Source organism: Eschscholzia californica, unplaced genomic scaffold (assembly GCF_041429995.1).
Source record: "Eschscholzia californica isolate CP2 unplaced genomic scaffold, dmEscCali1.0.p SCAF_2, whole genome shotgun sequence".
NCBI classification, from domain to species: Eukaryota; Viridiplantae; Streptophyta; class Magnoliopsida; order Ranunculales; family Papaveraceae; genus Eschscholzia; species Eschscholzia californica.
Genome location: NW_028238309.1, coordinates 16,034,048 through 16,106,136, shown reverse-complemented (window position 1 = coordinate 16,106,136; position 72,089 = coordinate 16,034,048). Strand labels below are relative to the sequence as shown.

The following is a 72,089-nucleotide window of genomic DNA, read 5'->3' as shown; positions in this document are numbered from 1 at the left end:
AACCTCTAAAATTGATTTATTTATTTTTTGTGGAAAGCTAATTTTTGTAAAGAAATATTTAATAATTTTGAAAATTTATTAAGGATGTATTAGATCAAATTTTAAACATGATGAGTTGGCCAATTGGACATATCTCACGAAGACACTCTCAAAATAGAGTGTATTTTTGAGATATATTTATTTAGCTATTGCCACTTTATTTTAGAGATCCATATTGAGGTTGCACGGGTGAAAGTTTTGAAGAAAACTCTTAAGTCTTATGTCGTATTAGAATTTCTGCCATTGACTGTTGCAATTAGAGCATCTCTATGCAAAACCCAAAAAAGAACTCTATTAGTTCTACGAATCAAGTTTCAGTTGAGGTTATCTCTCTTAGGTAACACAAGAGTCCCCAAATTATTGTGATTCTCCAATGCAAATATTTAAAGTTGTATTGTCTACTTATATTGCGTGATTATTTTTGTAAAAATCTAATTAGTTACTCTAGAGATGTAAAAAAACTTAACTTTTATCGGCCTAAATATAAAAAGAATGATGAGTTGGACAATTAGTAAGATGATACTTTAAAAATAGAGTGTCTTTTTGAGATTATCTTTATTTAATTACTGCCACATCATTTTAGAGACCCACCTCTAAGTCTTGTATAAGTGAAAGTTCTTAAAAAAAAAATACTCCAAGAATCTAATGTGGCACTAATAGTTTTTAAGATTGAGAGTTGCATCGGAGATGCTCTTAGTCTGCATATAATGTTAAAAGACCAACACGTATAATTTTCGATCTTAGGGCATTTCAGTAACCCGTGTGTCACTTAAATTATGATAGTTGTTCAGATAGCTGAAAGTCCATATCAAATTTAAAAATGGGTTAGAGATCCTCTCTCAGCAAAAATAGGCGAAGGTCCACGAACTTTTTGCCCGTATGTCTTTTCTACATTATGCACTGAGAAATAACGTATAATGAACAAATATTTAAATAGTATGATCATTCGTAATCTATTATGAAAAATACGAGATCTCTATAGAAAGAAAAACCCCGAAAACGAATTTGATTGCTTCTGTTCATAATGTATTACGAACTAGTTTTGTTGGGTTTCTTCGTAACGTATTATTTCTAGTCATAATATACTACACGAGAAAGAAAAAATGGTTTAAAAAGAAAAAAAAATTATTTGAGTTGAGGAGTAGAATAAGATGTTTATCACAATGCATTATGAACGTTCCTAATACATTACCATTAAAAGAAAGTTTGAAGCAAAACAATTCACAATACATTACGAACAATCATATTATGGGAAAAGTTCACAGGATTTCACAAATTCGAATGATTTGATTGAAAAAAATTGGTTTTGAACTTCTAGTCATTCAAAGCAGATTTTAACAGGAAAGTATTACAATAAACCAAGAATTAAACAAGCAAGTGCCAACAACCCTTGGTTAGAGTGGTAAGAAGTTTAGTCTTCCACCCTTGAGGCTAAAGGTCAACGGTACGAGGCACGCTGACAATTTCAAAAAAAAATTTAACAACTAAAAATACGTAAAAATAAGCACACATAAAGCAAGCACAAGGAGGAGGAAGAGAGAAAATAATACCCGCAGATGCTGCATCGACAATATCACCTTTGCAAGACCTAGTATGAAAAGCCAACCTTCTCTTGTAGGAAGTAGCAACAGAAGAAGAATAGAAGTCAGAGAGAGCCATTTTCATGGAAGTCATCCCCATTTTTGCTATTAATTCATCCATATTCAGAACTACCCCTACTTTGAACTCCTCAACTAATTTACTACTACCACTACTACTACTTGTGTTTCTCTGCTGAGCCATAACCATTTCATGTGATTCGAATGGATTGAAGAAAAACAAGAGAGAGAAATAGATGTACAGAGAGAAAACTAGTTGCTTCGTCTTCATCGCCATCTCCTTCTCCCTCACCATTAAATTTTACATTGAACAATCAATGCTTACATATAGGAAGCTAGGAGGACAGTTGTGAACTTTGAATTTCTGGGTCAAGTTAAACTATAGTTGACTAGTTCTAGTTTTTTTTTGTTGAAATAGTTGACTACTTCTAGGTTGATATTTTCTTAGACAAGTGGACAATCTCAATGTGAGTTAAAAATTGTCTTACTTATACTTCACTCTGACTAACTTGAAATATTTGACCAAGAAAATAATACTAATCATTGACAGCTACCCTCTCAAAATGAAAACAAAAAAAATCATCTTCAAGAATATATTGTCTGGGTATTCTTCTCTTGTCATCAATTAGTTTTGAGTTGAATGAGCTAAGTCTGTTATATTTAACAATCATAGATTTTAATAATGATTGGGTAAATGCTTGCTTAGTGGGAACTTTTTTTTGGGGGAAATTGTGTTCCCAAACAACTTGTAGAATTTACAAATAAAGATAAAATACTTTTGAAAGGTTTTAACAAGTCTGCCGTTTTTGGGAAATAAAAGAAATTTTTCATAGTACAAATTTTAAAAGGAAATTGTGGATTTTGTCAAATTTTCATGGCCAACACAACTTCTTTCCTCTTCTTCATCTTCGGCCATAACATCCTGCACTGACACCTCCGACATTTCTCTCGTTTCTTTTTCTCTCACTATGTGCTTCTCTCTTCCACCCTCTCTTTCTTGTTGCTTTCCCTCTCCCACTCTCACTTTCTCCCTCTCACTATCTTTGATCACTCTCTCGCTGGCTATCTCTCTCTCTCGCACTCTCGACGTTTAGGGTTTAGGGAATGAGAGAAGCAACGATAGAGAGAGAGAGAGAGAGAGAGAGAGACAATGAGAGTGAGAGAGAGAGAAACAACAGAGAGAGCGACAAAGATAAAAAAGACAATTAGAGATGGAGACAGGGAGAAATAGTGTGGCAAATGATGGTAATAATGGTCGGAGGTGGTGGCCGAAGTTGGAGACCGAAAGAGGATGATGAGAGAGAAAGATTTGAAAAAAATAAAGGTCGTCAACAACTCCGGTGGTAGAATTGGGGGAAGCAAAAAAAGTAACAAATTAAAATAAAAGTCGAAAGAATTCTACTCAAAATTTTGTAGCCCAAGAAAATATTCTTGTTTCACGAAAGTGGTGGTCTTCAACAAATAAGGTAAAAAACTTTTTGGATATCTATTTTTGACTTGTAGTTCATTTGAGTTGTTTCACATTGCTAGAAGATAAACTTGTTCTTATGTTTATAAGGTTGTAGTAACAGAGTGCCTTTTGGGGGTATAAGAGTTATCTCAAAGGAGACTTGTACCATTTTTAAGGACACACGAGGAGATACTCCCGCGGGTCGGGCCACTAACCCGACTTAGTCTAGTCTTGAACCAGGGTTATGGAAACGCCTCATCTATCATGGGATTTCGATCATGGGATCCAATTTTTCATCTGAAGACTAAAAAATCAGAGAAAAATTGCATATCTTCTTCTAAAATAATTAAAACCATTTTCGATCATCTTTATATGTTTTAAGAAATAGATTTCAAAATGAAAAAAGGAAAACTTTGAATTTGATGGTCAAATTTCATAGTATAATAACAAAAGATGTTGGTTTTCTTGATTACTTTGAAAATTTAGTTTGTTTAAACTAAACCGACGGCCACAGTTGTGAGGGAAAATGAACCAGAAAGGTCTGGGGGTAGTAAAGCCATGGACTAAGGCTGATTATCTATTCCAAAATTACATTTTGAACTACACAGGTAACACTTTTATATGATATTTACTGTTTAACTAAGAATGTTAAAGAATTGTGAAATTCATTGCAACAAAATTATATTTCAGAAGATACTGGAACAAAAAAAATGTTGTTAAGAGGTTTCTAGATATTAAGATGGAAGATAAAAATCAGTGGTAAGTTAACTTCAGGAAGTCGACATTATTCTAAATGAAATTAAAACTGAAGTTATGGTAAAAGATGAGGTGTTTCAAGTAACTGCTATTACAGAAAAACTTCCAATTAGTTGGAATGAGTATAAAAATAAATTGCAACACAAGAAGAAAGATATGACATATCAGATGAGATGCGAAGTGACATGGGAATCGAGCATTGCACTTGTTCTAATTACAAGTGGGAGACTGAAGGATATAGCCCTCCGGTCTGAAGGAGATGTCCTTCCAAAGGAGTGTCCTTCGACTAAGATGGCAATGCGTACAATTTTTCAGTTAGGATAACGATGATTTTATCTGGAAGATCAACTAGTCCGGTCCAATTAGGGATCGTAATGCTTAGCTAGAAGCCGCTTATGATCGTCGGATCACTTCGGTAATCCGCGGCTAACATAGACCGGATCCTACTACGGGTTACACCAAAGAGTGGTAGCTTGATCGGACAGAGTTGACTTATGGGAGCTTGCCTATAGATGGATATAATCCAGTCTGATAGTGCCAAAAAGATAGAAAAAATCGGGCTCAAAAGAGAAGCCCGAAAAGTGGTAAAACCCACTTATAGGGTGTCCTGATCAAGCCCAAAGGGGCATTGTTCAAGACCAGCCATATAAGGTGGGTAGGCCGGTCAGGGTAAGCTCATAATGGGCTTAAGTGGCTGGCCACACCATGTAAGGGTGGAAACCCTAATTTGGGCTAGAAGGAGTTCTGACCCGTTTACCTTTTCTGAGACTCTTATTGAAACCTAATTTGAGTAAGACTCCGATCACTACAAAAATACGTCCTATTTGTAACGGGTTATTGTAACGGCTACCAGGTGAGCCGTTATAAATAAAATAAATGTAACGGCTTTATCTGCACCGTTATAAGCATTAACTCTTTTGCAACGGCTTTAGTATGGATAGCCGTTGCAAATGAACTATTTAAGTCAGCGCCACCTTCTCGATGGCGCTAATTTATTTTCCGCGTCTTCCCGCCTCTGGCGTGTTGTCTTTTTTATTATAACGGTTGTTTTTCCGTTATAACAGAGACTTTTTATAACGGCTTTATTTGGCCTAACCGTTATAAATGAGGTGGACTAGTTATAACGGCTTGGGGCCGTTACAAGTGGGTGTATATATAACGGCTTTGTTTATTACTGGCCGTTATAATTGTGAGCCCTAGAAACACACGACCACTTCTCTTCCTCTATTTCGGTTTTCTCTTTCTACTGCGTTTAGAAGGTTTTTTTGGTTCGGATTTCAGAGAGAGGGAATTGTATCTCCATTGGAACCGATTTCTGGTGATTTGCGTTTAGGTTTTTTTTTCTTTCCTTTTTTTTATCGATCTAGAACTAATTTAGGTTTTTTTCTTTCCTCTTTTTATCAATCTGGAATTGATTTAGGTTTTTTTTTTGTTTGATATTTGCAACTTTGGGGCTTGCCGTCGGAATCTGTGGTATGCAATTAGTTGGTAACATCCATCAACCCTGAAGTCAGGTAGCCCCCTCTCTCTCTCTCTATATATATATTCATTCATGGAAAGGGATTGGGTTTATTTGATTTCGATGGAAATTAGGGTTAATGTTTTAAATCTATCATATTGTACTGTTTAGGTTCTATTTGTTGTTTCTGATCAGGCTAGTAGGATTATTACTTGAAATTATTATGAACATCATGGAAAGGGATTAGGTTCTATTTGTTGTTTCTGATTATATGAGATTTTGACAACAAATAGAACCATGATCTTAGGTTTTTGTTTATATGAGATTTTGACAGAGAGGAAGAGGGGTTATTGTCAGGGAGATATAATGATCATGAATCAATGAGATAATGGGGGTGTTATTATTATGGGCAATGATTTTACTTCTCTAATTGTTTCTTTACATTTTATAAATTACAAATCTCTAGGTCAATAACAATTTAGAGTTTCAGTTCAACAAAAAAAAAATTAGGGTTTCAAAGTTCTAATGAGTGTTCAAATTCATCTTCAAAATGGTTCAATTGTTATTAGTTAGTTTGTTTAAGTTAATCTGAGGTGGGTTTTATCAAATGTTGGGTAATAATATACAATGAGATTTTAATTTTACTGATTTAGGATCATATCTAGGGTTTAGATTTGATACTTGCTAGTGTGTTACCCCTGAGATTGTCTGGTTTCTTCAAATTTTAGGTTGATTCTGCTTAATCCTAGTTTGATTTGATGTCTTTCTTTTCATATTTTTTTGTTGTTGTTGAAATGGAGGGAATTAGTTTGGTTACAAGAATATTGGTCATGTGTTTTATACTTTTATGTTACTTGAAATTTCTAATATAATTGCTTACAAAATGTTAATATGACCGAAAAAGCAGTCTGAAATCCAACCAAAGTATAAGAGCGGGCAATTGATAATGGCATGAGGCGAACCCGATGTCTATATCAGATTTCGGACTGTGTCGTATCCGTATGCATGCCTTACCTAACATCATCTACTCGCCATTATCTTGTGACAATAGAGATTTTGAGCATATTTTTACAAAATTTATTGCATCTTCCCTTTTCTTTTGGTGAGCTACAGAGATTCATATCATGGATGAGAATTTATTTAAATGAAGGTGATTCCTACTCACCATTTCTTTCTTACTTTTTTAGGCTTCAACTACTTACACAATCGTCTATTTAGAGCATTGTCTATCTATTAAAATAGTGCTCACCATTGTTTACTTTTTTAAATGAATTAAATTCTTATGAAGTTTTGAGCTTTGAGATCATATCAGTAGTTAGTGGAATCTTTTCCCTTTTCTGATTAATATATGTTCCCATACCTCCATTTCATATCGTTCCATGGAGAACTATGTTACTGTCCATTTGAGGCTGAAAAACCCATATATTCTCCATCGTTGAGTATCTGAAATTTAATTACGTAATGATTCACAAACAATAACATTATGCGTCAGTTTGAAGATTTAAAGCATATGATTGTCTTGGCGATGGATCATAGAGCCCCAAAATCCAACTAAACCTATACTCTAGCAACAACTAGTTGGAAACTCCTTTTCTGTAGTAGAATATAGTGTTTTTGAATAGAAGTGTCTCTATTTACGAGAACCTTATAATAAAGAGTTTGTTCTTTTTCTTTTATTACTTTGTTAGCTACACTGATCTTTTAGCTTTTATGAAAGTTTTAAAGGGGAAAGTTGAAAAAGCGTATGCTAAAAATTGCCTTAATTCGTACTAGGTTGAGGAGAAGGACTTGACTATTGAAACTGCTGATAGAATTGGAGTTATCTTTGAAGCTGTTTTCAAGGGCACAACACAGGTAAGTATTTCTCCTATTTCTCTTTCTTTTATACTATAAAATGAACCTCACCACTTCTTGTTGATGTTTTAGTAGAATGGGTTTTGCTTAATTTATGATAAGATTTAGATGAACTTTTGTTTTTGTTTTTTCTTTCACTCTGTAATAGAGAGTTCCTAGTGTTTCTCATTTTGGGAGATTCAGATTTAGATGGTCTTCCACCGTCCATTATCAAGGAAGACTTTTTTTAACCTTACTGAGTTAGCTAGCCTAACTAGCCTTATAGAATAACTCAACTCAAACTGTTGATATTGGGGTCTGTCTGGGTTTAACGAAGAATTTGCTGAAACAATTCATAACCTTACTAAACTCTTACTTGTTCTGTCACTGAGGCTAATACTTAAAACTCTGTCCATCTTCAAGAAAATTCACCCTTTCGAACAAAAAAAAATGTACAACATAACAGGTGATTTTTCTTCGTTTCGTCTTGATTTTAGCACTCTAGTGTGTTACCCGAACTTTCATTTTTGTTATACACCACCACCACCACTTTGAAATAGTGCTTTTTATCTAGTATTTAAGAAGATAGAACTACGCTAATATTAGTGTTGGTGTAAGGATTTGGTTTTTCCTTGAAGAAGAATATAATTGTTTTGCATTATATACATGTATATATATAATGTTCTTTTGCTGTTTGAATCTGACTTGTTTGAGTCTGAGTCAGACTTCTTCGTCAAGGGGACATTAGTAATTTAGGGAATATTTTTATCTAGTTGCAGCAGCGGTGTTTAAAAACGTAATTGTATGTTAGAATAGCATTAGAAAGTTGCATTTGAGAGCTAATTTGGTCAGGAAGTTCTAGAGTACAAAATGTGCCAAATTGTAGACTGCTACTGCCGATTCCTCTACTTGTGAGTCCATTAGAATGTAAATGTTTCTAACCATTTGATACATGCTTGAGCATATGTTGTATGAAATTCTGATTCTAAATGTGGTTAAATTGTGTTTAACTCTTATTTAACAGCTATAGGAGTTAAAGATGATGCAATGTGGAACTATACAAGGTCGAGTACGAAGAGGTCCAACTCCAGCTGATGATCTGAATGTACCATATATATGAAGGAAGCGTGTGAGATTTTGATTTTATATAATGTTATACGTTTTTGGGTTGGACCTCGATATGCATGAACTTGAAACTTATGTTACTATCAATCAAATACAATCGTTTCGTTTTATTTATCGTGTGGTTAGCTTCAGATGTTTCTTATGTTTTAGTTTTCTGAATTATAAACAAGGTCATCAGTAAAAGTTGCAATATATTGCAACTGGATTCCAGAGCTTTTGATTTTTTATTTTTTTTGCAAATCAGGCATTTATAACGGCTACCTTCAAAAGAACCGTTACAAGAGAACGCATATATAACGGTCATATTCAAAAGAACTGTTACAAGAGAACGCATATATAACGGCCTTTTTCAAAAAGGCCGTTACAAGAGGAGCATTTATAACGGCTATCTTTAGAAGGGCCGTTACAAATGTTCTTTCCGATTTGGCGCCATAATTTTTCCCGCCATTTTGGTGAGCTCTTTTATAACGGCTAACCCACACATAGCCGTTATAAAAAGACTTATTGTAACGGACAAGAGCCGTTACAATCGTATTTGCAACGAGACTTTTTATAACGGCTCAGTTTTTTTTTATAACGGTCCAAAGCCGTTGCAAGCGACCTTTTATAACGGCTTTTCGGCCTATTTGTAACGGCTAGGCCGTTATAACTATGACGTGTTTTTGTAGTGGATTAAGGTTTCTCTATATAAGGGTCATTAGAGTTTAGAAAAAGTTTTTGAATTTTTCTCAGGAGAAAACTTCGTCTCTCTTACAATATACAGCTAATTAGAGAGAGTGTTTTAGAGAAAAAGCTCCCAATCTATCTATGAAGTCAAAAGAAGAATGGTTCTTCTTCTGTTCTAGCAGACAACAAAGAAGGAAGATCAAGTTATTTACTCAGGTGTCTCAAGTAGAGGAGCGACAATTGGAGCTTCTTCGGGATAAAGTAATTGGAATCTAGTTTCTGGGAAAGTGAATCCAGGTATTCTACTTTCAGTTTCTAGTTCATAATTAGTTCATGTATATGATCCTGGTTAAACTAGTGTTAATCATATGATGATTGAGATTCCGCTTATAACATTAGTTAGATGATTATGTGTATTAAATACATACAAAGCCCTACACCCCTTAGTTGATCCTGGTCGACCTAAAGAGAGAGTCGATGAGGCGGTGGTGTTAGGGTTTTAATGGCTATATAAACTAAAACCCAGGAGATATCTGATGATACACATGGATACGCTAACACTAATAACCGACATAAGCTTTGCTCCGCATTCCAGCTCTGCCTCGGAGCCATGCTTTGCATACCAGCACTCTCTAAATTACCATTGCCTTGTAAGCGGGTTGGCGGGTCGTAAATCGGGTTAGATATCAACCCATATTCAAGAAACTTTCAACAAATCTCCACATTGACTTGAACATGCTCCTCTTGACTTAAATCTGCCGCCATCATAGCTCAACGCTCAGAGCCATCGTCGCTTCATCCCTGTCAGAGCTTTCCCTCCAAAGGGCGCAACATCTGGAAATACCAATCAAGTCTAAGCAATGCTTAAACTTGAAAGTTGTAACTGCCTTGGTCAACATATCCACTGAATTATCTTCCGTAGACACCTTTGTTCATCGTGATCTTCCCTTCTTCAATCACGTCCTTGATAAAGTGATACCTGACGTTAATGTGTTCAGTTTTCTCGTATCCATTTGATTTTGGGTCAAACGAATCGTACTCTGGTTGTCTCAGTAGACTTCTCTCACCTCCTGCTCCAAGCCTAAATCACTAACTAAACCACTCAACCATATTATCTTTATCATTGCCTCTATTGGTGCCATGTACTCAGCTTCCCGTTGTAGACAGGGCTACTACCAATTGGGCATGGGTTGGGCGGCCACATCTTAGGGAAATAGGAAAATAGAAACTGGTTTCTATTTTTGACTATTGTAGACGGTAAAATGTCTACGGGTCAGAAAGTCTGACAGTCAGCGGGTCAACGGTCAAAGTCTTGTCGGGTCGGGTCGGATGCTTCGGGGACCGGCTACGTGTCGAAAAGAACCTGCACACAAAAAGAGAGAAAAGATCGTGAAGCCTCTGGGACACCGGGATGGTGCCGGCCTAAGGGGGCTCCGACGGTCAAGTCAGATACTCGATCAAATATAATTAAAGTGAAAATGGGCGATAGAGAGGTAACCGTCGTTGGAGTGCTTAGGTGTCGCGGCTCGTGGAGTTGTCGGAACAGATCCCCACGGTAATGATATACTTACTGTAATTAAGAGGATGACGGTATCGTTAACTTGCTAGTCGTAAGTGAACTTGCGATAAGGTGCTGGTCGTAAAGGGATCAGCAATAAGGTGCTTATCGTAAGTGGATCAGATGGCGAGAATCGTTGGATGAATGAAGATGATACGTCAAGCGTCTTATCGCTAGATGAATGATGCGATAAGGAGGTGGCGGTATTAGGAAGGTGATACGGCCAGCTAGCTACTGTTGGATGGGTGTTACCGTCAGCTCGTTACCGTTGGTTGGGGAATATATCAGACCAGAGAGTTCTTTGAGAGGCTTATCGGAGTGAATGCTTGAGAAGATGGATAGGATTACTTGAGTATTGTTGTCGAATATTGGATGCCTTGGTCTGGTTATAGCCTCTTGTATTTATAGTGGTAGAGGAGGGTCGTCTTGATGACGGTCAGCTCGTAATCGACGTAATTATTCTGTGACATTACTCATGGAAGTACGTTAAGAGATAGGGGGATCTGACGTATCGACCGTCAGATGAGTATTCGAATCTCTTGGGGGACGGTCAGGATGTTACCGCGTGTGCGATAAGCTACTGGCCGGTAACGTCCGTCTTCAAGTGGAAGATACAGAATATTCACTATTAGTGCGGTTATGGATTGCGCGATAACCTTCTAGCCGTCAGATAGCTTAGTACTGGGAGGTAGTTATCGCGCGACACGTGTCAGATACGCTTAGTGTTAAGCGGGTATGGATCTGGTGATCATGCTAGCGTCTTGGGCCGTTACCGGGCCTCCTTATCATGCTTCGCGGATTTTATCCTTACGAAGCGGTTATTCATAAATTCTGCGGGCACCTCGTGGGGCGGATATTTGCCCATACAATTTACCCCCCACTCTCTAAGTCCGGATGCGGAGTTAGAGAGTAGTGAGGTACGACCGTGTCAGCGGAGGAGTGCGCGTCTCGATCATATTTTACTAGTGGGAGTGCCACCTTGCATCGTTGTGATGGCTGTTTTCGAGGTTAAGTGTCCTGCTCGTATTATTAAGGTGCCGATAGGTTTCAGATACTTGGTCTGACAAAATCGCGGGAGGATTCGTTTGACGAAAAAGTGGTCGCGAAGAGGGGCGCCATGTGAAAGAATCGGATATATCAAGTGCCGGTAGCGGGTTTGTTGGGAGCGCACAAGGCGCTCAGAGCGCGCAGGGCGCCGGGAGCGCGCAGGGCGCCGGGAGCGCGCAGGGCGCCGGGAGCGCGCAGGGCGCCGGGAGCGCGCAGGGCGCCGGGAGCGCGCAGGGCGCCGGGAGCGCGCAGGGCGCTCGGGGCGCGCAGGGCGCTCGGGGCGCACAGGGCGCTCGGAGCGCACAGGGGGGCGTCTGCGTACGCCCAGCGCGCTCCTGCGCCGGGCGCACAGGAGCGCGCCACGTGGCGCGCGCTGGGCGTACGCATGACGCCCAGCGCGCTCCTGCGCGGGGCGCACAGGAGCGCGCCACGTGGCGCGCGCTGGGCTTTGCGATACGCCCAGCGCGCTCCTGTGCGCTTGGCCAGGAGCGCGCCACGTGGGCGCGCGCTGGCCGTTCAACGGCCAGCGCTCTCCTGCATATGTACTGGCCGTCCGGACGGCCAGCCCCTTCTTGCGCGTTGGCCGTTTGGACGGCCAGTGACCTTTTGCACCTTGTTTGTACGATCGGATCTTATCGCTTCGTTTTCTCCGGGTGTCACCTGCTTGGTTCCGCGCATGACCTAGATATGTCGTGGGTCCTTGGGACGCCTATGGTCTTCGCGTATCAGTGTTTAAAATGTATTTGCGCGAAAGGCCACTTCGCGGGAAGGAGGTGGGGGGTACCCCTTGGGTTGGACCCTATAAGAAGAGGTGTAAGGCCATTGTTTCACTTGCCATTTGGAGCTAGGAGAGAGATTCTTGGGATTCTTCACCTTGATAAGGTATTTTTCTCTTTCCTACTTGATTTTGTTGAGTTCTTTGACTGAATTTTGGTGTTCTTCAATTGTTCTTGATTCGTTCTTGAATGTTTATAGCGTTTGATCTTCAAAGTTACTTTCCTTATTTGTTGGCATGTGTTTTTGAAATTCATACCTTGAGTTAGTTATTGCTAGATTAGATTCCTTGACCGAGTTGTTGCTATGTTCGATACTCTGACTGAGTTAGCGCTAGGCTTGATACCTTGAGTGAGTTACTGCTAGGTTTGATACCTTGAGTGTGTTACTGCTAGGTTTGATACCTTGAGTGGGTTATCACTTAGCTCGATTAACTGACTGCACACACCAAACTAAATATTGCACACCAGGCCAGCTATTGCTCACTTCCTTAGCCTCAGTTAGTCGTTGTAGGATCTGAAACCTTGTCCATTTTCCATACAGACTTTGCCTTCTGAGATGAGTCACCGTCAGCACGGTAGTTCCTCTGATCCGACTAACGCGCCAGAACCTTCCGAATTTAGACGGATGTTGGCGCGAAAAAGCGCATCCTTGAAGCGCTTATCTGAAAACCCGGCCTCCACTATTACGGAGGAGGGGCTTCAGAATGTGAGATTCATGTATAACATTCCCGGCTCTATAGAGCTCAGGCTTCCTCAACCCGATGAGCTGATTGACGAGGATCATGGCGGCTGGACCGCACTGTACACGACTCCTTTCTCCATGGGATTTAGATTCCCCATCCCCCGCTTGGTTCACGGGGTCTTAGATCATTACGAAATAGCTCCTTCGCAGCTCATGCCTGGCGCGTGGAGGCTTTTGTTGTGTCTGGAAGTGTTGGCCTATCTACAAAGCGTAGATCTCTCAGCGAACGATGTCCTCTGCTTCTACCACTTGGCGAGTCACTCTAGGGACAAGGGTCGGTATGGCATCAAGCCGCGCAAACCTGGTGTTCTTTTGATCACTGGTTTACCGGATACCGATCGAAAGTGGAAAACCAATTATTTTCTTGCACGTGGTGACCTGGTGTTCGGTGACCGGGGGATAGGTCAAATTCCTTCCCGTTGGCAAGACGCCCGTAAGTATGTTACCATTTATTTTGAGTATGCCATGTATGTTGTTGCCTAATGTTGTATCACCTTCTTGACAGATTGCACGTTCAATAATCAGAACGTTGCGAAGCTTCGTGGCTGGAAAGAGAGGATCTCCCAACTGCTCGAACGACGTGACCCCGAGAGAAGTAGCGCTTTCCTTCTGTCTCATTCTCTTATTTCAAGTACTCCTCTGTGGGATTTCGTCCCTGGTAGAACTTTGGTTGGTCAAGTTCCTCCTCCTGCTGCGGCTGTCGAGATACAGAGTGCGCTTCGTCATTCCCAAGAGGTGTTCAGTGCGCCGATCTTATTCTCTCCTCCCGCAGCGAGTATAGAGTCTTTCTCGTCGTCAGAAATGGTGTGTTCCGGCTACATCCCTGGTTCTTATGCGGACATCCGGAAGGGTGGCCAGAAGAAGAGGTCCAAGGCAGGTACCGGTTCGAGTTCTCTTCCGCACTCTTCTTCGTCTGCTCCTATTACCGAGGAGGTCCCAGCTACGGAGCCGGTTTACTCGGCGATACCCTTATCTGAGCCTTCTGGTGGGGCTTCTATGTGGAGGCATCATCCTTCCGCTTCTCCCTTTGATGGTTCCACTTTTTTATCTACTGGAGGGGACCAGTTGCTCTCTTCTGATGATCATCAGAAGTTCCTTGCTTATGGTCCCTGCGGGGGTGCAGACTATGGTGTTTCGCACCAATACCAGGTATTTGCCTCTTATCCAAGTTGCAACTATTTTTTGTTGTATTTACATGCTCATCTTTGTTTTGTGTCTTGGTAGGCTCTCATGGCGTCGATCTCCTCCCGTCGTCAGTTGAGCGAGAGTGTTGACCGAGTTGCGGAGTTGACGGGATCATTCTCCAGGTTGCAGACTCGCTACGACAGCCAGGTGGTTTCCTTTCAAGAGCAGGGTGACAGGATGCGTGCCCGGGAGAGAGAGTTGGAGGATCTTCGGGGGCGGTACACTGTGCTGGAGCGAGAAGCGGCGTACAACCAGCAACTGGTTGATGAGTTTCCCCGTGAGAGGGATCAGATTGCGGCTGACGCGGCGTTACGGACTCGTGCAGACTTGTTCGTCGAGTACCGCGAGCATGGGCCCGACAGATGGGATATAGATGATAACATAGAGGCCTGGCGGGTTCGTTACGAGGAGCTCTTGGCGGAGCGACGGGCGGGAGAGATGACGATAGATATGGACGAGGTGTTGAGGGGCGATGATGCAACTGGAGGCGGTTCGCCTCATTAGTGCTTTCCTTTACTTGACTTGTCTAGAAATACTATGTGCGTTGTTGATTTCTTTTCTATGTGACAAACCATATTTGGTCGTCGTCGTGTGTCGTGAGGCGTTCAGCCCTTTTGTTTGGGCGACACACGTCGGATATATGTTGTTGTTGACGAACTATATGTAGTCGTCATCGTGTGTCGTCAGGCGCTCAGCCCTTTTGTTTGGACGACACGCGTCGGATATATGTTGTTGTTGACTCTTGGTTCAGCTAGACTTCTGGATTTGTATTTTAACGGTTCAAGTGAACCCACTGGATTTCTTTAAGACTCTTCCTTCAAGGATACATTTGTTATTGTTGTTTTTCTCCTTAGTTGAGTGGTTATGCTTATGTAGGGAAGACGACTAGCGCCTTATTGCGTTTAGGTGTCGGCAAGTAACTTATTGTCTCATCTTGGATGGACTACCAATCATAATTTATACCAGTGATACGGTCAGCACCTTACTGTGTTCAGGTGACGGCTAGCAGCTTGTCGTCCTAACTTGAATGGATTATGAATCCTAAGTTATACACGGGATACGGCCAACACCTTACTGTGTTCAGGTGACGGCTAGCAGCTTGTCGTCCTAACTTGAAGGGATTATGAATCCTAAGTCATACACGGGATACGGCCAGCACCTTACTGTGTTCAGGTGACGGCTACCAGCTTGTCGTCCTAACTTGAAGGGATTATGAATCCTAAGTCATACACGGGATACGGCCAGCACCTTACCGCGTTCAGGTGACGGCCAGCTGCTTGTTGTCCCAACTTGAATGCTAATTTACATACGGGATACGGCCAGCACCTTACTGTGTTCAGGCGACGGCTAGCTACTTGTTGTCCCGTCTTGGATGGGTTTCCAATCTTCACTTATAAAAGTGATACGACCGACACTTTATTGTGTTTTGGGATCGTCTAGCGACCTACTGTTTTCCTTCAGACAAGTAATTAGATGCCCTTGTAGTGAAATGACATCGATATTGATAAAGTTTAAACATAAGTAATTACTGGATAAATACTTGAGATTTTATTTCTAAATTTTTGTTTACATCGGAAGTGATATCTTAGATTTAAGAACATTACATTGAACTTGAGGAATAAGTGCGGGACTTTGTTCCTTCTAAATTAATTTTGATGAACAGTACGTTGATCTTGTTGTTGTCAAATGAAGAAGTGTTCGTCATTCAACTTAGGTGCCTGGTGATTTTAGTTGCCTGTTGGACAGGTGAGGGTTGTTTAACCCGTATTGTTCTTCAGTTTCTTCATAGTCTTCTTATAGTATCCTCATGCCCCCCAGTCGAAGTGCGGAACTCTTCTGGTGGTTTGGACTTCGACTCTGACGTCCAGCCTCTTATTGTTTTTGCTACTTTGTTGTGTCTTAGAGACAGTTCCTGTCATCACACGTAGATAGTGAGGGGTGGTTGTTGGCGTAGCCAACAACCCTCCGACGCCCAAGTCAGTAGGTGATCTTTTGGAGAAAAGGCAAAATGGGAGAAGTTTCAAGGTTAGAAGTAGTACCTTCGTAAGTGAATGGCATTCCAGCTATTGCCTATGTTTAGGCCATCTTTTGATTGAAGTTTGTAGGCTCCTTGTCCCACTACCTTGGTAATGAGGTATGGGCCCTCCCAAGTAGGGGCTAACTTGCCAGCTCCTGTTTCCTTAGTATTTTGAAATACTTTCCTCAGAACCCAGTCGCCAACTTTGAATGTACGAACCCTGACGTTCTTGTTGTAATGTTTGGCTGCTTTCTGTTGATATGCGGCATTCCTGATTGCCGCCATGTCCCTTACCTCGTCTACCGTATCCAGGTTATGGTTAAGTAGCTCCCAATTACTCTCTTCTGTGGTCCACTGGTATCGGGCAGAGGGAACTCCTGTTTCAGCTGGTATTACCGCCTCGCAACCGTACGCAAGGGAAAATGGGGTTTCCCCAGTTGGGGTCTTTGAAGTGGTTCTGTATGACCACAACACTCCTGGTAGTTCATCTGCCCATGCCCCTTTAGCTTTCTTGAGTCGTTTTTTCAGTGAGTTCATTATCGTTTTGTTTGATGACTCTGCTTGCCCATTGGATTGAGGGTATCTAGGAGTCGAAAAACTTAGTTTGATTCCCCACTCCTTGCAGAAGTCTTGGAAATCAAAGCTGATAAATTGTGAACCATTGTCTGTGACAATCTCCTTGGGAACTCCAAACCTGCAAATGACATGTTTCCAAACAAAACTTTTTACCTCGCGGTCTCTGATTTGGTGGTAGGCTTCGGCTTCCACCCACTTGGTGAAGTAGTCTGTGACGGCAAGCACGTAGACTCTCTGGCCTGGGGCCGTTGGTAGTTTGCCTACTATATCCATCCCCCATTTCATGAAAGGCCATGGAGATAGAATTGAACTTAGCTTCTCTGGAGGGAGGTGGGAAGTTTGGGCGAACCTCTGGCAGCTGTCGCAACGTCTAGCATAGTCAGTAGAGTCTGCTCTCATAGTCGGCCAGTAGTAACCTGCAGTCAGTGCTCTGTTGGCCAGGCTGCGACCGCCAGAGTGGTTACCGCATTCCCCCTCATGTAATTCCTTGAGGACATACTTGGATTCCTCTTGGGTGATGCATTTCAAGTAAGGCCCAGAGTATGATCTTTTAAGGAGCTGGCCGTCCATGATGCAAAACCTTGCAGCTTTGACTTTGAGCCTTCTAGCTTCATTTCGATCCTGTGGCAACTCATCGTTAGTTAAGTACCTGATTATTGGTGTCATCCAGGTCTCTTCTGTATCTGTAACCGCTACCTCTGAAGGCTTTGTTTTCCATACTGCCGGCCACTGAAGTAGCGTTAGGGGTATTGTCTGTGCATCCTTAGTTGGAATTGATGACCCTAAATTGGCCAAGGCATCAGCGTGCCCATTCTCGAGTCTGGGTACCTGTTCAAAACTAACCTCGGTGAACTGACTTTGTAGTTCTTTTACATGCGACACATAGGCTGCCATCTTCACGTCTTTGGCCTGGTAGGTTCCTTGTAGCTGGTTAACTACGAGTTGGGAGTCTGATTTTATCGCAAGTTTCTGGACTCCCATCTCCTTTGCCAGGTTCATACCTGCGATTAGGGCCTCGTACTCTGTTTCATTGTTGGTGGCTTTGAACCCACATCTTATTGCTTGTTGGATTAGGTCACCTTCTGGGGAAGTGAGAACAACACCAAGCCCTACTCCATTCATGTTGCTGGAACCATCTACTGATAAGGTCCATTTGAGTTGGCTATGTTCCTGTAGATGGAGCAATTCTCCTTGTGCCTGCACTAAGGTGTTAGGTGTAAAGTCAGCAATAAAATCAGCCAGTACCTGAGATTTGATTGCTGTCCTTGGCTGGTAGCTGATGTCATGTTCGCTTAACTCCACTGCCCATTTGGTCAATCTCCCAGACAGCTCTGGTTTGTGAAGAATATTCTTCATTGGGAAAGTTGTAACCACTACAATTGGGTGGCATTGAAAGTAAGGTCTTAGCTTCCTGGCTGCAGTAACAAGGGCAAGGGCTAGCTTCTCTAGTTGGCTGTATCTAGTTTCAGCATCGAGCAATGACTTGCTAGTGTAGTAGACAGGCAGCTGCTTACCGTCTTCCTCACGAACGAGTACTGCACTTACCGCTGTCTCTGAAACAGCAAGGTATATGAATAATTTCTCTCCATCTTTTGGTTTGGAGAGCAAAGGTGGAGAAGTGAGGTATCTCTTCAGCTGTTGTAGAGCTTCTTCACAGGCGGGTGACCACTCGAAATTTTTCCCCTTTCGCAGAGTGGTGAAGAACAGATAGCATCTCTCGGAAGATTTAGAAATGAATCGGCTAAGTGCCGCCACTCTACCTGCAAGCTTTTGGACGTCCTTGATGCATTTCGGGGAAGGAATACCCATCACCGAATTAATCTGATCTGGGTTAGCTTCGATCCCCCTTTGAGTCACCATATACCCTAAAAATTTTCCAGAGGACACACCAAAAGAACACTTAGCGGGGTTTAGTTTCATATTATACCTCCTGAGTACCTCAAATGCTTGTTTGAGGTGTTCCAAGTGTTGTTCTGCTACTAATGACTTGACCAACATATCATCGATGTAGACCTCCATAGTGTCGCCTAGCATGTTGGTGAACATTTTGTTCACGAGCCTTTGGTAGGTGGCACCTGCATTTTTTAGTCCAAAAGGCATGACTTTGTAGCAAAATATACCTCTTTCCGTGACGAAGGCGGTTTTCTCTTGGTCGTTTGGATGCATAAGGATCTGATTGTAGCCCGAGAATGCATCCATGAAGCTCAAGAGTTCATGTCCGGCTGTGGCGTCTACTAGCATGTCGATGTGAGGTAGTGGGAAGGAATCCTTAGGGCATGCTTTGTTCAAGTCTGTAAAGTCAATACATACCCGCCACTTACCATTCTTCTTTTTAACGACCACCACAGTAGCGAGCCAATCTGGATAGTGCACTTCTCTTACAGATCCGATGTCAAGTAGCTTCTGGATCTCCTCGTTGATTACCTTGTTGCGTTCTGGTGCGAATTTCCTTCTTTTCTGTCTGACCGGGGTATGGGAAGGGTCTACCTGTAATTCATGAACTATTATAGAGGGATCTATCCCTGTCATATCTGCATGAGACCAAGCAAAACAATCAGAGTTATCGGTTAGGAATTCAATGAGTTTTTCTCTGAGAGTAGGAGCTAGCTGTGCTCCAATTTGAACTTTGTGCTCTGGGATGTTGGGGTTGATTTGGACTTCGTCTAATTCCTCCATGTTCGGTTGGTTAAGGTTCGAGTTAAGGGGCACTTTGTTCTGTAATTGCTACAAGGGCTTCTTGGGAGCCTTCATCGTGTTCTTGTAGCAGTTCCTGGAAGCTCCTTGGTCTCCTTTGATTTCCCGTACTCCCCAAGGTGTTGGGAACCTCAATACTTGGTGGTATGTTGATGGTACTGCCCTCATCTCATGGATCCAAGGTCTTCCAAGGATCATGTTATAAGCTGATGGGCAGTCCAGTACCACAAAAGTGGTGCTAAGGTTAATTCCTCCTGCATATACTGGTAACACGATTTCTCCCAAGGTATACTTCTGTTCTCCACTAAATCCTATAAGGACAGTAGAACGTCGGCAGATGTTTGATTCTTCTAGTCCCATTCCTAGCAAGGCATGAAGAAATAAGACATTAGTGGAGGATCCGTTATCAATTAGTATGCGTTTAACTAACACATTTGCAATAGTGAGAGAGAGGACAAGAGCGTCATGATGAGGGTTGACGAGCCCTGAGACTTCGTTGTCAACGAAGCTGATGGTTTGGTTGGTGAAAGTTAGAGTCGACGCCTCTGTCGAGTGGGCAGTTGGATTGGCTGTGATTCGTGCATTTCTTTTGGCTGCCGAGTGGCTTACTCCACTCACTTCCGAGCCTCCTGTGATCATGTTGCAAGTCAATGTTGGAATCGGCTCCTCTGGCTCTTTGGGTCGTGCATCTCCTTGGGACATGGTTTTCTTGCCTTTATCTGTCAGTAAGTCGGTGAGGTGACCTCTCTTTAGGAGCTCAGCAACTTCAAGCCTGAGGGCAATGCAATCTGCAGTAGTGTGCCCATGGTCCGAGTGGAATTCACACCACTTGGAAGTATCCCTCTTGTCGCTTGGCGTCTTTGTCTTCCCTGGCCACCTTACCGTGTTACCCATCCCCTTCATTACAGCAATCACCTCACTTGGCTCAATGTTGAGGTTGTATTCTGGAATGTTGGTACGGATGGGTCCTTGTGGTTTCTCGTTTTGTCGATTAGATGGAGGGTTGAATGGCCTCCTGTTCTCCCTTGGAATTGGTCGCCTGGTTGGGTAAGGATCATTGCTCCTGGCCTCTGACCGTCGTTCGTATCTTCTGGAGTGACGGTCTCTTGACCTATCTTCCTGTGAATAGTATCTGTTTCTGTGGGCTTCGTCTTCCTCCCACCTAATTTCAACCCAAGCTCTGGAAAGAACATCCTCCATCGTTGTGCAATTGAACTTGGTGAGTTCTTTGTACAGCTCCCCATCTGGCAGTAAACCTTTCCTGAATGCATCAACTGCTGTCTCCTGGTTGCAGTAAGGAATTGACACCTTCTCCCGATTAAATCTTCCCACATACTCTCTGAGTGGTTCACCCCTTCGTTGTTGGATTCGGTAGAGATCACCAGAGAGTTTCTCGAGCTTCTTACTGCTTGCGAATTGCTCGACAAAGGTGTCTGTGAGCTGGGCAAATGAAGCAATCGAGTTATGTGGGAGGTTGGTGTACCATTGCAGAGCAGGGCCAATCAGACTAGACCCAAAACTCTTGCACATACACGCTTCCCGCAAGTCCCTCGGAATCGCAGCAGTAAACATCCTCTGTTTGTAAGAGGCTATGTGATCGTCTGGGTCAGAGGTGCCGTCATACATCTTCATGTTGGGAAAAGTGAACTTTCTGGGCATCTCTACCAGAGCAATTGCATCGACGAACGGAGAATCGGCATAGCTTTGAGGAAGACTCTTCTTGAAGGGGGTCGGGACTCCTGGAATTCTAGTGATCAGAGCCTCCATTTCAGCTAGCCTCTTTGCTAAAGCTTGCTCTAAAGGGGTACCTGTATGTGAAAATAATAAGGGATTAGAAGCCATGGTGGGTTGAGTAGGCATAGGGAAGATAGTAGGCATAGCAATAGTGGAAGATGAGTAAAGAGGAGCAGCCATGGTCTGCTGTGGAGTGAGAGGTTGTTGAAAGGTATGTGTTGGAGCTATGAATGGAGCACTTGCGGATCCTGTCCCTACTTGGCTGGTGGTGAAGCCTGCAGTAGTGTTGTGAGGGGGTATCGGGCGATTAGATGGTCCTCCTGCTTCAGAACCGTTGGGAGGTGGTCGATTGTCCCCAAACTTTGTCTTCTTGGAACCACCAACTCGGTAATTCTTTCTTGCAGTAGCATGTTCTCTGCCCGGACAGTAGAGTTCTCCTCCTCCAAAGCTCTCAATCTTTCGGCGTTTTCTTGCATCTGGGCAGTGAGTGCAGCAAGTTGTGATGAAAAATCCACAGAAGCGTTGGACATGTCTCCTTCCATGGTACTTGTCTTTTCAGTAGTTAGTGGCTGGCCCCCTCCTTCTAGCGCCAAATTGTAGACGGTAAAATGTCTACGGGTCAGAAAGTCTGACAGTCAGCGGGTCAACGGTCAAAGTCTTGTCGGGTCGGGTCGGATGCTTCGGGGACCGGCTACGTGTCGAAAAGAACCTGCACACAAAAAGAGAGAAAAGATCGTGAAGCCTCTGGGACACCGGGATGGTGCCGGCCTAAGGGGGCTCCGACGGTCAAGTCAGATACTCGATCAAATATAATTAAAGTGAAAATGGGCGATAGAGAGGTAACCGTCGTTGGAGTGCTTAGGTGTCGCGGCTCGTGGAGTTGTCGGAACAGATCCCCACGGTAATGATATACTTACTGTAATTAAGAGGATGACGGTATCGTTAACTTGCTAGTCGTAAGTGAACTTGCGATAAGGTGCTGGTCGTAAAGGGATCAGCAATAAGGTGCTTATCGTAAGTGGATCAGATGGCGAGAATCGTTGGATGAATGAAGATGATACGTCAAGCGTCTTATCGCTAGATGAATGATGCGATAAGGAGGTGGCGGTATTAGGAAGGTGATACGGCCAGCTAGCTACTGTTGGATGGGTGTTACCGTCAGCTCGTTACCGTTGGTTGGGGAATATATCAGACCAGAGAGTTCTTTGAGAGGCTTATCGGAGTGAATGCTTGAGAAGATGGATAGGATTACTTGAGTATTGTTGTCGAATATTGGATGCCTTGGTCTGGTTATAGCCTCTTGTATTTATAGTGGTAGAGGAGGGTCGTCTTGATGACGGTCAGCTCGTAACCGACGTAATTATTCTGTGACATTACTCATGGAAGTACGTTAAGAGATAGGGGGATCTGACGTATCGACCGTCAGATGAGTATTCGAATCTCTTGGGGGACGGTCAGGATGTTACCGCGTGTGCGATAAGCTACTGGCCGGTAACGTCCGTCTTCAAGTGGAAGATACAGAATATTCACTATTAGTGCGGTTATGGATTGCGCGATAACCTTCTAGCCGTCAGATAGCTTAGTACTGGGAGGTAGTTATCGCGCGACACGTGTCAGATACGCTTAGTGTTAAGCGGGTATGGATCTGGTGATCATGCTAGCGTCTTGGGCCGTTACCGGGCCTCCTTATCATGCTTCGCGGATTTTATCCTTACGAAGCGGTTATTCATAAATTCTGCGGGCACCTCGTGGGGCGGATATTTGCCCATACAACTATTTCCTTAATCTTATTCAAAAAGACTTTTTGGGAAACCTAATTAGGGTGGAACTCTAACTTAGGGTTCTGTATAATGTCCCTTTGGAACTTGAATAAGGTGTGGAATTTCTCATGAAGCTTTCTTACTCTACAACATCAAGTAGAGAAAGAAAGAGAGATAGTTCCCAAGCTATCTAACTGGTCATAAAGAAGAAGGAGTTTTTCTAATCAAACCACCTTTGGAGTTCTAGCTAACTACAAGGTGGGAGATCAAATTAATCATTCGGGTGTATTGAGTAGAGAAGGAACACTAGGAGCTCTTGGTCTTCACATTCGATTGGAAAGGTTCGAGGGATAATTTAGCGTTTAAGGTAATTCTAAAACTCTTAGTTAATTATTAGCTTATGCATGTGATCTTGGGAATACTAATGTTAGACATTAGATGTCTGAGATTCCGCTTAGAAAACTAGTAGACACCACAACCCAACACCGAGACATGTCCTCTGTCTCTTCATCAGTTGTCGTTGACAGTTCAACCGAAAGCTTGAAATGTGCTACCAATGGAGTATCAACAGGTTTTGCCTCAGTCATACCACAACGTGCCAACACCTTCTCGATGTACGTTTTCTAAGACAAGAACAATTTCCCAGCAGATCTTTCTCTCTTTATCTCCATACCTAATATTTTTTTGAGGTACCCAAGTCTTTCATCTCAAACTGACCCTTTAACATGTGAATTTCGAACATATCCTTGCAGACTATCATCATGTCATCCACATATAAAAGTAGATATACATAAGTTTCAGACTAATCCGTGATTGATTAGATAGATAGTTATGTCTAAAAATGCTTTAGAGTTCAATTTGATGATTTTGAATGTGATTTAAAAGCTTTCAAATTGATTTTCAAAGTTGATGATTAAAAAGAGTTTCAAAAGATTCGATTTTGATTGATTTTGGTATTGAAAAGTGTTTTCAAAAGAATTGGTCTTCATTTATTTTAGAAATTGTTGAAAACAAGTTTTTGGGTTTTTAGAAGTTTCTAAACAAGAGGGGACAACAACTGTGGAAGCAAAAGAAAAAGATTTGTTGGAAGTTTTAGAAGTTTCTTAACCTTGGGAAGCTGCTGGCACACGTTTGGGGCGCCTCCAGGACGCGACCAGGAGCGTCCAGGACGCGACCAGGAATCTTTCAATAAGCGAGTAGAAAGCTTCCTGGTTGCGCGTGCCCAAGATGCGGGCGCGTCTAGGACGCGCCCCTTGGAGTCCAGGGGCGTCACGGACTTGACCCGAGACACATGGATTACCACCAGACGCGTCTACGACGCGTCTGGGATGATGTCCTAGGCATCTCGGTCTAGGTCCGAGATGGCGTAGGAAGCTTCGGCCATAGGCCAGCGTCCTGACCTAGTGTCAGGACGCGTCCTTTGCCTCGGCCGAGACCGAGTTGCGTCTAGACGCGTCTGATCTCGGCCAGAACGTGTTGGGCACGGCCCAAAGCTCTCGGCCTTGAGCCGAACCGAGCATGGGTTGGATCTATGCACCACCCGAGTTTCTTTTGAGCCGGACCATCATGTTGAGCTTTGACCTTAGGGTCTCGGGCCTTGACCTATGGTTGTCACGGGCTATTTCGAATTTGACTTAGGTCTATGGGTCGAAGTTTTACATGTCTTGACCCGAGTGAGAATTTTTCTGACGAAAGTCTAACTTTTTTCCCGGTCCCACCCAAATATTACCGAAATTATTTTGGGTCACCCGAAGGCCAGAAACGGATTTTTCTTAAAATTGATTTTGGAAATCATTAAGAGTGAAACCATATTTTTCCGAAATTGGCCCGGGCTCTTCAAATGCCAAACGGAGTTTTTTCTTAAACTTGATTTTAGAAATCATAAAAGATAAAATCGGAACGCACCATTAGTCGAATTCTTCGAAGTTAGACTTAAGGTCCGTAATGTGACACCGAGATGTCGACAAAAGTATCTCCCGGATGATCATGCATATATAATTGTTAGCCTTGAATATTATATGAATGCAAGTGATGTGAATGCAGGAACTAGTATGGCCATAGAAAGTTATTTCTCTCATTCTTGTTTTAAGCACTGATGGGTGCAATTTGTAATAATTTTAATTTCAAGTTTATATGAGCTGTGTATCGTTTGAGTGTTTTAATTAGAGTTTAGGGTCTATGAGTCCATTGAAGAAGCTCAAGGATGGAGATCCTAATTCGAGTGGGAGAAATCAAAGGAGTTTCAAAGATGGCGATCTTGGCGAACCAAAAGATGAAATAAGAAGAAATCCTAAGAAGATTAGATCTTTTAGGAGTAGGGGCCATACTAAGATCCATATGTGCTTGATTTATTTTCTCGCGGGCATTTACTTATTTATTTACGCTTTATGTCGTAGATGTTAGTTAGGCTAAATAATTCAACATAACGCATACCAGACTAAACGTCAAAGTCCCTAAGAGTAATTTCGAGAAAAATGTCTGCCCAGACTAAGAAACCCTTTGAGCCCTTGTTCATGATGGTGGGTCTGCCTCAGCAGGGTGCCATCTCTACCTTGGGACAATGCTGGTAGACCTATGGCAGAGGTTTACGCATCTAAATGGTTTTTCTCAACGAGATCAGCTAAAGAGTTTTGGATACTCGAGGCAAAAGGATGGATTAGGCATTCATTAATGCAATATGTCAACCAAGAGTCATAAATGTATGATCAATGAAGTAGTTTGCTCACCTAGGACGACGGGGTTAAGGGCAGGGCTTTAGTCCGCTTAACTTCGAAGAACTGGGATCTTGGAATCACGTTATTCAATCGTGGACGATTTTATATTTAATAATGTGGGAAAACTGAATTTTTCCAAAACGATAATGAGCTTAAAACTTTACAATTATTTCATGTAGTTTTAAGATGACGAAAGAGAACTTCAAGTTTTGCTCACTTCTCGACAAGGATAAGCTAAATGAGCACAACTTCCATGAATGGAAAAAGCAATCTGAGAATGGTTCTCAGGTTCAAAAGGAAAGCATACTAGAATACCCAATCCTAATGTTGACTTATATCGGAGAAGGTCAAAAGCCTTTTGCAAGCAATCGTAGAACATTCTTTTTGGATAACCAATTGGTTTTGAGTTAGATGACCACAAACTTAACATGGTATCAGAGCTAAGGCCAAAGATGATAGGCTTAAAAGCCACAAGTGCTTCACATCACCCCCGAGAGAAACAACACGTGTTAGGCTAACCATGTCACACGTGGGGAGGCGTGCGTGAATAGCCTCACATGAGAGAAGAGCTATTTAACAACCACGAATAGAATGTCTATGTTCTCTCCACTCATAGCCCATTGGTTTTGAATTTGATGACCACAAACTTAACATTTGGAACTTGAAAGCTTTTCATAAAATCAACATATATGTTGCAAAGAACTAAAGAATTAGAAATAAAGGAACTATAGGCTACATGAAATCTTAACACACAATTTACAACAATATAATCAATTGTATCTTCCTAAGTTTCTAAAATGATCATAACATTCTCTCTTGTGTATACGACATTTCAGGATTGGAACACGTTCTAAAGCCTTTTCGTTTACTATACTCTTTCCCTCTTTCAAGATTTGTCGTAGATAGGCAAAAACTTTGGATTGAATTATTCTTAGCATGTTCATAACGCAAAGTCTTGTGATCTTCGAAACTAACTTCTTCCTCTATTTGGTTTGATCTACTCAACAGACTAAAAGAACGACCAAGGACGATATTAGACGAAGCTCCAACACTATCAGCTATTTGTTCTTCGACATGAGGTTGATCTCGGGTTCCACCAATACTTTTTTGATCAAAATGTCTAGTGAAGACTTTAACCATGTTCCATAATGACGTACCATGGTGGCCGTTAGATACCGAAATTTCTTGATAATGCTTTTGCATGAAAATAGCTAAATATATAAGGAAGGCTAAGCTGGAAGATAGTCCTGCAATGAGAAAAAGTCCCCAGAAGCTCTCAAGACCGAGATTGTCTGAAAACATCGTAGGGTTGGCATCTGGACAATCACTTTCTTGAGATCGGAGCCAGAATCGTTCAATTCCTTCCATTGTACTTGACTCTGTCACCTCCAATATTGCATTGGAAATATCAGACACCAAAGGAGAACCTATGGGGAAAGCCTAAAAAATTAATAAAGAAACCATATAAGTAAGTGATATATAAAATAGGAAATTGAACTGAAGGTTAGATTTTCTTAAGTTCCGAAGACAACTTACATTTTATTTAGTTAAAAATCCAATATTATGTTTTGTTTTATTAAAAACTCAAATATTTATACTTTGTTTGGTTACAAGTTCAATATTTTTTGCAAATAGTTGCAATCATTTTGGCAAACAATTGCAATCCTTTTGCAAGCAGTTGCAAACCTCTTCAAACAGTTTCAAACGTTTAGCAAACAGTATTCTAAATTATGAAATACCTACGAAGCTAAAGAATAGAAAAAACTGAGTGATTTAAAAAAAAAAGGTTATTTTCCTAATAGCCCCCAACTTTGTGACCAGTTTCCTGCCTAGCCCCCTACTTTATCAAAAGTACCTAGATGGCCCCCTTTTCAGATTCCATTATGACACCGTTAACTAGTCATCATCTCTCTGTCCTCCATCTCATCTCCTCTCTCTGCCACCTCATCATCTTTGCAGGCGAGGTCGCCGGCCGACCAATTTTCTGGCCGGTGACCTTCAAACATTAAAAACAAAAAAGCTCTCTCCTTTTTTTTTTAAAAGACCTAGATCTGCTCTGTTTGTGAAGAGCAGACCACAGATTTAAATGCATTAGGGAAATTCCTAATGCACCCATTAGGGTTAGTGGACTAGCAATAGTCGAGTTTATTTTAGATATAATGCACCTAAACAGCTTTTAGATATACTTTATTTTCCCCACATTTTCTTTCCATGTTTCATTAGGCAACCGTGTCGGACAAACAAGAATACTTTCCGAGGTACAAAATCTTTGAATAAAGTTTCCGTGACCTTCTTTTTCTAAATCTTTCTCCTCCGACCACCTCCCACCACCATCATTTCTATATCCTTCCCCTCTCTCTCTCCTCCTCAAATCTCCTCCTCCCATATTTATTCCGGCAAAGGGGGCCTTCCCCTTCTTGAAATAAATATAGATAAAAAGAGAGGGAACAGGAGAAAGTTTTGGAGAGAGAAAACGAGGAGGAGGTAAAAATAAGTGTTGTGTTGGGGTCCCTCCTTATATAAAAATGATTCCTTGTTGAAATAGGATTTTCCCTATTCTTTTTTAGGGGTGAAATAGAAATTTCTATTTCAAGCCTAAAAAGGAATCCTATTTCTATTGGAATACCTCCTTATTTATTATTATATATAGGGAATAAAAGTTTTAGTTGTTATCCAAGAGTGTTTCTACACATCTTGAACAATTGGTGTATCCACCATAGGTTTGGTGAAGAATTGTTTAACCCATTATTTAACATAGTGGAAGATTTCTGGACTTGGTCCCATGGTTTTTTACCTTCTATCTTGGAGGGGTTTTTTACCGCGTTAAATAATCTTGGTGTCTCTACTTTTACTTTCGCATCTTTTATTTCCATATTCTTGAACAAGTTAATTAGGTTATTTTTTCCTAACATGGTGGTGGGAAGAGAGGAGGCAGAAAGGAGGAGAGAGAGAAGAAAATGGTGCTGATGGTCGGAAATGGGTGGCCTAAGGTGATAGCAAGAGATGAGAAAGAAGAAGATGTTTTGTTGCACTGTAAAATTTGACGAAAGCCATAATTTTCCCTTAAAGATTTTGTACCCCATAAAATTTGACAAAAACCACAATTTCCCTTTAAACCTGTTTAGCCCGAAAAGTTTTCTTGTTTCTCCAAAGCGCCGGTCTTTCATTATTGTTTCATCTTGTTTCTATTACTTGTAAACCTCTTGTAATATCTCAGGATTATAAATATAGGAAAAAAGGCTTAGAACTCACTCCATTTTTCATATTCTATTACTTGTAAAAGAAGTTTAGGAGCATTAGGAAACTTCCTAGTGCATATCTATTAGGTTTTTGGTGCATTAGGAACCTAAATGTACCTATTATGGTTACTGACTAGCAGCAGCCGAGTGGGACTTGGTTTCACTGAAAAACAAAGCTTAGAAGATAATGATGAGAAAGAGTACTTACAAAACCAAACCCACCCGCCTTGTACAATTGTCCAACAGTTACATATTTAGAACAATATTGTTTGAGAAGAAGCTTGATGTAAGGGACTTCATCAAACGCAGCGACGATAGCATCTGTTTGACTACTGAAAGCATCATCAAAATCTTCTTTACTAATATAATTTCTTAGATTAGACTCATGAAACCCCAGACCTTTCAGCATATTAAGCATGAATGAACCTTCTTGGTACCCTACCTTATTACCATTTTTGATAAGTTCCTCCATATTAGTAAGTGTTGGTTCGAGTCGGTGAACAGTTAACATTGAAGTTAAACTTGCTGTATAACTTTGGGTAAGAACAAGCACAACAAATATCCATACAATCACCACAAACCTAGCCAAATTGCTCACTAACTTCTCTCCTGTGATGAGGAATAAAATAGTTAGAAGGATTTTATTAAAATGAATCTGTATGAAGAAAATTTTAGAGAAGTTACGTACTATGCGCAAACACAAGTGTCGAGAAGGAGAAATAAAACATAGTTCCTAGTTGTTGGCTAAGAGGCCCTCGAAATTCGTCATTTATCCGATGCTCAATAGCCCAAATAACAAAACCAATGAGCACAAAAAGAACCCCACTTATTAACCAAAGTTCCATTGTTAATGGCTTGAGGAATATCCATGCTCTCTTTCTTTTGTCATCTTTCACTGGTACTATCATTCTTATCTCGGATTCGGTATAAGGTAATGAAAAATCTACGAACTTGGAGCGATTGAATATGATTGTTATATCCCCTACCACAGCATCAAATGTCTGTCAATTTATTCAAAGTATGTTAGTATCCATAACTTAATTAATATGAAATTGTACAAGAAAAATTGAGATTTTGGCTAAACCTGATTATGGACTTTAGTTATTAACTCATCATAGTCATTCGTCTTTAATGGGATAAACTTGTAACTAACATGATATGGTAGCTTCTCAATTACAGCCTTGAACACATCTATGCAATATCCTGTAACCTCGGACGAGTTTGTTTTAGGATCAGTAGTTACAGTAACAAACTCACTAAAACCGTCTCTGACTGGAACTCCTATCTGTAATTTTCTTCCGTCACTTGTAGAAACCCAACCTTTAGGTATAACACTAGAGTCTCCAGGCCACATGATAGGGCGCAAGTTATCTTTCGATGTCGTATAAATAGAACTATTTGAATGTAAATCACGTAAAATTCCTTTTAAAGGCGACCAAATCCCGATTTTTCTCTCCACATTGAGCAATTGTAAGACTGTTGACTGCATTTGCCTGTCAATGAGATGGAATTCCCCACTTAAACCTGTAAACTTTATTTCAGAAATTCCGCGAAGAAGTTTAGGACCTACTTGAGAAACACCCAAATTTGCAATGTCACTCGAGTTTAGTACTACTTCATGCTTCAAGTAGGTATAATTTAGGCTTTCGAGTGTCTCTACTGCACTCGCTAAGGCCGTAATTGTATCATAAGCCCATATGCCGAAATTGTTTAAGCTTCGTAAATTCTCAATGTCAGTAGGATTGTCTTTCAAGAACTTGCTTCTCCAGCTAGGTTTGAATTCATCAAGCTTTTTGGAGTCGGGAATATAAGGCCTAACACCAATTACTCCTTGCATGGAGTCAAGAACAGATGAGTTGAAGGAGTTCAAAAAATAAGCTATACTGTCTGTGATGATCCATGAATATCCTTCCTTCATCATACCTATCTCATTTGCCTTCTTGAAGACACGAATTCCAATGGACACGGACGTGTGAACGATGAATACCCGTGTTTGCTTTGTCATTAGTTCGTTAAGTTTTTGGAGAATTTGATCATCCGTAGCCGAATGAGGAAGTATACACCTGTAAGAAACTTGAGTATTTATCTGTTGGAGGGCATCGGTTAAGTATGGAATAACACCATTTCCAAATTCAGTGTCTTCGTATACAAGTACAACTTGTCTCCAATTGAAAGCTACAACAATGGCAGCAATAGCTTCCACTTGAGAAGAATCATTTTGTGCTGTCCGAATGAAATAAGGATTTTGAGAAGGAGAAACAAAAGGACTAGTTGCAGTGAAAGAAATAATGGGAACTTGACTCTTCTTTCCAAGATCCACCATGAAATCAGCTTGGGCTGATGTTACTGCTCCTATGATGGCTTGTACCTCCACATTTTTTATTAGATCTATGGCTGTACAAGGGAAGATAGAATGGATCAATGTCTTTCCCCCCTAAACTAAAAAACACATTAACAAAATGCTTACCTATTACAAATAAAGTAGTTTATTATTAAGATTTATCCAGTGTAATTTAGACAGTAAGATAAAGTAGATATAGGAATAGATGGGCTTTCAGGTTCCCTTGGATGGCCCTTCGGGTCTTAATATGGCCTTTAGGATCAAAGATGTCGTAATTGGCTGTTATAGTGCTCATCCAACTTCATGATGTACTGTATATTATTATCATTATGTATCAATGTCATTATAGTGTACGTAATGACTCTTGGAGTCTAATCTAAGAAAAAAAACTATTACAGAAATTTCTTTTTATTGAAATAAGTACTCTAATGAGATACATAAATATCATGTCGGGTCGAGAAGAATAAGACCCACAAATCAACAATAATTTAAGGTATTTCAAGATCGAGAAAATTTTATGTATTTAGAATATCTTTTGTAATCATCTAATATAATTATTAGATAAATTAAAATTTACTTTCCTAGATTAGGTAAGAAATTAGAAAACCCTTTGCTCTATAAGAGCATCTCCAATGCAAAACTCAAAAAAAACTCTAATTGGCTTATGTGTTGAGTCTCAATTGAGATTCTCTTTCCTATGTGGTTAACTTGAGTGTCTCTAATTCAAGTCCTTCTCCAATGCAACACTCTAAAAACTCTAATAGAGACACATGTCACACATACATTTAATATGAAAAACTGCTTGAGAAAGAAAGACTTTTTATTGGTCCAAAAATTAAATTTGATGACTAGGACACTTAAGACTCTCAAAAGACATCTCAAAAATAGAGTTTCTATTTGAGACATCTTAAAACTTAATGCTTCCACATCATCTAAAGATCTCAATTGAGTTTTGCATTGGAGAGGTTTTTTCTCAAAAAAAACTCTAAAGACTTAGGTGACACTTAAGTTTTTAAGATTGAGTCTTGCAATCGAGATGCTCTAAATATGAATGGATCTTGAGTTTTATTCATTCAGTTACGTGACCAATATAAAAAATCAAACCTACGATCATGGTGACTATAAAAAATTCATTATTTTGTCCGTAGATGTAAATCGTGATTATCCGACAAAACAATTGATATATTGATCAATTTAATGTAATATCTTATGTAAAATTTAGCAATTATCAAAAGAATGCAACTAAAATATAACAAAATGTGATTAATGTAACTCAAAAAGGAGCCATATTAGATAATATCATTAGGTGAAACGAAATCATGTCTGGGTTTGAATGCCCGAGACAATCATAGACTTTCAAGTGTCAACGAAAGTCACAATCCCCTACCTCCTTAATAGACCAAATTGCGAGGGGAGGAGGTTGAAGGTTTACTTTTCCAATTGCCTGAGACGTCCGATACTTGGGTGCTGATAATCGACATTAATGCTATGTTTTATAATATAGAAAACTATCAAGTCTCCATAGAAATATACACTTTTAACTTATAATACTAATATGATTATGTTGACTAGAACTATCTTATCACTTAACATGATAGTTAGTTTCCTGCTAACCAATTCAAAAAAAAAAAGGGTGCTTCTAAAGGCACCAAGCCAAAAAGCTGTTAGCATCCATCTCTATTAGCACTAGACTCAACTGCTCATTTCTCTGTTAGCACCGCACAACTATGTAGGCACCAGTCAAAGGCAACTTAACCCTAACACCTCCATCCGTTTATCACAAAACCAAACAAAATCCATCGGACGGACTGAACCAGTCCGAGCCCTAAGAGGACCAAACGGATCAGTTAATCCTGGACTTAAGAGGACAAACTGATCCGGGACCTAGGAGGGAAAAACGGATAAGCTGATCCGGGACCTAGGAGGGCCAAACGGATCAGCTGATCCGGGACCTAGGAGGGAGAAACGGATCAGCTGATCCGGGACCTAGGAGGGCCAAACGGATCAGCTGATCCGGGACCTAAGAGGGCCAAACGGATCAACTAATCCGGGGCTTGAAAAACATCCCAATACTCACTCTCTTTCTCGTGAACTCGACCATGCCCAGCTCCTCTGCTACTTCTCGCAAGGTTTTCTTCATCTTTCTCTCTCTAAAAACTCTTATTCTCATCTCTCTCTCTCTACCTTTCAATCTTTCTTCTACATTTACAAAGGGGACTAAAAGGGATGAAGATGAACATGAGAAGGAAGAGGAGAGAAAATGAGTTTATTTTGTGGATGAAATTTGGTGAAGAAGGAAGAAGAGAGTGGACATTTTGTATATTTACTAACAGGAATAGAAAGTAAATAAGAAAAAATGAAATTTTTTTGACTTACACTATCTAGATGAGCACACATGTTTTTTGTTTTGGAAAAAAAAAAGAATTGATATTCTTTTTATTTTGGAAGAAGAAGATGGAAAAAACAAATGAAGGTGAATGTCACCCATATTAAAAACCGGTGCTTATAGAGAACTCGGGTCAATGACTATTGACCCGAGTCAATATAATTTCCGGATGCTAACAGCCTTTTGGACCGGTGCCTTTAGAAGCACCCAAAAAAAAAAATGAAAAGTAATTTTTTTCATCGCCCATTTTTCCGTAATAGGTAGGGAGTAACTGTCTTGGTCTCCTTAACAAAAGATACGTGTTAAATTTAATGTCCCACACGTAATATAGTCCACTGCATGACTTAAATTTTGTTTGTAGCGAATCAGTTCCCAATTAAAAATCGTTAATTTTATCATCTCCAATACAAAAGTTTAAAAAAGAATTCCATTAGTCATATGAGTCAATTTTTAACTGAATTTCTCATTTTTTTCGTGACAAAATAGACCTTCATTTTCTTTCTGTCTTGATTGTAAACCTCTGAAGTTGTTTTATTTTTTTTGTTATATCATTTCCAATGAAATTTTCAAAAAATAAATAAATTATATTAGTTATATATGTCAGTTCTCAATTGAAATCTTCATTTTTGTGTGGCAAAATATAAATCCTCCTTTTTTTGTCTACATTGCAAACCTCTAAACTTATTTTATTTATTTTTGTGGAAAGCTAATTTTTATAAAGAAATATTTAGTTATTTTGAAAATTTATGAAGGATGTATTGTGATGAGTTGGACAATTAGACATATCTCAGAAAGACACTCTCGACATAGAGTGTCTTCTTGGGATATATCTATTTAGCTACCACATCGTTTTAGAGATCCATATTGAGTTTTGGATTGGTGAAAGTTTTGAAGTAAACTCTAAAGTCTTAAGTGGTATTAGAGTTTCTACGTTTAATTGATTGCTGCAATTAGAGCATCTTTATTCAAAATCCAAAAAAAAACTCTGTTAGTCCTATGTATCAGTCTCAGTTGAATTTCTCTCTCATAGGTGGCACAATAGAGTCCTCAACTTTTTGTGGATCTCTAATGCAAATATTTAAAGTTGTATAGTTTATTTATATCGCAGGTAAAAAATAATAATTAATTACTCGATGTATAAAAATTAACCTCTTTTTAAGATTATCTTTATTTAATTACCATCACATCATTTTAGGGACCCACCTCTAAGTTTTGTATAAGTGTTAAAGAAAATATTCTAAGAATCAAATGTGACATTAATAGTTTCTAAGGTCTGAGGGTTGCATCGGAGATGCTCTTAGTATAACGTTAAAAGACCAACAAGTATAAGTTTGGATCTTAGGGCATTTCGATAAACTGTTCGTCACTTAAATTATGACAGTTGTTCAGATTGTGAAATGTCCTTTTCAAATTCAAAAACGGGTTAGAGGTCCTTTCTCGGCCAAAATAGGCGAAGCTCCACGAACTAAAAAATGATAATTTTGCCCTATGTCTTTTCCACATTACGCACTGAAAAATAACGTATAATGAACAAATATTTAAATAGTATGATCATTCGTAATGTATTTTGAACTTTAATCGTGGTGGTCGTGGATGTGATGGAGCCATGGAGGTATGGTGGTGGTGGTTAGTGATGGTAGTGGTGCAGCTACGAAGGTGGTGATTAAGTTGTAGTGGAAGTTTAATTGTTGTGGTGGAGCGGAGATAGACAAAGAAAAAAATTTGAATAAAATAAAATTCATGCATGTGTTGTACATAAGTTACTTTTCTATTTAAATACAGAAATATAAACACATATAAAGCTGAGTATAAGGACTAAGGAGGAAAAAAGAAAAAAATACCCGCAGATGCTGCATCAACAGTATCACTTTTGCAAGAACTAGTATGAAAAATCAACCTTCTCTTATAAGAAGTAGCATTAGAAGAAGAATAGAAGTCAGAGAGAGCCATTTTCATGGAAGTCATCCCCATTTTTGCTATTAATTCATCCTCATTCAGAACTACCCCTACTTTAAACTCCTCAACTAATTCACTACTACTACTACTTGTGTTTCTCTCATGTGCCATAACCATTTCATGAGATCCAAATGGATTGAAGAAAAACAAGAGAGACAAATAGATGTACAGAGAGAAAACTAGTTTTTTCGTCTTCGTCGTCATCTTCTTCTCCCTCACCATTAAACTTTACATGCACTAATCAGTCCCTACATATAGGAGGAGGCTAGAAGAACAGTTGTGAACTTTGAATTTCTGAGTCAAGTAAAACTATAGTTGACTAATTCTAGGTTGAGATATTTAATTTCTAAGACAACTGGACAAGGTAAATGTCAGTTATAAAATTGTCTTAATTATACTTCCCTCAACTAAGTTGAAATATTTGACCAAAAAAATATTACTAATCGTTGTAAGCTACCCTCAGAATAGTCTCAATTTGAGAAAAAGATCATCTCCCAATCAAGAATGTAACGTCTAGGTTTTCCCCATCTATCACCAATTAGTTTTGGGTTGAATGAGCTAAGTCTGTCATAAATCCTAGATCTTAATAATGACTGAATAAATTCTTGTTAACTGGGAAATTTTTTTGTACTCCGACCAACATAGAAAAGAAATGGTGGTAGAGTGGGGGGGAAAAAAAGACACGAAAACAAATCAAAAAGAATTCTACTCAAAATTTTGTACTCAAAAATATTCTTGTTTCTCTAAATCGGTGGTCTTCAAAAAAGAAACAAAAACAGGGTGCCCCTTGGCCTTGGATGTATAAGAGTTCTCTCAAGAGGAGAGTTGTAACATTTTTAAGGACACTCACACAGAGATAGTCCCGTGGGTCGGGCCACAAACCTCGCAGTCTTGTCTTGGACTTGGGTTATGGAAACGCCTCATCTATCATGAGATTTTTGTGAAAAAGACTAAAAAAGCCGGAGAAAAATTTGCACATCTTCTTCTAAAATAGTTAAAACTATTTTCCAACATCTTCATATGTTTTAAGAAATGGATTTCAAAGTGAGCAAAGGAAAACTTTGAATTTGATTCTCAAATTTCAAAGTATAGTAAGAGAAGATGTTGTTTTTCTTGACTACTTTTGTAAGAAATCTCTCTTTGCTCTATTTTATTTCAATGAATGTTTCAATTACATTGATTTGCTTTTATACTTGATCAAAGAGGAAAAACAGAAATTACAAATAACAGAAAAAGTTTGTTATGAAATTTAGTTGAGTAACTAACTTTCTTCTTGTTGCAGGTTGCCTTTATAGAAAAGTCTTCAAGAGTTTTGTGGCTGCTTTTAGAGAATCAACTGAATCAAAATGCTTTGACTGTTGCGAGTGCTCTTAGACAAAGACTTAGGTCATATATGTTATTCATGACCTAAGTATAAAAGGGATAGAAAAACCCTAATTCCTTCTTTCAGCTTCTTCGAAAATCCCCAATTCCTTCTTTCCTGTTTTCATTGAAACCCTAGTTTTACAACTTTGAACATTTAGTTTGTTTGAACTACACCGACAACCATAGTTGTGAGCAAAATGAACCAGGAAGGTCTGGGTTAGTGGAAGCATGGACTAAGGTTGATTAGCTATTCCGAAATTACATTTTGAACTACATTAATAACACTTTTGTATGATAACATTTACTGTTTAACTAAGAATGATATAGAATTGTGAGATTCATTGCAACAAAAATATATTTCGGAGGAAACTAGAATAATTTTTTTTTGTTGTTAGGGGGTTTCTAGATTTTAAAATGGAAGATGAAAAAATTTGTGGTTATTCAAAATGAAATCAAACTGAAGTTATGGTAATCGATGAGGCGTTCGAAGTAACTGCTATTCAACCCATTTGGAACTGAGTATAAGAAAAAATTGCGATGCTCGAGAAAAGACATTCATATACAAGTACCTTATTCTCCAAAATCAGGAACAATATTTAAAACGAGAGAAAAACTAGGTGACAACTTCATTGGTGTGTAAGGCTCATAACGAGAGAAAAACTAGGTGACAGCTTCATTAGTGTGTAAGGCTCATAACGAGAGAAAAACTAGGTGACAGCTTCATTGGTGTGTGAGGAATCTTGGGTCATCATATTCTGATTTTTTGCCTATAATATTTGATCTCCCACAAGGAAGCGAAAATCTTTCGATGCTGGTAGTTTCATTTTTTCTCTTTAAGATTGTTGTTCCTCTGGTTATCAATCGATAAGTCGATTTGTCTCTGTCTTGTCTTGATTAAGACAGAGTTTTTTTTTCTAATTTGTAGAGAGATAGACTGTAAACGAATAATGATTTATCAGTATTCCTTCTTTCGGATTAGCCGAGTTATATACAAAAGTTAATGAAGTCGAGGCGAGAATAAGTTCTCTTTCCTTAAGACATTTTACACCCCCGTAACAGTACCAAACGTTAGGGTGTATGCCTTCGGGATACAACGACTTTCTTTCAGAATTTTAAGATGGTACTTCTATATTCTGAAAAAGGACGAACCTTCGTAAATATTATGAGCTCTTGGATTAATGCGAATGATCATCTAGACGCCTTAAAAATTCACTCGAAACTTCTTTCTTCCTTTTTCTAGATATACTAGAATTACTTCCCAATCAGTATTCCATACACACAAAATACTAATTGTTAGAAGAGAAGAAGAGAATGAATTGAATATGAGAAATGAAGTGGGTTTAGGTGGTTTATATAGGAATCGAGTAGGCACATTAGTTTGGGACACATCTCTTGAGTTTTGGGGATAAAACCCTTAGTTTTTGGGACACAACTCTTTGAGAAGAGTTGGTTATTTAACTAGTAATTTCAGCAACCTTTCAGACCGTCGGATTAGCCTTAAAAATTCGAGAGAAATGCCCATCGTTGGATGGTGCTAGTTCCATTCCGAGAATTGCCCACTAGATGAAGAGATTAGCCGTTAGATCGAAGATCTAGCGAAATCCCGAGCCATGCTCGACAAGGAATAAGCGAATGCCGTTGGATCTCGCTGATCCAACACGTCTTGTGTGATCCCTACGCTGTCCCGCTCATCTTAACGCCTAACCGTCAGATCTCTCTTCACAACTCGGGTTGAACGCGAGCCGTCCAGATCTGGACGTGCTCGCTTCGCCCAGATGGTCCCCAATTTAACTTTGTCCGTTTTGACGTTTTAGTCCATATTTCAACCGATTTTCGTCCAAACTTTAAACTTGAATTTCTCATTCATCCGGAATTGGATTTGAGTGATTCTTGGCTCTAAATTGAAGAGCTTGAAGAGAAGAACGCAATGGCGCATTCCGTTGTTGAGTTTGACGAGTCAGGTCGAGCCAAAATCGGCTCCGATTTCAACATTGTTTACTTCTTAAGATTACTATTTACTTCTTATTAGTTACCAGTATCTATACTAAAGCTGCTCCAGTACCAAAGAAACTCCAAAACTGATTCACCATAGTGATTTTAATCAGTCTCAAATCAAAATGATATCAACATTTGTTTTGGAATGGCCATAAATTTTGGTATAGACTAGCTTCGAAAACTCAAAGTTGATATTACCCAGAGAATTTTTTATATTCCCTAAGTTAATATGTTCCTAAGTTAATATTTATTAACAAAATCTTTATTCCCCAGAGAATTTTGTATATTCCCCAAAGCGACGACCAAAATTAACAGAGACAAATGATTGGAGGAAAATAAAAATATGAAGTAGATGATTGCAGCAACAAACCATCATGATTTCCCTAAAAACATATTTTGTTTTTAATTTCCTATTTGTTGTAGAATTATGAATAATTGCATGCATTAGTGTTTAGAAAATGAAGAGGAGATTAGATTTGGGAAAGAACAGTGAAAAAGATTAGAAATTTTTGTAAAGTTCAAAAAACAGAGGTGTAGTCACAACATTACTTTTAAAGCGGGAGGCAAGGTCAAAATCTCCCTTGAATTTCTGTTTTGTAATTGAACTTAGCTTTGTAAATAAAAAATTACATGGTTCAAAGCATAAAATTAAAAAATGCCAACCAAAATGGATGAGACTTTTTCTATTTGTTAGAATGTAATGCATAGGTGAGTTAAATTTGAAGTCAAAATATTCAAATAACATAAGTAATTTTATCTAATCCAAGTAGAATAGATCTACAGATTTGAACAATCAATAAGGGCAACTCCAATGTGGGGCTCGGGCTCCCAATTTTGGGAGTCCCGGGACTTAGAGCAACTCCAACGTTGGGCTCCCAAATCTAAATTTTGTACATGTGTGGTGTACGTGTGTGAGGTTTGTGTTTTAATTTTCACCCATTAAATTCATACATAATCAAAACAACTAAAATTCATAGATTTTCCTTTTTCCAATTTGAGATCAATATCATATGAATAGCAAGTTGTTCGGGATCCATTTTTGAAGTATCTTTGCCAACCAAGTCTATCCCCATTTGAATCCGTTGAACCTTGTTGTTATCTAGTTGCACGTCTAATTTTTTTGCTTCCACCTCTAATTCTTTATGTTTGTAGTCTATTTGTTTCTCTTGAAGGAGCATACTTACATTGATAAGTTTATCTCTACTATCTTGTTTCTCCATTTTTTCTTTCCAAAATTCAAGCGCTGCGGAAATTTCACTACCTTTGGATTTATCTCTATCCTCCTTGCTTGCTTTTCTTCCAAGTGGTCTTTGTTGGATTATTGAGAGAGATCCTTCGTCTTGGTCAAAAATTTCTTTTCTTTTGTGTGACGAAGATTGAGAAAAGTTTAATGACCATTAGGGATGGTCTTTCAAAATTTTATAACAATGTTCGAACTTAAATTCTTTGTTGTCGTTTTGTTTAAACATCGCTATTGCGGATTTTAGCTACAAAAATAAAATTTTAAAATTTCAAATATGTGTCAAAAATAAATCATAATGTTAATTACCCGATCATTATCATTTTCTCCGCTTTTTGGGTTCCTTTGCAACAATGCCAAATATCCACAAAACTTCGCGCGTTGCTTGTTAATTTCGCCCCAACGACATCTAAGACCTTTTGGCACACGATTTTGATTTGTACGTTCGTTGAAGTGTTCGGCAATTTTGCTCCAAAAAGTACCCGCTCTTTGATCATTACCAATAATCGCATCGGTGGCAATATGTAAATAAGCATTAACGAGCACAATATCATCATCATTAGTATAACGCTTACTAGAAACCGACGACATTGGCGTTTCATTACAATCAAAACTTTCTTCGACCCTTTCTTCGATCCCATCATTCGATAAATTAACTTCATCGACAAAATTGAAACAGATTTGAACAATCAATAGTTTTGTTGGGTAAGAGAGTTGGAATTCTTGAACCAATTTTGAAGGTTTGAAGGAGAGAGAAAGTGAGTTGTTGAGGGATAATATGATAAGCAAAAGTTGAAATATCAAATAGTGAAGGTTTGATATTGGAAAAAGCATTATTACTTGGAATCGGAAAAGTTGCAGTGATTGGAAATGTTGATGGGTCAGTTGCAAAGAGAAGTTCAACCCAGTTTCTGAAATCTTCAGTACCAGATAATGCTTCAACTATATTCTCAAATTGTTGCTGAGAGGGTTCTTCGGGTTTGATTGTATCAGATGTGATTGAGTTCATCACAATGCTGTATAAGAAGATGATTTGACTGAACTTGACCGCCATTGATGAAACAGACAGAGAGCTTCAAGACTAGATTTCTTTAGTGAAAAAGAGAGATGGGTAGAGAGAAAAAAATCTTTTCTTTCTTTATTAAATGGTTTCTTGATTTGGGTAGTGATTCTATAGAGAGAGAAAGAGAGGAGAATGAATAGATGATAGTAGAGGTTTAATCTTTTATACAGTGAGAAATTTGAGCAGAAGTAGAATAACTAACTAATTTTAACAAAACTAACTTCTTTGTCTATCTTTAGAAATGCCACCTGTACAAAGAATCTTTGACAAGATTCTTAACAAAATTTTAAAAGAACGGTCCAGATCAAAGTTAAACTTTGAAAAACTTTGATAAACTTTTGTCTTTTAATGAAAATGAGTCATTAAGTCGAGAATTTCGCAAAGATTTTGTACATGTAGCTCTCCCGTTAAAAAGTAAAGAAAATGCTAAAATCGCAAAAGATTTTGACAAAAAAAGTTACCCAGCTGATGTGAAGATCGTGGTTTGAAAGTTTGACTAAATCTGGGCCGTTGAGAGATGAATAGCACAACCGCCACATCAGCTGGGTAACTCATTTTTGTCAAAATCTTTTGTGATTCTAGCATTTCCGTAAAAATAAAATGGGGTTTAATAGGATATCTGCGGGTGACATTAGAAAAAAGGTGTGTTTGGAGGAAAATATTTCGCTTCCCAAAACATCAACCTTTATCGTTTTTTTTAACATATAGGTATACCACACTTAGTTCTCACATTGGTTAGACGACCTTGAGCTATAAGTGGGGACCATTACGTGGGACGTCGACAAATTTTGGCTCGGGTAGCGAGGGCCAACACCATGAATGGTTACGAGACTGTGTCTTGCTTGTAATCAACAACTATAACTGAATAAGGAAACAATCTCTTCTATTTAATTACTTCAATATAGGTGTTTGGTGTGAGAATAGTCACACATGAGAGAAGAGTTATCTAGCAACCAAGAATATATATGTTTAGGTCTTCTCCAGTCACGACCAATTGGTTTTGAGTTGGACCACAAACTTAACATGGTATCAGAGCTAGGGTCACACGTGATAAGCTTAAAAGCCACACGTGCTCAACGTCACCCCCGAAAGAAACAACACGTGAGGGGGCGTGCGAGAAGAGTCTCACATGAGAGAAGAGCTATTTAGCAGCCATAAATATAATGTCTAGGTCCTTTCCACTCATAGCAAATTGGTTTTGAGTTTGATGACCACAGACTTAACATTTGGAACTTGAAAGCTTTTCATAGAATCAACATATATGTTGCAAAGAACTTGGAAGAATTAGAAACAAAGGAACTAAAGGTTACATGAATCTTAATAAACAATTTACAGTAATATAATCAATTCAAATTTGAGTAGCTAGATAATTTAATTGTATCTTCCTAAGTTTCTAAAATGATCATAACATTCTCTCTTGTGTATACGACATTTCAGGATTGGAACACGTTCTAAAGCCTCTCCGTTTACTATACTCTTTCCCTCTTTCAAGATTTGTCGTAGATAGGCAAAAACTTTGAATTGAATTATTCCTAGCACGTTCATAAGGCAAAGTCTTTTCGTGATCTTCGAGACAAACTTCTTCCTTTATTTGGTTCGATCTACTCAACAGACTAAAAGAACGACCAAGGACGATATTAGACGAAGCTCTAACACTATTAGCTATTTGTTCTTCGACATGAGGTTGATCTCGGGTTCCACCAACACTTTTTTGATCAAAGTGTCTAGCGAAGACTTTAACCCTGTTCCATAATGACGTACCATGGTGTCCGTCAGATACCGAAATTTCTTGATAATGTTTTTGAATGAAAATAGCTAAATATATAAGGAAGGCTAAGCTGGAAGATAATCCTGCAATTAGAAAAAGTCCCCAGAAGCTCTCAAGACCGAGACTATCTGAAAACATCGTAGGGTTGGCATCTGGACAATAACTTTCTTGAGAACGGAGCCACAATCGTTCAATTTCTTCCATTTTACTTGACTCTGTTACCTCCAGTATTGCCTTGGAAATATCAGACACAAGAGGAGAACCTATGGGGAAAGCCTAAAAGATTAAAAAAGAAACCATGTAAGTAAGTTATATATAAAATAGGAAATTGAACCGAAGGTTAGATTTTTTGAAGTTCAAAAGACGAATAACATTTTATTTTGTTAAAACCCGAATATTATATTTTTTTTTATCAAAAACTCAAATATTTGTACTTTGTTTAGTTAAAAGCCGATTATTTTTTGCTAACAGTTGCAATCATTTTAGCAAACAATTGCAACCCTCTTGCAAGCAGTTGCAAAACTCTTGCAAACAGTTGCAAATCTCTTGGTACCACTTACAAATTATGAAAATAAGTACGATGCCAAAGACTAGAAAAAACTGAGTGATTCTAAAAGAAATTATAGAGAGTTTTGACGAAATCTAAGATTTGGACTAAAAAACCGAATGCATGCATATTAATAAACTAGGAATTGAAAGAGGAAGAAAAGAAACAAGACACAAATAACTTCATCCACTAGGAGAGAAGTCTCAAACTTGTTCTTTGATCTGCCAACAAAGAAAGCCTCCTAGACACCTAATTCCCAAACTTGATTGCCACCTCGAAGTCGAGGAAGAAGAACATGCAAAAGCTATTCGGATGAGGTTAATATCCATGACATGCCTTATGTTGGCAACCATGAAACTTGTTCTTCAGAAGATATTTTGAAAAATGAATGCTTATACAAATCCTTCAGAAGTTGAAGAACATGTCCCAGCAGAAGTCATAAATGAGGAGGTACGGGATCTCTAAGGCAATTCGAGAAGACATTAAGAATCTAAATAAATAGAAGAGCTTCCGTTGATATAAAAGGACAAAGGATTCAAAGAAGGAGACAAGAAAGAATTAGCTAAAATAATTAGCAAATCAGTTGCCAAGTCTTCGCTAAAGGTGTTCTTCATGTTTGTAAATGTTTCTACTACGATGACATGGACAATTGGAATAGAAACAACCCAAGTACTTGAGGGGCAAAAGGAATGGAGTGACGAATTTCGATTAAGGTATCTTTTTTATAGAGGTTAATTTAGCAGATACCGTTATTCCCTCTCATAGGTATTTCATACTGGATGTGGAGCACATATCATTTGTAATTTGCACGAGCTAAAGGGAGCCAGATATTTGGCTAAAGGAGAGATGGTCCTACGAGTAGCAAATAAAAAAAGGGGTTGCTGCAGTTTTAGACAGAGAAATATATCATTTACCAACAAAGGGTAACCATTGTTCTTTATATAAAATGAGATGTTTTATAAAAGTGCTAAATTGACAAATGATCTTTATGTTTCGACCATGCAAAATCAAATCTTTAGCATATATACCAAAAGGCTAAGATGAAATGATTCAAACTCTATTTATCTTTGACATTGTCATTTAGGTGACATAAACCTAAATGCATGCGGAAGGTATCATACGAACACATGTGAATCTTGTCTTATGGGCAAGATGACACACTTCAGAGTAAAGAGAAAAGGGGCTACCGAATTGTTATGGTTCATACATACAGATGTGTACGGACTTATGCGTATACTGACCAGAGTTAGCTATGACTACTTCATCACATTCACGGACGACTTCAATAGGTACGGATACACATATCTCATGAACCAAAGGTCGGAATTGTTTGAAATGTTCAAACAATTTCAGAAGGAAGTAGAGAATGAACTTCACAAGAAAATAAAAGTCATTCGAACGGATTGAGCTGGTGAATATTTGGATATAGAATTCGATGACCATCTAAGGAGTTGTGGAATAGTGTTCTAACTCACTACACTTGGAACATCTCAAATGAAAGGTGTATCCCAACATGAAAAATCGAACATTGTTAGACATGGATCGTTCTATGACGAGTCTAGCTGGTCTTCCGTACAACTTTTGGGTTTACAACTGATTAGACATTATAATCAAAGCGACTAGGGAGTCGGGCTTTAGGGAAATTACCAATTATAGCCCAGCCAAAGGAGCAAAAACTACAAAAAAACTCGGACACCAAGATCATAAAGGTGATGACAACGGGACTCATGAAACCGAGTCTGACTCGGTTGCTGCTAGTCCACTAATTCTAACGGGTGCATTAGGAATTTCCCTAATGCACCTAAATCTCTTTTGGATGTAATGCACCTAAACATATTTTAGATATACTTTATTTTCCTCACATCTTTCTTTCAATGTTTCATTAGGCACTTGGTTGGAAGAAACGAGAATACTTTTCGGGGTACAAAATTTTTGAGTAAAGTTTTTGCGGCTTTTAATTATTATTTTCAAATCTTTCTCTTCCTCCCACCACCATTAGTTCTCTATCCTTCCCTTCTCTCTCCTTTTCAATCTCCTTCTCTCCCCTATATTTTTCCGGCGAACGGAACCTTCCCCTTCCTAAAATAAATATATATTAAAAAAGAGGGAATAAGAGAAAGATTCGGGGAGAGAGAACGAGGAGGAGGTAAAATAAGTGGTGGTGGGACGGGGCCGTGCCTGAGAATTTAGGGGCCCAGTGTCAAATTTCAAACAGCGCCCCTTTGTATGCAAACCACGAAAGTTTAAAGAAACTTTTGCATAAGTTTTCTTATTTTGCAACGACCTAACTAGATTATAACATTGATAAATATAAACACAAAGTATCAACACAATATATAATTGACTTAACATTTTTCATGTAAAACATTTGTCGTTTGACGAGTCTTTTATTTTCATAAGTATAATATTGGAATTTAAGAGATGAAAGTTAAACTATGAGAATAAGGAATCCACATTCGGGGTTGTTTTATTTTTCCATAATAATAAATTTTTATTTTTTTAGATAATCCAATGTTAGTTTCTTGTAAGATTCTTGAGAGATTGAACTATCGTATTCTCATGTGTAACTCTCTAAGAATTATGATTTTGACTTGAAACGGATTTGAAAGAGAGGTTATGTCCAAGAGCAAAAAAATAAGACAAATTTTGGAGAGAAATATATGCTAAAGAGCGAAGAGAAATTTGTGATTTACTATCTTTATTTCTTATTTGATGAACGAATACTATACTCGAGACCTTATACACGGGAAACTAAGCTAGGAACCGGTGGAGCTACTACAACTTTGATGTCCATCTTGTAATTTTTTGATACTTAATTAGTTTAGTTCTACAACCTTGAGTTAAATAGAGGGTCCCTTGTGGAGGGGGCCCTGTGCGGGGGCACGGCCCGCACCCCCCATCACACGGCCTTGTGGTGGGAGGCAGAAGGGAGGAGAGAGAGAAGAAAAATGGTAGTGGTGGCCGGAAATGGGTGGCCTGAGGTGATTGTAAGAGATGAGAAAGAAGAAGTTCTGTTGCATTGTAAAATTTGACAAAAGCCATAATTTCCCTTAAAATTTTGTACCTCGTAAAATTTGACAAAAACCACCATTTTCCTTAAAAATTTTATACCCCAAAAAGTTTTCTTGTTTCTCCAAAGCGCCGGTCTTTCGATATTGTTTCATCTTGTTTCTATTACTTGTCAACCTCTTGTAATATTTTAGGATTATGAATACAGAAAAAAAAAGGCTTAGAACTCACTCCATTTTCATATTTTATTACTTGGAAAAGAAGTTTAGGAGCATTAGGAAACTTCCTAATGCATATATGTTAAAGATTTTGGTGCATTAGGACCCTTCCTAAATGCACCTATTATGGTTACTGACTAGCAGCAGCCGAGTGGGACTTGGTTTCATGAGTCGCACTGGCATCACTGGAAAACAAAGTTCAGAAGATAAAGATGAGAAAGAGTACTTACAAAACCTAACCCAGCCGCCTTGTACGATGGTCCAACAGTTACATATTTAGAACAATATTTTTCGAGAAGAAGCTTGATGTAAGGGACTTCATCAAAAGCAGCGACGATAGCATCTGTTTTACTACTGAAAGCATTATCAAAGTCTTCTTTACTAGTATAATTTCTTAGATTGGACTCATGAAACCCCATACCCTTCAGCATATTAAGCATGAATGAACCTTCTTGGTACCCTACCTTATTACCATTCTTGATAAGTTCCTCCATATTAGTAATTGTTGGTTCGAGTCGGTGAACAGTTAACATTGAAGTTAAACTTGCTGTATAACTTTGGGTAAGAACAAGCACAACAAATATCCATACAATCACCACAAACCTAGCCAAATTGCTCACTAACTTCTCTCCTGTGATGAGGAATAAAATAGTTAGAAGGATTTTATTAAAATGAATCTGTATGAAGAAAATTTTAGAGAAGTTACGTACTATGCGCAAACACAAGTGTCGAGAAGGAGAAATAAAACATCGTTCCTAATTGTTGGCTAAGAGGCCCTCGAAATTCGTCATTTATCCGATGCTCAATAGCCCAAATAACAAAACCAATGAGCACAAAAAGAACCCCACTTATTAACCAAAGTTCCATTGTTAATGGCTTTAGGAATATCCATGCTCTCTTTCTGTTGTCATCTTTCACTAGTACTATCATTCTTATGTCGGATTTGGTATAAGGTAATGTGAAATCTACGTACTTCGAGCGGTTGAATATGATTGTTATATCCCCTACCACAGCATCAAATTTCTGTCAATTTATTCAAAATATGTTAGTATCAAACTATCAATAACTTAATTAATATGAAACGTGCAAGGAATTAAAAAGAGTGGTAATTGTACAAGAAATTTCAGATTTTGGCTAAACCTGATTATAGACTTGCTCTATTAACTCATCGTAAGGGCTTGTGTGGTCATTCTTCTCGAACTGGATAAACTCGTAACCAACACCATAAGATAGCTTCTCCATTACAGCCTTGAACACATCTATGCAATATCCTGTAACCTCGATCGACCTTGTTTTAGGATCAGTAGTTACATTAACAAACTCCTTAAAACCGTCTTTGACTGGAACTCCTATCCGTAATTTTCTTCCGTCACTTGTAGGAACCCAACCTTTAGGTATAACACTAGAGTTTCCAGGCCATATGATTTGGCGCAAGATATCTTTAGATGACGTATTAATAGAACTATTTGAACGTAAAATTCCTTTTAAAGGCGACCAAATGCCGATTTTTCTCTTCCCATAGCCAACCACATTGAGCAATTGTAAGACTGTTGACTGCATTTGCCTGTCAATGAGATGGAATTCCCCACTTAAACCTGTAAACTTTATTTCAGAAATTTCATGAAGAAGTTTAGGACCTACTTGAGAAACACCCAAGTTTGCAATTTCACTCGAGTTTAGTACTACTTCATGCTTCAAGTAGGTATAGTTCAGGGTTTCAAGTTTCTCTACTGCCATCGCTAAGGCCGTAATTGTATCATAAGCCCATATGCCGAAATTGTTTAAGCTTTGTAAACTCTCAATGTCAGTAGGATTGTCTTCCAAGAACTTGTTTCTCCAGGTAGGTTTGAATTCATCAAGCTCTTTGGACTTGGGAATATAAGGCCTAACACCAATTACTCCTTGCATGGAGTCAAGAACAGATGAGTTGAAGGAGTTCAAAAAATAAGCTATACTGTCTGTGATGATCCATGAATATCCTTCTTTCATCATACCTATCTCGTTTGCCTTCTTGAAGACACGAATTCCAATGGAAACGGTCGTGTGAACGATGAATACCCGTGTTAGATTTGTCTTTAGTTCGTTAAGTTTTTGGTTAATTTGGTCATCCGTAGCCGAATGAGGAAGTATACACCTATAAGAAACTTGAGTATTTATCTGTTGGAGCGCATCGGTTAAGTATGGAATAACACCATTTCCAAATTCAGTGTCTTCATATACAAGTACAACTTGTCTCCAATTGCAAGCTTCAACAATGGCAGCAATAGCTTCCACTTGAGAAGAATCATTTTGTGCTGTCCGGATGAAATAAGGATTTTGAGAAGGAGAAACAAAAGGACTAGTTGCAGTGAAAGAAATAATGGGAACTTGACTCTTGTTTCCAAGATCCACCATGAAATCAGCTTGGGCTGATGTTACTGCTCCTATGATGGCTTGTACCTCCACATTTTTTATTAGATCTATGGCTGTACAAGGGAAGAGAGGATAGATCAATGTTATTCCCCCCCTAAATTCAAAAACGCATTAAAGAAATGCTTACCTTCTACAACAACTAAATATAATCAAATTCCAGTGTTGGAGTTTTATTCATCCAGTTTTATAACAAACTACGGTATATCCCGTGCCCTAGAACAGTTGGTATCGATTAAATTTGACGACTTTCAATATTTATCATTGCTATATAGTGGATACCATAATTTTTTGGTTTTCTACTTATTATTTATTTTCTTTTATTTCATTTTTTTCTTAAATTAATTATATTATGAGAGAGATTTCCATTTCTTTTTCTAAACCCTTGCAATATCTTTTCTTTCATTTTTTACTCAAATTTGATATTTTATTTCAAAGAAAGATTTTTTAAATATGTTATTTTATTTCTACGAAGGACTATATCTTACATTTTGGGAAGGGCTTTTAGACAATATCTCTTATTAAATAAAAATGTTTGTCCCAGTCATCATTTTGGGAAGGGATATACCGTAGTTTGTTATAAAACTGGATGAATAAAACTCCAACACTGGAATTTGATTATATTTAGTTGTTGTACAAGGGAAGAGAGGATAGATCAATGTTAGTCCCCCCCTAAATTCAAAAACGCATTAAAGAAATGCTTACCTTCTACAACAACTAAATATAATCAAATTCCAGTGTTGGAATTTTATTCATCCAGTTTTATAACAAACTACGGTATATCCCGTGCCCTAGAACAGTTGGTATCGATTAAATTTGACGACTTTCAATATTTATCATTGCTATATAGTGGATACCATAATTTTTTGGTATTCTACTTATTATTTATTTTCTTTTATTTCATTTTTTTCTTAAATTAATTATTTTATGAGAGAGATTTCCATTTCTTTTTCTAAACCCTTGCAATATCTTTTGTTTCATTTTTTTCTCAAATTTGATATTTTATTTCAAAGAAAGATTTTTTTAAATAGGTTATTTTATTTCTACGAAGGACTATATCTTACATTTTGGAAAGGGCTTTTAGACAATATCTCTTATTAAATAAAAATATTTGTCCCCGTCATCATTTTCCCTTCTGTTTTATATAATAGATATAAAATTCCAGTTTGACAGGCCACACGATAGTCATTCCAGCACAACCCTATTACTCATTAATCTAACACTCTTTGTACACTCCTCTTACACAGAGTTTACACTATAGTCATTACCAGTTACGTGACCAATATAACAAAGCAAACCTACGATCATGCGTGGTGACTATCAAAAAGTTCATTATTTTTTTTGTGGATGTAGGTTTTGATTACCCGATTGAACTACTTTAAATTATCGTGTCGACTATTTGAATTTATCTTTCTATCAAATAATCGTGTATTCAACACTCCAGAAAAAAGATGTTTGAAAACAAAAATTAAAAACAATTGATATACTGGTCAATTTAATTTAATTTAATATTTTGTGTAAAATTTAGCAATTATGGAAAAGATGGAACTCAAATATGCCAAATTGTGAATAATGGAACTCAAAAAGGAGTGGAATTAGTCAATTAGATAATATCATTATGTGACTCGAAAAAAAACAACTCACACAAGAAGAAGACCATATAGTAATAAATATCAATTGATATAGTGGTCAACTTAATATAATATTTTGTGTAAAATTTAGCAATTATCGAAAGTATGCAACTCAAATATAACAAATTGTGAATAATCAAACTCAAAACGGAGTGAAATTAGATAATATCATTAGGTGAATCCAAAAAAACAACTCACACAAGAAGAAGACCATATACTAGTAATTAAGGAGTAGAGATAATATGCCTATCCTTGTCTAAGCACCACTGCAACGGCCCACACAATCGAAAAGACCAGATTGAGAAGGAGGAGGTTGAAGGTTTACTTTTCCAATTGCGTGAGACAAGGATAATATAGAAAACTATCTGAGTTTTTATAGAAATAACCTTTAACTTATAAAATAATATAATTATGTTGACTACAACTATCTTATCACTTGACACGATATACTTGGGTTATTTCTCAAACAACCCCAAATTTTGTGACCACCTTCCTGCATAGCTCTCTACTTTATCAAAAATATCCTGATAGCCTCCTTTTCCAGTTACCGTTATAACTCTGTTAACTAGTCATCACCTCTCTCTCCTCCATCTCATCGCCTCTCCCTGCCACCTCATCTTCTCGCCACATCATCGTCTTTACTAGTGAAGGTCGCTGTCCGACCAATTTTCCGGCCGGCAACTTTTAAACATAAAAATAACATTTTATTTCCTCTCTCCTATCTCTCTAAATTTTTTTCATCTCTCCTATCTCTCTCTAGATCTGTTTGCATACCTTCAATTGGGGTCTGCGAACAGACCCTTTGAAATCTGTTCGCAGACCTTCAATGGCGGTCTGCGAACAAACCATCAATAGTCTCATTTCTCTCTTTAGATCTGTTTGGAGACAGAGAGAGAAAGTGGAGAATGGATTTTTTTTTTATGTTTGAAGGATGCCGACTGAAAAATTGACCGATCGGCGACCATCGCCGGTAAAGACAATGAGGTGGCAGAGAGAGGCGACGAGATGGAGGAGAGAGAGGTGATGACTAGTTAACAGAGTTATCACTATAACTGAAATAGGGAGTCATCTGAATATTTTTGACGAAGTAGGAGGCTAGGCAGGAAGCTGGTCACAAAGTTGAGGGCTATTTGAGAAATAACCATAACTAATTTCTTCATCACCTTTTTTTTTTTTTCTCCGTAGTAACTGTTTTGATCTCGTTAATAAAAGATACGTGTTAGATTTAATTACCCTACACATAATATAGTCCACTCATGATTTAAATTTTGTTTCTACCAAAGCAGTTTTCAATTAAACTTTTTTAGTTTTATATCATCTCAATTACAGAGTTTTATAAAAGAATTATACTAGCCATAGCCCATATGTGTCAATTTTTAGTTGAATTTCTCATTTGTCCGTGGCAAAATAGAGGTTCTTCATTCTTTTTTGTCTTGACTGCAAACCTCTAAAGTTGTTTTATTTTTTTTCTTATATCATTTTCAATGCAAAATTCGAAAAAAAAAAATTATATTAATAATATGTGTCAATTCTCAATTGAGATTCTTATTTCTGTGTGGCAAGATAGAGGTCCTTCATTTTTTTGTCTCCATTGCAAACCTCTAAGATTGCTTTATTTATTTTTTGTGGAAAGCCAATTTCCGTAAAGCAATATTTAGTTATTTTAAAAATTTATTAAGGATGTATTAGATTAAATTTTAAACATGATGAGTTGGCCAATTGAACATATCTGACGAAGATACTCTCGAAATAGAGTGTCTTCTTGAGATATATCTATTTAGCTATTGCCACATCATTTTAGAGATCTCATATTGAGGTTTGCACTGGAAAAAGTTTTGAAGAAAACTATCAAGTCTTATGTGGTACTAGAGTTTCTGTGGCTGACTCTTGCAATTAGAGCGTCTCTATGCAAAACCCCAAAAAAGAACTCTATTACTCTTATGTATCAAGTTTTAGTTGAGGTTCTCTTTCTTAGGTGGCACAATAGAGTCCCCAAATTTTTGTGGGTCTCCCAATGCAAATATTTAAAGTTGTATTATCTACTTATATCGCGTGATTATATTTGTAAAAATCTAATTAGTTACTTTAAAGATATATTAACTTTTATCGGCCTAAATATAAAAAAAATGAAGAGTTGGACAATTACTAAGATGATACTTTAGAAATAGAGTGTCTTTTCGAAATTATCTTTATTTAGTTACCGCCACATCATTTTAGAGACTCACCTCTAAGTTTTGTATAAGCGAAAGCTTTAAAAAAACTCTAGGAATCAAATGTGACACTAATGGTTTCTAAGATTGAGGGTTGCATCGGAGATGCTCTTATTATAATTTTCAATGCAAAATTCGAACAAAAAAAATTATATTAATTATATGTGTCAATTCTCAATTGAGATTCTTATTTCTGTGTGGCAAGATAGAGGTCCTTCATTTTTTTTTGTCTCCATTGCAAACCTCTAAGATTGCTTTATTTATTTTTTGTGGAAAGCCAATTTCCATAAAGCAATATTTAGTTATTTTAAAAATTTATTAAGGATGTATTAGATTAAATTTTAAACATGATGAGTTGGCCAATTGAACATATCTCACGAAGATACTCTCGAAATAGAGTGTCTTCTTGAGATATATCTATCTAGCTATTGCCACATCATTTTAGAGATCTCATATTGAGGTTTGCACTGGAAAAAGTTTTGAAGAAAACTATCAAGTCTTATGTGGTACTAGAGTTTCTGTGGCTGACTCTTGCAATTAGAGCGTCTCTATGCAAAACCCCAAAAAAGAACTCTATTACTCTTATGTATCAAGTTTTAGTTGAGGTTCTCTTTCTTAGGTGGCACAATAGAATCCCCAAATTTTTGTGGGTCTCCCAATGCAAATATTTAAAGTTGTATTATCTACTTATATCGCGTGATTATGTTTGTAAAAATCTAATTAGTTACTTTAAAGATATATTAACTTTTATCGGCCTAAATATAAAAAAAATGAAGAGTTGGACAATTACTAAGATGATACTTTAGAAATAGAGTGTCTTTTCGAAATTATCTTTATTTAGTTACCGCCACATCATTTTAGAGACTCACCTCTAAGTTTTGTATAAGCGAAAGCTTTAAAAAAACTCTAGGAATCAAATGTGACACTAATGGTTTCTAAGATTGAGGGTTGCATCGGAGATGCTCTTAGTATAATTTTCAATGCAAAATTCGAACAAAAAAAATTATATTAATTATATGTGTCAATTCTCAATTGAGATTCTTATTTCTGTGTGGCAAGATAGAGGTCCTTCATTTTTTTTGTCTCCATTGCAAACCTCTAAGATTGCTTTATTTATTTTTTGTGGAAAGCCAATTTCCGTAAAGCAGTATTTAGTTATTTTAAAAATTTATTAAGGATGTATTAGATTAAATTTTAAACATGATGAGTTGGCCAATTGAACATATCTCACGAAGATACTCTCGAAATAGAGTGTCTTCTTGAGATATATCTATCTAGCTATTGCCACATCATTTTAGAGATCTCATATTGAGGTTTGCATTGGAGAAAGTTTTGAAGAAAACTCTGAAGTCTCATGTGGTACTAGAGTTTCTGTGGCTGACTCTTGCAATTAGAGCGTCTCTATGCAAAACCCCAAAAAAGAACTCTATTACTCTTATGTGTCAAGTTTTAGTTGAGGTTCTCTTTCTTAGGTGGCACAATAGAGTCCCCAAATTTTTGGGGGTCTCCCAATGCAAATATTTAAAGTTGTATTATCTACTTATATCGCGTGATTATATTTGTGAAAATCTAATTAGTTACTTTAAAGATATATTAAGTTTTATCGGCCTAAATATAAAAAAATGAAGAGTTGGACAATTACTAAGATGACACTTTAGAAATAGAGTGTCTTTTCGAAATTATCTTTATTTAGTTACCGCCACATCATTTTAGAGACTCACCTCTAAGTTTTGTATAAGCGAAAGCTTTAAAAAAAAACTCTAGGAATCAAATGTGACACTAATGGTTTCTAAGATTGAGGGTTGCATCGGAGATGCTCTTAGTATGCATATAATATTAAAAGACCAACAAGTATAATTTTCGATCTTGAGGCATTTCGGTAACCCGTGTGTCACTTGAATTGTGATAGTTGCTTAGATAGCGGACAGTCCATGTCAAATAAAAAAATGGGTTAGAGATCTTCTCTCGGCAAAAATAGGCGAAGGTCCACGAACTTTTTGCCCGTATGTGTTTTCTACATTATGCACCGAGAAATAACGTATAATGAACAAATATTTTAATAGTATGATCATTCGTAATCCATTATGAGAAATACGAGATCTCTATAGAAAGAAAAAACCCCGAAAAAGAGTTTGATTGTTTCTGTTCATAATGTATTATGAACTATATTTTGTTGGGTTTTTTCCTAACGTATTATTTCTAGTCATAATATACTACACGAGAAACAAAAAATGGTTTGAGTTGAAGAATATAATAGGATGTTTATCATAAGGCATTATGAACGCTCCTATTTTTTGTTGTTGTTGAACTAACGCTCCTAATTCATTATCATAAAAAGAAAGTTTGAACCAAAACAATTCACGAACAATCATATTATGGGAAATTCACAGGATTTCACAAATTTGAATGATTTGGTTAAAAAAAATTGGTCTTGAACCTCTAGTCATTCAAAGCAGATTTTAGCACGAAAGTATTACAATAAATCAAGAATTAAACAAGAAAGTGCTAACAACCCTTGATTAGAGTAGTAAGAAGTTTAGTCTTCCACCCTAGAGGTCAAGGGTAGGAGGCACTTTGAAACTTCAAAAAAAAAAAATATTAAACAAGTAAAAATACATAAAAGTAAGCACATACGAAGCAAGCATAAGGAGGAGGAAGAGAGAAAATAATACCCGCAGATGCTGCATCCACAATATCACTTTTGCAAGACCTAGTATGAAAAACCAACCTTCTCTTGTAGGAAGTAGCAACAGAAGAAGAATAGAAGTCAGAGAGAGCAATTTTCATGGAAGCCATCCCCATTTTTGCTATTAATTCATCCATATTCAGAACTACCCCTACTTTAAACTCCTCAACTAATTTTCTACTACTACTACTTGTGTTTCTCTGATGAGCCATAACCATTTCATGAGATTCAAATGGATTAAAGAAAAAAAAGAGAGAGAAATAGATGTACAGAGACAAAACTAGTTGCTTCGTCTTCATCGTCATCTCCTCCTCCCTCACCATTAAATTTTACATTGAACAATCGATCCTTACATATAGGAGGATAGGAGTCGTGAACTTTGAATTTCTGGGTCAAGTTAAACGATAGTTGATTAGTTCTAGTTTTTGTGTTGAAATAGTTGACTAGTTCTAGGTTGATACAACTGGACAAGCTCAATGTGAGTTAAAAATTGTCTTACTTATACTTCAGTAGTTCAGTCTGACTGACTTGAAATATTTGACCAAAAAAAAATTACTAATCATTGAAAGCTACGGTCTCAAAATGAGAAAAAAAAAAAGAATCATCTTGCAATCAAGAATATTGTCTGGGTTTTCTCCACTCACCACCAATTAGTATTGAGTTGAATGAGCTAAGTCGGTTATGTTTAATAATCCCAGATCTTAATAATGATTCCGAACAACTTGTAGAATTTACAAATAGAGATAAAACACTTTTGAAAGGTTTTAACAAGTCTGCCGTTTTGGGGAAATAAAAGAAATTTCTCCAGATACAATTTTAAATAGAAATTGTAGTTTTGTCAAATTTTCATGGCCAACACAACTTCTTCCATTTTCCTAATCTTCGGCCACAACTAAAAGAATATGAATAGGTTTTGTGTGAGGAAAACCATTAACCTCCCTTGTATATTTATATTGTTAATAGTTTACATAAATATGTAATTGACATAGATAGCTATACACAAGAGAGGAAAGAAAATACATAAGAGAGGAAAGAAAATACATAAGGTAGGAAATAGTATATACAATATATTGCAAAGAATCAAGTCCAATCTCATCCAACATCTTTAGTAATTGACGCGAAAGTTCAATTTGGAACAAAGCTCCAAGAACCGAAAATGAGATAAGCTTTTCGTCAAAATATCAGCGAGCTGATCATGAGATGGGACAAACTGAATCTTCACTGATCCGGCTGCCACCTTTTCCCGAACAAAGTGGTAGTCCAAAGCAATGTGCTTAGAACGACCATGAAACACTGGGTTGGCAGTCATGAGGATGGCACTTTTATTGCCACAATATATACCAATAGGAGTAGATAGGCGAATACCCAATTTCTGAAGAATATAACCAATCCAAGTTAAGTCATCAGTAATGGAGGCAAGAGCCCGATATTCAGCTTCGGTGCTGGAACGAGAAACCGTAGGCTGCTTACGAGCATTCTAGGTGAGAAGATTCCGACCAAGAAAAATGGAGAACCCAGATGTAGAACGACGTGTATCAGGGCAACCTGCCCAGTCAACATCAGAGTAAGCATGAAGAGAATTAGAGGCAGAGTCCGCAAACAACTGTAAACCCATGTGAATCATCCCCTTAACATAACGCAATATGCGTTTAACAGCTTGAAAGTGGTCAACTGTGGGAGCGTGCATAAACTGGGACGCCACATTGACTACATAGGGTAAATCTGGACGAGTCAACGTAAGATACTGAAGAGAACCCACCACCTTACGATATTGAGTAGGATCTGAAAAAGCAACACCCTGTCCTGACAATTGAATGCCTGTAGTCATAGGTGTAGAAGCTGGTTTGACACCCTCTAAATTTAAAATTTTAAGGATGTCTAAGGCGTATGTAGATTGAGTAAGTAAAAGACCATCCTTATTCGAAGTTACTTCAATACCCAGAAAATAATGTAGAGAACCCATATTCTTCATATCAAACTCAGAAGATAGTTGAGAAACAATAGTATCAATGGTGGAGGAATCAACTCCCGTGAGTATAATATCATCAACATAAAGCAACAAATAAATCATACCCACTGGAGTCGTACGAATAAAAAGAGAGGTATCAGACTTACTAAAACGAAAACCAATACGGAGTAGGTAAGAGCTGAATTTGTCATACCATGCCCGAGGAGCCTGCTTCAAACCATAGAGAGCCTTGTGAAGACGATAAACATACGATGGATGGGAAGTATCAACATAGCCAGGAGTTTGGGCCATGTAAACCTCCTCACTTAGATCCCCATGAAGAAAGGCATTCTTCACATCTAACTGAAGAATGGACCATCCACGAGAAACTGCGATAGATAAAATAATCTGAATAGTTGTAGGTTTGACCACAGGGCTGAAAGTCTCATCAAAATCAAGTCCAGGTTTCTGGGTAAAACCTTGGGCAACCGAACGGGCTTTATACCTGTAAATAGTGCCGTCAGGTTTGAGCTTGGTGCGAAAAACCCATTTAGATACAACAATGTTCATAGAGGGGTCAGGAGGCACCAAAGACCAAGTACGTTATTTTATAAGAGATTCCATTTCTTCTTCCATAGCACGTTGCAAATGTATTGATTTACTAGCCATACGATATCCCCGCGGTTCCGTGATAGCAGATAAGACAGCATAAAAGCTGGAACCAGAAGAACCAAAAATATTAGAATCACGGGGAGAAATAGTGTACCGAGAATATACCTGAGATGGAGTCGTGTCAACTAGTAGAGCATCACGTATGATTGAGTCCATCAACCTGTAACCTTGAGGACCACACTCCGAGCTAGAATCTAATGAAACCGTCGGAGCAACCCCTCCCGTAACCGAATCCGTCAGAGAACGCATGGGAACCGGAGTAATACCTGCCAAAGAACGAGGACCCGATACTGGAGGAGTGGTAGGAGTAGATTCCGGTGGTGTAGTAGAAGGAGCTGCGGAGGGCCCCTCAGTCGAGACTGAAGGCACCTCCCCAGTAGGTGCAGGAATAGGGGTCACTACTGAACTGACAGGAGTATCATCTAGACGAATTGTGGTAACTAAAGGTGCCTTTGAGGCAGAATCATCCACCAGAATGGGAATGGGATTGGCTTCAATGCTAGGGGTAGTAGGGGAAAACGAGACAGACATTAAGGAACGAGTATCAAGAAAACTCACTAAATCATCAGATGAAGACACAAAATCAGACGTTTTAAACAGGTAAATAGCTTCATCAAAGATAACATGACGAGAGATAAATACCTTCTTGGTGGTAGGATCTAAGCATTTGAAACCCTTATGAAATTGACTGTAACCGATAAACACACATGGGAAGCTCCGAGGTGAAAGTTTGTTAGAAGCATAAGGTCGCAAATAAGGGAAACAAAGACATCCAAACGAACGCAACATGGAATAGGAAGGTGGCTTACCGTATAAAGTGGAGAAGGGAGAAGCATCCTGTAGCACTGTCGTAGGCATTCGATTAATGAGAAAATCTGCTGTTTGAAAAGCTTCAACCCAATAAATAGCAGGTAACCCACTATAAAATAAAAGACTCAGTCCAGTTTCAGTTACATGACGATGTTTACGCTTTACACGAGCATTTTGAGCAGGTGTATACTGACAAGAAATACGTCTGTCAATGCCATTTGCACTTAGAAAAATTAAAAATTGAGTATTTTGAAATTCACCTCCTCCATCTAATTGAAGAGTCTAAATTTTAGAGTCCAATTGATTTTCGACAAGAGATTTATATTTTACAAAGACTTGAAAAAATTCAGATTTAGCACAAAGTGGATAACACCAAGAAAATCGACTGTAATCATCAACAAAAAGCACATAATATTTAAAACCATTAGAATTAGGAACAGGAGAAGGACCCCATAAATCAATGTACAAGAACAAGAGGAGAAGAAGCTCGTTTGTTATTCAAAGTAAATGGAAGTATATGGCTTTTACTCATATTACAAGAAATACAAGTAGAAGACATAGAATTCTTGGAAACAGACTGAATTATATTATCCTTAATTAAAATATCGAATACCCTAGAAGACACGTGACCAAGTCGACTATGCCATATAGCAAGTGGTGCTTTGACTAAGACTGAAGTAGAACTAAAAAATGAGGAATGAGCTTCATCCAAGACAAACAAATTTCCTCGCCTACTGCCGGTGCCCAGAATCTTTCCTTTCTCCTGAAAGATAACAAAGCCATGTTTTGAAAATAGAACAAAACAATGAAGATCATCGACAAGTTTGCCTATAGATAATAAATTCTTATTAAGAGAAGAAACATGAAGTAAGTCAGGTAAGGTGAGGACACCATGAGGAGTGGGAAGAGAAAGGGAACCTTTATGTCGAATGGTGAGAGGCGAACCATCACCGATGTAGACTTTATTTGAACCAGAATATGGAGTTAAGTGAGAAAAGTTACCGAAACCTGACATCATATGACTTGAGGCACCACTATCGGCATACCAAGACGGATCTGACAGATTGGTGATGAGGAGAGACTGAAGAGCATCAGCGACGACTTCAATAGATTCAACATCGACAACGTGGGCTTCTCGGCAAGGTGATAGAGATCGATCATGAGAACGACGACGAAATGAGTCACGGGTCCGACGAGGAGAGGGTTCTCGGTACGGTTGTCGTGGTGAATATTGATCACGGCGACGAGGAGAGTCTCTTTGAGGTCGCGGTGGTCGACCAGTAAGCAAAACACAATGATCAGCAGAATGGACAGGCTTCTTACACCATTGACAGACAACCGTCGGTGTGGACCGAGAGGGTCGTCTATCGTGGCGAGGGGGAGACCGAGAAGGCCGATCATAACGAGAAGAACGTTGTGGAGACCGATATTGGCGATGACCTGAATTGTGAGTAGAGACATAAGCACCTTCGGTAATAGGAGGAACAACCCGAAAGGATTTTATAATACCTTCTTGAGCCTGAAACATAGGTATAATATCTTTAAAAGTTGGAAGAGGTGGTTTAGAGAGAATGGATCCGGCTAAAGTTTCATAATCCGGGACGAGACCTTTCAAAAACCAGTATACTTTCTCAACTTCAGAAATATGATGACCAATTGTGGCTAAGGTTTCACATAAAACCCTGTAATTACGATCATAATCCGCTATGGATGCATTACCTCGTTTAATACATTGAATTTGTTCCTTGAGCTGAAGAGAGCGAGTGATGCATGGACTAGCATAAGTTTGATTGAGCTGAGCCAAACATCAGCCGCTCGAGTTAAGCCTATAATATCAGTCATTGCCTCTTTGGAGAGATAACTATAGACGATCGAAAAAACAAGGCGATCTGTAGTTAACCAAGATTCATAGAGAGGATTAACAGTTAACGAACCTGTAGGGGAAGCAAGTGTGCGTTCCGGTGGAGGGACCGTATTATAAAGATGATGAACCAGACGTTGACTTTCCAATAAAGATAAAACCTGAGGACGCCATTGCAAAAAAATTTCTGAATCAAGTTTTAAGTTGATCATAGAGCTAAGATGCGGATAAGATATCATAGTTGGTGCCGAGGGAGATAAAAAAGCACTTGAAATAGAAGAACCGGGTGAAGATTCCATAGCAAACAAACTTAATAATAAAACCTTTTGAAGATTTTAACCTCGATATGAAATCGGAAAAAAAATAGCTCTTGAAAAGAAGAAGACCTCGGTAAAGATGAACCGGACAATAGATAATGATCTCGGTTGGAGACAACCGGAAAAAGAGAAATAACAAGGATCTAACTCGTTAGAGAATGTCTCTGGATACCATAAAAGAATATGAATAGGTTTTGTGTGAGAAAAACCATTAACCTCCCTTGTATATTTATATTGTTAATAATTTACATAAATATGTAATTGACATAGATAGCTATACACAAGAGAGGAAAGAAAATACATAAGGGAGGAAAGAAAATACATAAGGTAGGAAATAGTATATACAATATATTGCAAAGAATCAAGTCCAATCTCATCCAAAATCTTTAGTCAATTATTTCCCGAATCTGATTATTATTACCAGTATTAAGCCACCCGACACCTACGATCACTACCACCACCATTTCTCTCGTTCTTTTTCTCTCTCAATATGTGCTTATCTTTTCCACCCTCTCTATCATGTTGCTTTCTCTCCCGCTCTCACTTTCTCCCTCTCACTACCTGTGATCACTCTCTCTGGCTATCTTTCTTTCTCACACTCTTTACATTTAGGATTTAGGGAACGGGAGAGACACAACGAGAGAGAAAAAGAGAGAGAGAGAGAGAGAGAGAGAGAGAGAGAGAGAGAGAGAGAGAGAAAGAGAGAAAAAAAAAAGTGTGGTAAATGATGGTAATAGTGGTCGGAGGTAGTGGCCGGAGTTGGAGACCGGGAGAGGATAATGAGAGAGAAAGATTTGAAAAAAATAAAGGTCGTCAGCAACTCCGACCAACATAAGGAGCAATGGTGGTAGAATTGGGGGAAATAAAAAAAAGTACCAAATTAAAATAAAAGTCGAAAGGATTCTACTCAAAATTTTGCACTCCAGAAAATATTCTTGTTTCTCCAAAGTGGTGGCCTTCAACAAATAAGGAAAAAAACTTTTTGGAAACCTATTTTTGACTTGTAGTTCATTTATGTTATTTGACATTGCTAGAAGTTAAACTTTGGTGCAGGAGCACCCGGGCCGGAACCGTAAAATCGCGAGCCCATTGGCCATTTAGGCTAGTCGGCTAGGCAAAGTAGTTTTAGGGAAGTCCTATTTTAGTAGGATTTATAATTAATCCAGGTTTAGGAAGTTACCTTATTCTAGTATTTTTATTATTTAGGAAAGTCTAGCTTGAGTGTATCTAGGAAAGTCCAATATCCTATAAAAGAAGGTCTAGTTTGTCTTTATGTTTACACATAGAAGAGAAAAACCAATCAAGTTTAATAAAGTTTTCAGTTATTTAGAGTTATTTGATCGTTATTTATTCGTTCTTCGTTTACTTTTATCTTCTTTAAATTTCGCTGCGTCTACATCAAGTGGTATTCAGAGCCATAATTCGTTACAATGGTTAACACTACTGTTCCTGCTACAGTTACCAAAGAGAAGACACCAACTTTCATTTCTGAATGGGATAACATCAACAAAGGATTATCGTCAGTTACGAATTTAGAAGAAGTTTTTGACAATTACAAAAAAGAAAATATCGAAAAATTTGACCATATCGATCGTCGTTTAGATCAAATTACTGATTCTATCAAAAACTTATCAATTCAACTCGAAGGTATGAATCATAAAGCATCGTCTTCAACTACACCACCACAACCACCGCTCCCTACTCACCAACCACCAATTGTTACCAACACCAGATTCAACACCCCACACGGGTACCCCATCTCGGTTCTCACGTTAAAACACATGCAACACCATTATTCGGCCATACGATCTCTAACCCTTGCCCGGTTACACCACCACTGTCGCGCGTCACCTTCTCGAACATCACACAACCCTATACCACCACAAGCCAACCATCCTTCCGACAACCAGTAAACATCACACCATCTGCATATTCGTCTTCGACCACAACACCACTTGTCATTGAAAACCCCACTACCCACTCGGCTACAACACCCATCCTCTTCCACAGTTAACCCCACCCTAGGCGACTAAATACCCCAAACCGACCTTCACTTCACCAACCACCAACCCCGTTATTTGATCCTACCTGAACCATACCTAGACCCATCAACCAGTTACCAATCACTCCACTATACCCGATCTTTCGACAACCCAAATCCAACCAAGCCGTTAGAATCCACCAGGACGGTGTCCACGTCCAAGGATAACAACAACAAATCCAACCTTGTCGTTAGAATCCACCAGGACGGTGTCCACGTCCTAGGATAACAATAAATCCAACCCAGCCGTTACAATGGTTAACACTACTGTTCCTGCTACCCTTACGAAAGAGAAGACACCAACTTTCGTTTCTGAATGGGATAACATCAACAAAGGATTATCGCCAGTTACGAAGTTAGAAGAAGTTTTCGACAATTACAAAAAAAAAAAATATCTAAAAATTTGACCATATCGATCGTCGTTTTGATCAAATTACTGATTCCATAAAAAACTTATTAATTCAACTCGAAGGTATGAATCATAAAGCATCGTCTTCAACTACACCACCACAACCACCGCTCCCTACTCACCAACCACCAATCGTTACCAACACCACATTCAACACCCCACACGGGTACCCACATCTCGGTTCTCACGTTGAAACACATGGAACACCATTATTCGGCCATACGATCTCTAACCCTTGCCCGGTTACACCACCACCGTCGCGCGTCACCTTCTCGAACATCACACAACCCTATACCACCACAAGCCAACCATCCTTCCGACAACCAGTAAACATCACACCATCTGCATATTCGTCTTCGACCACAACACCACTTGTCATTGAAAACTCCACTACCCACTCGGCTACAAAATCCATCCTCTTCCACAGTTCGGTAAACCCCACCCTAGGCGGCCAAATACCCCAAACCGACCTTCACTTCACCAACCACCAACCCCGTTATTTTATCCTACCCGAACCATACCTAGACTCATCAACCAGTTACCAACCACTCCACTATACCCGATCTTTCGACAACCCAAATCCAACCCAGCCGTTAGTTACCACCAGGACGGTGTCCACGTCACCATACCGGGACCCGCGACTACAGTACTCAACAAGCCAACCCGAGAACCTAACACGATTTTTTGATATCACCCGATAACCGAGCCCTTCCATAACCGACCACAACAAACCAACACCCACAACCGAGCTCCCGATAAACACCCCTTTTCACGAACTCGAGAAACCCAACACATCGGCTATTCCTCGAACCGTCCACTCAAGTACACTACTGTCCCACGTTACCATATACCCAACCTTCCCCTAAACCGTCCCAACACACGACCACAGTACCATTCAACCACACCACACCAACGTACTGAAACAGACCAGCCACCCTCATCAGCCGAGACCGAGCTTACACAGTCAAGCCCATCTCCGACCTCGAGTTCTTTTTATCGTATTCGGATAGATGTACCTTCTTACGATGGGTCCATTAATATTGAGGATTTCTTGGATCATATCTCCCGTCTAGAGATTTTTTTCGATGTTGTGCAGGTTCAGGGTCAAGAACAGGTACGCTGCGTTACTGGTTATTTATGGAAAACGACCCTTACTCGGAAACAGGAATCCGAACGTCGGAGATTATTGGACCTTCCACCTCTTTCTTCTTGGTCTGAACTGAAACCACTAATGATAGCTAGATTCCTCCCTCGTGATTATGAGAATCAATTATGTTCTAAATATCTTCGTTGTCGCCAAGGAAGACGATCAGTTGAAGAGTATGCTTCGGAATTTCATCGTCTAAGTACTCGAGTTAATCTACCCGATTTGGAATCTATGAAATTACAAAACTTCAAAGAAGGTATTCGAAACGATATTAAAGATCTAGTCAATCTACGATCCTTTTCATCGGTATCCGAATGTATTAGTGTGGCTCTTTCTTTTAAGTCACATTCTCGGTCCCTTTATCGGGGACACAACACTCGTGGTCAATCTATTCGAACGGCACCGGAGGAACCGGATCAAAAAAAGTTAACAGATGAAGGACCCAAGACAGTGACCGAAAACCCATATAAGAGACACCTCTAGTTAAGTGTTTTCGTTGTTTTGAAACAGGATACTATTCTAATGCTTGCCCTTCTCGCTGTAAGGCAAATATTATGGAAAAGAAATCAGATTCCGATTCAGACGATGAACAGGTGGAACATGTCAACCTCAATCCTGACAGCGACGACCGTGTGATGTTAGTTACTCGGGGTACAATACTCGATACGGGGCACGATACTAGATAAGGTGTGTACTATTGTTATCAATGACGGTTTGTAGAGAATCTTATTTCCACTAAACTTGTCGATTACTTGGGAACTCCAACGGTACCAAAACCTAAACCCTATCGAACTGCATGGGTTCAATCTGGTATTACTACATGAGTTGATCGCATGTGTACTATTACTCTTTCTATTGGTGCAACCTACTTCTCCGAGGTTACTTGTGATGTTACAAACATGGATTTATGCCACATTATTTTAGGATGACCATGGCAATCAGATGTGGATGCTACATACCGTGAACGTTAATGAATTTCCATGGAATGAGAAGCTTGTGACGTTGTTGCCGAGTGAAGAAGGTTCTGAAGAATTAAACATCCTTCACAAATTGGTTCGGGATGAACTTCGTGGGGAAAGGGGAGCTGATGCAAGAGCATCCGGGCCAGGCCCGTAAAACCGCGAGCTCATTGGCCAGGGCCGTGCCTGACAATTTAGAGGCCCGGTGCCAAACATGAAACGGGGCCCCTTTATATGAAAAAGATTAGAGTCGAAAGATTTCTTTTACCTGATTTTTTTTGTTTTCAAATGATTTAACTATAAAATAAAGATTGAATCATTGGGAATCCAAAGTCAATGTATGATGTTAATATATGATTGACGTAACACTTTTCATGCAGAACTTCTACTATTTGACGAGAGTTTTATCTTTATTTTGGAATGTAAGAAATGAAAATTAACTTATGAGATGAATAAGGAGTTAACATTTAGGCTTCTTTGCTTTTTTTCATGATGACACTATACCCTTTTTGAAATAATCTAATGTTACTGTCTAGTAAGATTCTAAAAAAATTAAAGTATCATCTTCTCAATGTGTGAATGTCCATTATAATTTTGACTTACAATAGATTTGAAATAGAGACGAAATCCATGAACAAGAGAAATGCAAATTTTTGAGAAACATATACACTAGAGACTGATGAAGAAGTATTTGATATTTATAGTCTTTAATCAATACGGAAAGGTTATTAAAATCAAACTAGTTTTGTGGTCTTAAAAAAGGAAAAAGAAAAAGACAAAGCGCCACTAAGTGGTTTGCTCTTAAAAAGGAACCAACAAAACACATAAGTAAAATGCTCATTAAAAAAGATGCAAAATTAGTTGGCAACATGTCTTGAACCCGAGACCTGCGATATGGGTGGGTAGGCATCAAACCAACCGAGCTGTTTGCATTTAGATGTTCAAATTATGACATTCTTTTAGTTTACTCACTATAGGATACGCCTTTTAAACTAAAATTGGGCCCCGTGTGGTGGGGGGCCCTGTGCGGGCGCACGGCCCGCACCCCCCACCACATGGCCCTGTCATTGGCCATATAGGCTAGTCGGCCAGGCAAAGTAGTTTTAGTGAAAACCTATTTTAGTAGGATTCATAATGAATCCACGTTTAGGAAGTTAATTATTCTAGTATTTTTATTATTTAGGAAAGTCTAGTTTGAGTCTATCTAGGAAAGTCCAATATCCTATAAAAGGAGGTCCAATATTTCTTTATGTTTACACATTGAAGAGAAAAACCAATCAAGTTTAAGTTTTCAATTATTTAGAGTTATTTGATCGTTCTTTATTCGTTCTTCGTTTACTTTTATCTTCTTTAAATTCCGCCGCGTCTACATCAAACTTGTTCTTATGTTAATACGGATGACAGTTGTAGTAACGAAGTTCGTTTTGAGGGTATAAGAGTTATCTCAAGAGGAGATTTGTACCATTTTCATGGATACACAAAGAGATACTCCCGCGGGTCGGGCCACTAACCCGACCTAGTCGAGTCATACACCTGGGTTATGGAAACGCCTCATCTATCATAGGATTTCGATCATGGGATCCAATTTTTTAATCTGAAGACTAAAAAATCAGAGAAAAAATTGCATAACTTCTTCTAAAATAGTTAAAACCATTTTCGATCATCTTTATATGTTTTAAGAAATGATTTCAAAATGAACATAGGAAACCTTTGCATTTGATGGTCAAATTTCAAAGTATAGTAACAAAAAATGTTATTTTTCTTGATTACTTTGAGTATTTAGTTTGTTTAAACTAAATTAGCAACCACAGTTGTGAGGGAAAATGAACTAGGAAGGTCAGGGGTAGTAGAGTCATGGACTAAGGCTGATTATCTATTCCAAAATGATATTTTGAACTACACAGGTAACACTTTTATATGATATCTACTGTTTAACTAAGAACGTTAAAGAATTGTGAGATTCATTGCAACAACACTATATTTCAGAAGATACTGGAATAAAAAAAATGTTGTTAAGAGGTTTCTGGATTATAAGATGGAAGATGAAAAATCAGCGGTAAATTAACTTCAGGAAGTCGACATTATTCTAAATGAAATCAAAACTGAAGTTATAGTAAAAGACGAGGTATTTCAAGTAACTGCTATTATAGAAAAACTTCCAACTAGTTGGAATGAGCATAAAAAGAAATTGCAACACAAGAATAAAGACATTGGTATGCAGCCTTATTCTCCAAATTAGAATTGGGGGAAGAATATTTGAAATGGGAGAAAAGTGAGGTAGCAACTTCATTGGTGTGTAAGGCTCATTTTGTGGAAGATGTTATAAAGAAAATGTTTACTAGATTTCAACCTCCTAGCCAACGATGCTTTAAACTTGAAATGGCATTTGTAGGCCCAACGAAAAGCTTGCTTGAAAAGACATCTGTAGGCCCAACGAAAAGCTTGCTCTGTCTATGGGGAAAATTAACATTTGGCAAAAGATTGTAACTATCATAAGACTTTGTAAGAGTAACAATAACTTTTAATCTAGACAAATCCTTACTCTACAGTTGCGCAATCATCATTACGAATCAGTATGTCTTGAATACTCTTTAATTCAGTTTTTTTTTACTATGTTGGTGCGTCGCCGTCCTAAAATAATTGTACTTCGCCATCTTGGTAACACTACATAGTACAATTTTTTCCATGAAAATAAAAGTAGTTCTTCAAATTTTGAAAAGATAAATGCTCTTTAACAAATATATGTAATAAATCTCTAGACCTTATTCACAAATAAAAGACTTTTTCTAAACCTTTAAGGAACAACTAATTAAACTTTCACTGGAAAACCTAACTTGTTTAAGAAAAAACTCAAAATATCAAATATCTAAAATGTTTCCTTAAACAATGAGGCAATCTAGATGAAAATAAAAACAAATGGGGTTTTGTTATAAGGGATGTGGCTGCCCATAAAATCATTGGTTATGCATGGGGGCTTGGGTGCCTTTAATATATCTTTTCTTATCCAAACTTATATCTATAGAAGGCCACCATTCCTATAATACCACCTAGATGTGGTGTCATCCTATGATAGCTCCATATGAGAAGTGACATCTTATGGTACTTCCATATGACAAGTGTTTGTGGTTAAGTGACACCACATCATGCAAGTGACAACACATGGGTTAGGTGTCACAACCCTACTACTTCTCCCACCCTATAAATAGATGTACATGGTGTAGTGTTTGTATGAATTGGTAAGAGATGGAAAAATGTTTGAAAAACATACTTCAAATAAAGCTTCGTTTAAGTTCATACTTTTGATCTAGTATATCTAATTACCTCCATCTCTTTCTCTTCTTTTAATTCCATCAAGTTGCATGCAAATATCAAGTCACATTGGAGAAAATAGACAGACAATTTACAACACGTTATCAGCACGAGTCTCTAGCCAGCTGAAAGAAGTCGTTACTTTGTCTATTTGGCGACCCCAACATCAGTGAAATATCGAACAAAATAAGTCGTTACTTTGCCCAGTGAAAGGTATATATTTCAATTGTTGGTTTTATTATAACTAACATATTTTAATCACATGTTGTAGATTTAGATTTATCCAAGAGGAGATATTATTACAAATGAACAAATGGTTGACTACATTAAATACCTTCCACGCCTTGGTTATAGTCCTGCAGACTTAATATTGAATGTGTTATTTCTTCAAGAATTCTCATGTGCTTACTTGTTTTCGTTTGAAACGAACAAAACAACCTGTTGTTGTTACATAACCGTGAATCTCGATCCACTGGGTTCGTACTTGTGCCTGAAGCACATACAATATTGTCAAATATTCATGGAAGGGAATAAAATTACATATGGAGAAGTGTACTAGAAGAAACCACCAACATATATCCCCAGAAGTGAGAAAATGGATAAACTTAAAATATAGAGTTGAACCTAAGAATGATAAAGTGAATAACCCACCCAAGGTTCGAGAATATGCTTGTCACATATGTCAAATGGTTAGTAGTTAATCCCGTATCTGCTGTACGGCAAAATACTTTGTGGATTTATATCAAACATCTTTGAAGCCTGAAGCTATAAAGATGAATCTCATGGGCTTGATCCACCATTGAGCATTAGAGATGATCTCCCCGAAGGAGTAAATCAATGTGATCATATATTTAATTTTGCTAACTAATATGATAACATATCTAACTATGACTTATTTATTTAGTTTTGGTATTGTAAATTTATTTACTTTCTTTTGTAATAGTATGATTTGAATGTTGTATTATATGCTTTATGAAAAAGTATGGATTCCAGAAGAAACATATCTAAAGGTGATGAAGGTACCTAACTAGCACACAGTGGGACCACAAATTCGATACTTCGAAATACAAAATATTTCTCGACCTTAAAATTATGTGAAGCAGATGCGATTACTATCGATGGCTCATCAAGCCTTATATAGAAGGCTCTGTGGTACGAAAATTATTATTGAAGATGCTTTGTACTCGACCAGATCATTGAAGAATCTATTGAGTTTCAAAGACATTCGTCTGACTGGGTATCACGTCGAGACTGAGTCTGAGAATGAGAAATAATATTTATATATCACCTCGGGTATATCATGTGATGAGCCTAAAAGGTTACCCTAAAAGGTGTATACCCACAAGTGCACGGGCGTCAAGTAGTAAAACCTGGTAAGACCGGGGTCGATTCGCAGAGACTAGTCAAACCTATTCTAAAACATGGAAATAGCACAGTTTTCTTTCAAATGGTTTTGGTGATGAAATATCAAAATACTAAAAGAACGAAGACAAATAATACCGGTAAACAAATCAATGGGGAGAGGACCTCGGGTTTTGAAATCCACTGTATAACTCACTTTCAAACACACGAAATTAACTGACTAACTCTTTCGTTTTATAACTTAGAATTTCAGATAATGAACTATCTTAATTCCGGGAGATGTTTTCGTTTAAAACCAATAACCAATACAAATGTAATTGTTTTATTTCGAAAACATAAATCTCTAAACTACTATTTATCAATTATTAAGTATGCACCGTCAAATGATTTAACCTAAACATGATGCATCAAATCTAAAAGCATAGATAGTGAAAAGAAGATTGATTTAACAAACTAAAACAAATTAAGCATTAAAGTATAATCAAATAAATCAATTAAAGATATGTTTCTAAAAGATCGAATATGGTTTCATCCTAGCCTTAGATTAGATGGTTAGCTAATCATAATACGAGATTAAAATAAATATGAAGAATAAGGGAGAAAATGGAAGAAGAATTAAACTTTTCTTGCTGATTTCCCGTCTGGCAACCAAACACACCCTATGGAAAATAATTTTCCAGCAATGTGGGAAACTGATTTTCTAGCTTTAATCTCATTCCAAACATGGTCTTCTTCTCCATTTCTTTTCATCCCTCTTCTGTTTCTTTATTAATCTCTCATTCTCTGTTTTGTTTCAATTCAAATCAACTAACATCAAGAAATTAAAGATCAAAGATTATACTCCATTAAATAAAGAAATTCAAACAATACTCTCTCTCTACAATTTCTCTGTTCTCTCTAATATAACAGTAAAAGAAGAAGAAAACTCCTCTCTGAATTCCATCTCTCTTGTAAGAGGAAGGTTTCCAAATTTCAAAAGAGGAGGCAGTTTCCAAATTCATGTAGGCGGTTTAGTTGGCTTCATGTAGGCGGTTTGAAATTGATGATGGCGGTTTGAAGGTTTCCAATTTGGTTCAATTTGGAGTCGGTTTAAAGCAATCCCACCGGCTTATATTATTATATAAATAGGGGTATTGTGAGCCTACAATAATCACCAACACCAACATGAACAAGCAACAACTCTTCTTTAGAGAGCTAGAGAGAGAGCAAGAGTGAGAGAAATTTTTCATAGTTTTTTGAGCGGTGTTAAATTTCTCGGTCGTCGAAGATCTAGTATAGAAGGTTAATATCTATGCGGTACCATCTTGTGACGAACTTGCGGGTTGTGTTAGTCGTCTTCATCTATCCTTCAATAAAGATTTCTTGTTCGCCCGAGGACGTAGGCTTTAAAGCCGAACCTCGTTAAATTCTGTTCCAATATTTGATTTTGACTTAGCTTTTCGATTAATATTCATAATCGGAT

At 38.2% G+C, this 72,089-nt stretch overlaps 4 protein-coding genes and 1 long non-coding RNA gene across 6 annotated transcripts in view; 1 reads left to right on the top strand and 4 right to left on the bottom strand.

Annotated features, from left to right (window-relative positions):
- Positions 1 to 2,034, bottom strand: part of LOC147556528 (glutamate receptor 2.7-like) — a 9,446-nt gene extending 7,412 nt beyond the window's left edge. Inside the window, exon 1 of the mRNA XM_086664521.1 lies at positions 1,590 to 2,034. Within this exon, the coding sequence (XP_086520647.1) occupies positions 1,590 to 1,932 (343 nt within the window). The 5' untranslated portion in view covers positions 1,933 to 2,034. The remainder of the gene's footprint in view (positions 1 to 1,589) is intronic.
- Positions 2,035 to 5,026: 2,992 nt separating this feature from the next.
- On the top strand, positions 5,027 to 8,370 carry LOC147556527 (uncharacterized). Of its 2 annotated transcripts, XR_015235430.1 has the most exons (4): positions 5,027 to 5,161; positions 5,264 to 5,357; positions 7,076 to 7,156; positions 8,160 to 8,370. It is a non-coding gene; the product is annotated as an uncharacterized LOC147556527 (long non-coding RNA). The 2 variants fall into 2 exon arrangements; XR_015235431.1 differs by lacking the exon at positions 5,027 to 5,161 and having other exon boundaries at positions 5,227 to 5,357.
- Positions 8,371 to 26,404: 18,034 nt separating this feature from the next.
- Positions 26,405 to 35,858, bottom strand: LOC147556526 (glutamate receptor 2.9-like). Its single transcript, XM_086663543.1, has 5 exons — positions 35,537 to 35,858; positions 30,053 to 31,362; positions 29,657 to 29,969; positions 29,177 to 29,577; positions 26,405 to 27,169 (listed from the first exon to the last, which is right to left on the bottom strand). Exons 1-5 carry the CDS (start codon positions 35,853 to 35,855, stop codon positions 26,531 to 26,533), a joined length of 2,982 nt encoding a protein of 993 aa, XP_086519669.1. The 5' UTR covers positions 35,856 to 35,858; the 3' UTR covers positions 26,405 to 26,530.
- Positions 35,859 to 40,909: 5,051 nt separating this feature from the next.
- Positions 40,910 to 41,305, bottom strand: LOC147556525 (uncharacterized). Its single transcript, XM_086658653.1, has one exon. The coding sequence runs from the start codon at positions 41,303 to 41,305 to the stop codon at positions 40,910 to 40,912; it is 396 nt and encodes a 131-aa protein (XP_086514779.1).
- A 1,234-nt stretch (positions 41,306 to 42,539) lies between these two features.
- LOC147556524 (glutamate receptor 2.7-like) lies at positions 42,540 to 56,110 on the bottom strand. Its single transcript, XM_086663415.1, has 5 exons — positions 55,779 to 56,110; positions 47,997 to 49,321; positions 47,567 to 47,879; positions 47,087 to 47,487; positions 42,540 to 43,358 (listed from the first exon to the last, which is right to left on the bottom strand). Exons 1-5 carry the CDS (start codon positions 56,095 to 56,097, stop codon positions 42,717 to 42,719), a joined length of 3,000 nt encoding a protein of 999 aa, XP_086519541.1. The 5' UTR covers positions 56,098 to 56,110; the 3' UTR covers positions 42,540 to 42,716.
- Between the last annotated feature and the right edge of the window lie 15,979 nt (positions 56,111 to 72,089).

Coding starts and splice junctions, on each gene's coding strand:
- LOC147556525 (XM_086658653.1), bottom strand. CDS start 41,305: ATGGCGGTCAAGTTCAGTCAAATCATCTTCTTATACAGCATTGTGATG.
- LOC147556524 (XM_086663415.1), bottom strand. CDS start 56,097: ATGACGATGAAGACGAAGCAACTAGTTTTGTCTCTGTACATCTATTTC. Junction 49,322..55,778: donor TGTGGATGCAGCATCTGCGG/GTATTATTTTCT, acceptor TCCCTTGTACAG/CCATAGATCTAATAAAAAAT. Junction 47,488..47,566: donor GACACTTGTGTTTGCGCATA/GTACGTAACTTC, acceptor TCCTCATCACAG/GAGAGAAGTTAGTGAGCAAT.
- LOC147556526 (XM_086663543.1), bottom strand. CDS start 35,855: ATGACGACGAAGACGAAAAAACTAGTTTTCTCTCTGTACATCTATTTG. Junction 31,363..35,536: donor TGTTGATGCAGCATCTGCGG/GTATTTTTTTCT, acceptor TCCCTTGTACAG/CCATAGATCTAATAAAAAAT. Junction 29,578..29,656: donor GACACTTGTGTTTGCGCATA/GTACGTAACTTC, acceptor TCCTCATCACAG/GAGAGAAGTTAGTGAGCAAT.